The sequence below is a fragment of the Phyllostomus hastatus genome, unplaced genomic scaffold (genome assembly GCF_019186645.2).
Source record: "Phyllostomus hastatus isolate PE091 unplaced genomic scaffold, TTU_PhHast_1.1 phas_contig_209, whole genome shotgun sequence".
Classification (NCBI taxonomy): domain Eukaryota; kingdom Metazoa; phylum Chordata; class Mammalia; order Chiroptera; family Phyllostomidae; genus Phyllostomus; species Phyllostomus hastatus.
The window spans coordinates 5,348,415-5,420,503 of record NW_025333735.1 but is presented as its reverse complement, the minus strand read 5'-3'; the positions used below and the strand labels follow the sequence as shown (position 1 = coordinate 5,420,503).

General features: G+C 35.8%; 1 protein-coding gene across 1 annotated transcript; it reads left to right on the top strand.

The window, feature by feature from the left end:
• Positions 1-33,685: 33,685 nt before the first annotated feature.
• On the top strand, positions 33,686-34,464 carry LOC123816403 (ferritin light chain-like). The gene is given in 2 exon segments (XM_045835320.1): positions 33,686-34,106; positions 34,109-34,464. Coding segments are annotated over 2 exon segments (777 nt in total).
• The last annotated feature ends 37,625 nt before the right edge of the window (positions 34,465-72,089 follow it).

The window sequence follows — 72,089 nt, the reverse complement described above, 5'->3', positions numbered from 1 at the left end:
CCAGGGGTTCATTGCACTCTACAAGTTGGCCGTGGTGGTCAAATACAAGAATGTACGACTTGATTGGTACATTGAGTGCTGATATACACACCTAAGAATTACGTACTCCATTATATGTCTGTGCCTTAAATCTTATTTTATTTAATTTTCAAAACAGCACTGTGCCTGTCTAGTTGTAGGTACATGAAGTTTAAAAAACTTGTTTGAGTCTCTAGAGTTTGAAAGTTGCTGTCCTAAATCCAAGGTCCACATATACTGGTATGCTTGCCTGTTCACGATGTCACACGGGCCCTGGGGCTCACTGGGTGGAGAGTAAGTTATGTGAGTAACAATAACTCAGTTTTGACCACATGTGTGAGATCTGTAGTATATAGGCCCATTCAACTATGGACATGCCAGTTTTTAGTAAAGTACAGAGCCACACGCTTGAGAGCAGACTTGTGAAAAAATGAGGCCTTATCATGTTCTCCGCCCATCATTCTTGACCTTTGAGGTTCTCCATTAGACAGCTTAAGGGCAAAGACCCAGAAGCCATAGAGGCAATTCCTTCAGGAGAAATATGTCTACGCTGCTCATTCATTTACTTACTTTATTGTCTCTACTTTTTATCCACTGGATTTCATAAGTGTATTATCCTTTTTAAGCATAATATTGTATATATAGTGTATTTAAAAACTTCTGTTGGTATGTACTTTTCAAAAATGAATTGGGTGTGAAACCCAGCTCCATCATTTACTGGCTGTGTGATCTTGGGAAAATCACCTGTATGCATGCACATGCTCTCACACACACACACACGCACACCCTTTGTAGGTCTCAGTTTCTTCAGCTGTTAAATGAGCATAATAATCCAATCTCTCATTGAAATGTGAGGATTAAATGATAAAATGAAGTTAAGACCTGGCATATATGCTGAACAAACTCTAGCTATTATTTCTAAATTTCTTTTTATCCAACTTTGATGGAAAGAAAATTAAGATGAAAATTATAATGCATACTCAGATGTTTTCAAAGAAGAAAGATGCAGTTTATTTCAAGAGTGTACTATGACATTGAAAAGCAGGGGTACATACTTTTCAGCAATGTTGTCACTTGGAGGTGTCCCACGGCCATCAATGAAGGGATGCTCACCAGGTTTATTTGGAGCATAGCAACCTGAGCTTGAGTGACATGCTTTCTCCCACTTATTTTTTTGCAAAAAGAACCTTCTCTTTGGCTAGTGTACCACCATCCATTAGTGGGTGGAGGATTAGGCTAACATGCTTTGGTAAAAGTTGTTCAGCATGTATATAAATGGTTGACTCTGACTATTGCGATGATCTTTTGTCCAATCAAATATTCCCAGGTCAATAGGATAGGTTTAACCTGTCATAAGGAAAAAGCTACGATGAATACACTTTTTTAAAAAGCATACACAGACATGACCCACTTTCTTCTTAGGGAGCTGCGCAACTGGCAGGAAAGTTGAGGTTTGTAGTTATTTAAGAAGTGAGTGAGAGCAAAGCTTGATGTACAGCTAGCAATTCAGCAGGTAGATATGGCAGGGGTGGGTATTCCAATAAGCCCTGTGGGAACCCACACAGGAAACATCCAGTGTCAGTAGACATAAATATATCTAAACACATTTTACCTCTCATGTTTTCATCTTCCTTCATAAACACTATTAAAAACATTTGATTATTGCAGCAGAAAAACTATCTCCAACATGTAACATGGAAGAAATGTCCTGAGGTCAAGAAAACCCATTTAATAGATTATTGATGACTGGCTTGAAAACATTAATACAGCTTCTTGTATATGCTTACTATATTGAAAGAGAGTAATATATTCACTGGGACAGCTAGCTGGTCTGATAAAAAATAAATTTAGTCTTCATTTTCTCTGTGGCAAAATCATTTTGACCATCACCTCTATCAGGCAACCACTGAACTCCCGGTCGAGTAGTCTCTTAGGAGCTCCTGACCATTAAAGAAATCCTTGAACAGGGGGAAGAGATGGGCCTAGAGAGGCCAGCAGCCTGTGGAAACATTTACAAAAGCATTCAGCATTCCCTAATGGACAGAAAGCAAATGGTTATTTCACTGCAACAATGAAAAGAAACATTTCAATTTAGATGTGTTTGCTTGTGAAACAAATGTTTACAACAGAAACCTCCATTTGGGTTGTTAGAACGCCGTCAAACAAAGTATGTATTTACTGAAGAATCAAGTACAGCTCCTCCTTGTAAGTATTGCCTCTTTGGGGAGAGGCTATATCATAAGGATAATGTGCTGGATAACAAAAAGGAAGTGGAGCTACAAGATTTTAAGGTAATAGGCAATATGTTTAACACATGCCAACCCTGCCAAAACAGCTTTCCCAAGAAGTGTGTATTAGGATAAAAATCCAAAGAAACTCAGAACATGGTGGTTTTAACAAAACAGAATTTTATCTCTACCTCTTGTAACAATTTAGGTTAAGCATTCCAGCCCGTGGTGTCAAGAACCAGGTCCCTCAGCTTTGGCTTCGTCACCCACCTCAGCTTTGGCTTCGTCACCCATGGCATTTAATTTCAGGAGCCTGGTCCATGATGGCTGCTCTGGCTACAGACTCCTGTCTGCCTTCCAGCCAGTGGGAATAGTAGTAGAGTTGAGGGAAGGCTTGCTTCTTCCCTTTAGGGCAGTGGTTCTCAGCTGAGGGTGATTTTGGTTCTCCCCCAGGAGGAACTTTTGTTTGTCTCACCTTGGCAGTGGAAGAGGGGGAGAGGGGATGGCACTATTGACATCAGGTGGACATCCAAACCTCCTACCGTAAACAAGACAGTTCTCCTACCCCCATAAGGGTGAATTACCTGGCCTAGAATATCAGTATGGCCAGGAAATCAGTATCAGGAAATCTGAGAAATCCTGCATCAGACTGAAAGCTTCTCATTGACATGTATTTGTAGGATGTGGAAGGTGGCTGAGGACTGTTTCCACTACACCCCAGCTGCATTCTCAGAGAATTGCCTGGCATACATGAGCAGAGTTTTTGGCGGAGACTGCCACCAGTCCCCAGTGTCTGTTCTCTTCTTCTTGTATATTAATAGCATTTTAACCTGGGCGTTAAAAATATTTTAGAGTCTCCCTTTTGTGACAACCAAAAATGGTTCCAAATATGGAACCAATGGTTCCATTGGCAAATATCCCCTAGGGGCTATTCTATTCAGAACTATTTCTCAGCTGGAGGTCTTTGGACAAGTCAACTGAACCTTTGGAATCTCAGTTTCCTCAAAAGTAATACTATGGATAACACTTGTTTCTCCAAGTACTGTGGTTGGCAGAATTAAAGATATCTTTCAAGATTGATGCCCCTTGGTGTATACACACCTTCCCCCAGATGTTCAGTGAAACACTAATCTACTCATACATGCAGCTGCAAAAGGATTTTAAAGATGCGATTAAGGTCCCAAGTCAGTTGACTTAATAAAGGAAATTGTGCTCCCCCAGCCTAATCTAGTCAGGTGAGCCTGTACATAGGATGGGGCTCATGCTGGCCAAACAGAATCATTTAAAGTGTGAGAAGGATTCAATGCAAAGGAGATTTTCCATCGTTGGCTTTGAAGATCAAGGGGACCGTGTACCAAGGAAACATGGGTGCCTTCAGGAGCTAAGAATGGCCGTCAGCTGACAGCCAGCTAGGAAATGGAGACCTTAGTCCTGCAGCAGAGAATTCTGCCACAGACACATAATCTGGGAAGAGAAGCACAATTCCAAATGAGAACACAGCCCATCTGACACCTTTATTTTAGTTTTTTTAGACTTAAGCAGAGAACCCAGCTACTCCATGCCTGGACTTCTGACCTATAGAATTGTGAGCTAATAAGTTAGCATTGTTCTAACCTGCTAGGTCTGTGGTAATTTGTTACACAGCAATTGAAATCCAGTAGAGTTATTACAAAGATTAATTGTGGTAACAATAGTTATTACCACAAAAACTATCCAAGCATTTTAGAATAATCATTTACATTTTCAATAACTATTGCAAAATAGACATTATTTCCCTGTTTTACAAATTCAGAAACTAAGGCCTAGGAAAGTCACACAATTTGCTTAATATTTCACAGTAAATAACAGTTAAGCTGGAATCAAAACCTCACCTCTATATCCTTTCTTTGTTGTCTAACTTTGTGAAACACAAAGCAAGTGGGGAAAAAAGGCAATCCAATTTAATTCACTTTGCCGTGTGAGCACCGTGACTGAATCACAGGTTAGTGAGCTTTTGAGAGTCAGTGGGCACACAAACATTGAAAACTGTGCAACTCTTCACATGCTGTGGTTTAGTTTTGGAGTTCATGACAGTGGCTAATCCAAGGCAAGTTTTACTTCCCAGCTTAATGGCAGCTTTCCTTACATATTTAGTTGGTTGACTTTTTTTTCTTCTTTTATGCTGTGTTCAGCTGGCAGTACATCCTTTTGAAACCCAAATATTTCCTGCCTTTGTTTTTCAAAGAATATTTGAGATATGATTTCTGGACTTGCTATACTTGTATATCAAGGAAAGTAATGCCAGAAACCACCTAGCTAAATGTTTACCTAAAATAATAGTGATTTTGATAACTGTCACTTATGAGCATTTACCATGTGCCAGGCACAGCACTAAGTGCAAGATGTCACATAACCCTTACAGAAACCTCTGATGTAAACATTATTAACTATCCTAGTCGTATGGATGAGGAAACATCATCTTGCACAAGCAAACTTGTAAGTAGGTAGCAGAGAAAAAATTAAATCCATAATCTGTTAGACTCTGTGCTCCTTACCCCACAGTATATATTGTTCTTAATTGTAGAATCTTACAAGTATTCCCCAAACCTGCCCTTGAAATGAATGGCTTTCTTTGGTTGACTCTAGATGAGTCCAGAACCTCAAAACCTGGTGCCTGCTATTTACCATGTATGGAGTCTGTTTTTGGATACCATGGACATACTACCTTTCTATCTGTGCACCTAGTTGTTTAACAGGATTCCTTTGGAGTGCTGCTCATGGTTTACCCCATGCCACAAGAGAGCCTTATGTCTGGTATGTGTCTGATGGTGATGACTTTTGTTGTTTAATGCATGTTCTTTCATCCAAATCCTTAAAGGCTAAGGCACTTCAATGCAGCTGGTAAAGATTAGGTCTATTGTAAGGCAGAAGGCTGAAAACAGATTTCTTCATGCCATCTGTAGGGGCAATGCATCTGTAGTCCCCATACACATCTGGAAAGCTGCTATAAAATAAGGGCCTACTATTTGGCAAAGGTAGCAGATGGCCTTGGGCCTTGTTATCCACCGTGAATGGAAGCAGAGTCAAGTTTAAGACTCAGAAGAGGACAGCCACAACAACAACAAAATACATAGAAAGGAGGAAGAGCAACTGACAGGTAACAACACATTACCAAATGAGGAAAGTGTGTAGAGAAGATGGTGAGATGGCAGGATAAGAGTTTTTGAAAATGTTTAAATAAAGAGAGACATTTAAAAATGCCCTGATTGTCATAGTAATTAAAAATGATCAGAATTGTGCTTAGTTGAAGATACTTAATTTGCTAGAATTAACTATCTGGTAGTGGAACTAGTTCTAAATGTTGCCAGTCAACATTTGGTGTGGTCTGTCCTGGGGGCATTCCGTCATTACTAATTGAGTAAATGACATTAAGAGAAGGGACAGACAAGATTGTCTCTACTCATTTCAGGGAATCCCACTGTCTTGCAAAGGATCCTGCCAACCTCAGGTTTACTTCAATTTAAAAAAAAATTGTGCTGGAAGTAGCTTTTAAGAATTGGGTCAATATGATGGTGCAAACAGATTCCTTTTCCTAAAGTGTAGCTATCCTGTGGTCTAGTCTCCTTTGGTGCTCTGTAGTAGATCCTCTCAACACTTTTGGCTCTTCCAAGAAGTTTTCAACAAATGATTGATAATAGGATCTGCCTTTGTAAAACAGGCAGATTTCAGAGCTAGGAGAGAGAGAGCCCATTAAATGGCAGGATAAATGGAAGAGGCAAGCAGAAAGGCCGTACTCCAGTGGGAAGCTTGGTTTTGCTCTAAGTCATTGGCAGAGAGCCCTTCTTCTGGGTCTTGACATTCTTCTTAGTCTTAAAGTAGGAACCTCACAGTCATTCCTTTTTTCAGGTCGAGTTGACATCAAGGAAACAAACTGTTCTATTTGGAGCCAAACCAGACAACCTGCCCATTCTGTTAATTAGATTTTGGGATCTGTGCTGAGATACTCTGAGCTGAAAGTGTATTCATATCTGCTCAGATGCCAAATCCATTGGCCTAGATGTACACAAAACCTAATAAAATAAATTAGTGAAAAGGCTATGTCATGGACATTTCCAAAATATATATCTTGTGGTTGCTCTCAGTTGGGGACTCTTTTATTTTTAACTGATCAATTAAACTTGTCTAGCTACATGAATTGTTCTAATTACTGAGTTTTCCCAGAATTAAATACCCCGAGTTAAATCAACTAACATTTAGCAAACGGGAGCTTCTTCTTTTGCTTGTCTCCCTAAGAGCCCTCCATAGAATTAACAGTTAGGTGCTAATTACAAATGATTAAGTACTCACCAGTCTTGGAGTCCCTTCTTTAATATTAATGAGATAGATTAGCATGGAACACATCTTCTATTAATATTATAAATGGAAGCCTACATGGATCACCGAGTGCTGTTTTGTATTATAAGGAATATTTAGTTTAAAGGAATAAAAATGTATATTCCTAAAATATATCTCCCTTTCACTTGCAAAATAAAGTTACTGAGGGAGATATTTAAATATCATTAATTTAGAGCAGCTATGTAGTATTTTAGCAATAACTACAGTAGCAAACTTTTACATAAAACTTCTTTCAGTAGTCTCTGTGAGTAGGCATAGCACATTAAACCAGAGTAGAATTTAAAATATTCCATAAAGTATAGACAACACAGAAACATCCACCATTTCATACTACTGAAAGAAATGACTTTGCAGTTCAGAACTATTTTTAGATGCCTAAATTCCCTTCCAAGACCACTACTTTCCTATTTAAAAAATCCTAATTGATTTCCTTTACCCATTTAAAAACAACCAACTCACTGCTTTTTCTTTCTTTGAAGAAGAGGCAAGTAATAATCACTTCTTCCTTCTTGTTTTGCCTTAGAAGATGCTTATGGAAGATTAAAGCTTGTACTTCATATGTTGCTCTTTTAGAATCTACCACAACAAGCTAGATCAACATCGTAAGATGGGCACCATTCCGTTTTATTCTGTAAGGCTTATTAGTTAACAATTGTTCGTTCACTTTGATAAATGTTATTTGAGAAGTATTGGGGGGCAAACCCCAAAATGCAAAACATTTCTTTTAGATCATGGTTTAATCTGAAAAACTATCATTTTAGCTTTTGTCACTTGCAAGAATTTGCAAATGAGAGAACAAAAACTTATGCCTTCAAACCACATCAGGGCCTGAGTTACTGCAGAATGCACAACACCTTGATTAAGGACTTGACTCTCTAAGTCCAACTTTTAGTTTTGCTGTAACTCTTTGATCTTAAAACTATATTTACCATTTGCCCTAAACACACTTGTAAACAAATAATACCATGCAGTAACTACTTATATACTCATAGTAATGGAGCTAATACTTGCACTTAAGATTTTAAATGTTAAAAGTCATGAGTAATATAGGATTTCTTGGATCATAGAAAAAATAAAAACATATAGCCAATATCTTGCTTTTTACCTCACATATTGGTTTAAATACATTATATATTGGTCATTTATATGTTCATATATTCAGATGTTGTGATTGTTTTTAATTATCTCAAACTTTATGTAAAGGTATAATTTATGGTAGCTATTATACATTACCTAGCAAAAACATTTTACTTGAAATACCTTGTTTCTAAGATATTTACAAATATTATTACAAATTCAGAAGTATAAATTCTGCAAAATAAGTTCATGAAAATTGTGATAGGTAGAATTCTAAGATTCTCCAAGATAGATGCTCCTTGATGTATGCACTCTCTGTAATTTTCTCCCCTTTGCTGTGAGCAGCATCAGTGAATATGGTGCAATACCATTCTCCAGGCTAGGTAATATATCAGTAGATTTGGAGTTGAATCAAGAAGATTGTCTTGGGTCAGCTTCATTTAATCAGATGAGCCCTTTAGCAGAAGGTAAAGAGTCCAGAGATTCTCTTCTTCTGCCAACTCAGAAGAAAGCAAACAGCTGTGTTGTGAAGGAGGGCACTATAGGCAAGAATTTAAGGGCAGCCTCTAGGAAGTGAGGATGAAAGTAAAACTTGACTTTAAGGGCATCAATACACAGCTCACAAAGAAACCAGAGCCTTATTCATGACATCACAGACAAATGAATTCTTCCAACAACCAGTGAGTTTGGAAGAGGGCACCAAGCCTTAGATGAGATGCCAGCTTGGTTAACACCTTGAATCTAAACTGAGAGCTCCTTCGGACAGAGCCCAGCTAACCCATACATGGACTCCTGACCCACAGAAACTCTGAAATAATAAATTCATGCCTTTTTTTTGAACCACTGAAGTTTATGATAATTTGTTAGCAGCAATAGAAAACTAATACCAAAATGAATCTGGTTTGATCTATGCAGAATAAATTTAACTGAGAAAAGCCACTCTTTTCATTTCATGAAATCTGGCTACAGACTTATAATAGCCCACAAAACATTGTATCATTCATGGCAAATGAAAAAAATTGTGGAGCCTCAAGTAATATTGCTAATTAAAAAGGAAAGCAATAGTTTCATAATTTTGCTTCCTTCTGTTCTTCAGATAGATGCTATTATCATTGACAATGACACTACAATCATTCTGGAATGACTTTGCAAGAAATCAACTAAGCATATCTCAGAATTCTCTTCACTGCTCACAGGTTTCAGACTCACGAGAGATGCCAAACTTCCTCCAGATTGCAAAAACAGTGTGTTGCTTCCCCTAAATCATTGGGAAAATGTTAGATTATTATTGGATAAATGTTAGAAAAATGTCTTCTGTTGGTCCTCAGGCTCTTTCCACAATGGATTCTGTTCTCAGAGTCCTGGACCAGGGATAAGAATTAATATGGCAATGTTTATGTTAACCTCCCCAGAAACTCACTCCCCTGGGGTCACCTCTTGTGCTGTGTTAACAGCACATAGCATTGAATGTGTTTCAGACAAAGATTCTGGACATCAGTGACATTTCTCCCTGCTTCCCCTGGTTTAGAGGAGTTCTGCTTGGCAAGATACTAAATCATATGAATATCTGCCTTTAACAATTCTTGAAAGTCCGGAGTCAAGAATCATTTCATGTAGTATAAAATCGCTGGGTCTGTAACATGGCAAGCCAGTATTTGGAGGGAATGGCTAAGGAATATCTGCTAATTTCTTTTTTCTCTTCTTCTTTGTAGGATGAATCAGAATTTCCAAGTTCAAGCCAAATTAAATGTGTGATAAAACAAGAGTTATGCGATGTAAAATCTTTACTGTGAATACTAATAATGCAACAGTTATTGCAGTGTAACAATCAAAACACAGCCACAACATACACACCCACACTCAATTTCAGAAACACAGAGGCTTCTGTTTAAGAATTCTTATAGCTGATATTTTTTATTCTCTTCTAGACTGTCCTATTACCTAGCAAAGAGCTACAGTAGAAGCTGTAAGAGAAACTGTTTCCCATCTACCTCCATAGTAAATCACATTTCGGAGAATACCCATGAGAATATGCTTTTGTGAGTCTAGGCTCACTGCAAGTCTGGGGCAGCATTAAGTCATTAATGAACCTAGATTTTTCTTTCTCTGCTGAGAAGACAAACAATAGTTATGGCCAGGGGTTAATATTATAAATGTTTATCAAATACTTACTAATTCTTTTGTTAGGCTATTGATTTGCAAGCAGTATGAATAATCTCAATACAGTAAACTTACCATTGCTAGTCTCATTTTGTTCACCTTTCCCTATTTTAAACCCAAAGGTGCACAAGCATATTTTCCACCATAAACATAAACATAAACCTGAAAGATTAAAATGGTATATTAAATTCTGTGTTGATCTTGAAAGGTCCCTAGAATAAAAAATCCAATTTAAGGATCAGATCCAACTCTTCTTGGCAGCTTATACTTTGTAAATACAGTCACCTTATTTAAAGCACAAATAAGTAAATGAATAAAAATAAAGGAACAAAATGATCCTCACAGTATGCTCTCTATCTCATGAAATGATTTTAAGAATCCAATGATGGACACTGTGCCTGCTGGTTACCTGTTTGCTTTCTGATCCAGTCTCTGCTCTTTATTTGCCCTTCTGTATTGGAGAAAACTGCAAATTTTATGCTCCCTTGCTTTTTGACTCCTGTGTAGTTTCAGCCAATACGAAGCAGTTTTAGAAAAGTCAATAATGTGAATTACGCAAAGGCCTGAATATTGTTCCTCCATTCTTGTTCTTTCTTCTTTAGGCAGCACATCTGGCTGGGCTCCACTTGGGTTAGAACCTGCACCAGTCAGCCGTTTCTTTCATGGTCCCAACCCCGGTAGGACATTTCCTGCAGGGTTTGTGTTCTTACCAGATGGGCCCTCTTCTGGGTTCTGGGAATACCACCTCTGCTGTCTGTCCTACTAGCCCCAGGGTAGCAGCTTCTAGGGTTTTTCCTCTTCTTAATTGCTTCACCATCTCTTATATGGCTTCTCAGATATCCTATTAGCTATGTACCTATTTTGCTTAAATTACTCATTGTGAAAGACCAAGAGAAATTTGTTTCTTGGCTGGACCTGGACTGATAATATGGAAGCACACTTTAAAGACAATAAGTATTCTGTAAATGTAAAGTATTAGTACTACAGTCACTTTAATTATTAAGTCACCATTCCAAAGGTGACATATTTAATTAATGTACCATTTTGGCACTCTCCCATTATTACCTCACTTTATGGACATAGGTGATCAATAATCTGTGCTATAAAAATATCTATGAAATTAAATATATACAAATGGAATATTTGATTTTTTATATATATTGTTATTAGTGGAAAATATAGAATCAGAATTGAAATATTGTGGAATGTGTTTGGATGTCTTAATTCAAATTTATTTTAGTGTGGAGCAGTGAGAATGGTAGCAATTTCCTTTTAACAACCTATTCTATTTCATCTCCTGCCTTTTGTTAAAGAATGGATCAGTCTTCAGGGAGAGACTAGTGAAAGCGAGCAGAGCAAAGCATTAGAAAGAAATATTGAAGTGTTTTGTTTTCTAATCCGAAAACAAACTTAACACCAAGTTCTATGACTTATCTTTGCATCATCATCTTACCTACTTACCTACTTACTTTGAAAATTCAGAAGTTAGTTGCTTGTTGTGGACATGATTTTTAACATATTTATTTGGATTGAAAATTTTTTTGTATTGGAAATTAAATCTAACTCGGCTGCTTGTTTTGAAAATAAATACTGGATCTAATTCATACCAATAATGTCAGGTGATGGGCACTTTCCATGAACTGAATGAACTAAATCTGCAATTCTGATCTTTTATAAAATTGTACTTAAAACAGTGATAACATAAAAGCATGTTAAAAGTTTCCCTGACTTGGTACATATCAAGTCAAACAAATTGCCTCTAAGTGAAAAAGGAACAGGTCTATTTAAGTTTTTTGATAAGTGTTGGTAAACCCTATACTAAAATAAAGAAAGTAAAAGATTCCAATGACTGAAGAACATAAGTTAATTGAATCATTTGATACAGTGAAAAAAATTGAAGAAAGTCCTAATTTAGTAACAAGCTGATAGATCATTAAAAATGATGATAGATCACATGGTAATTTTTGATATATACTTTAGAAAATGTTCAAAGAATTGAAGAGTGTTGACATGGCAAAAGTTCCTCTATTCAAATCTTATTTATGAGAACAAATTTTCTCAGCAAATACATTTTTAAAGCAAATAACAAAAAAGTAGGAATAGAATTGTTACTGATTCCACTAATGTTTACCAATAAATTGTATTCTTTTGTAATACATGAACTAATTAAAAATAATAATCTACCATTTTATTAAAAATTATTTCTAATAAAGTTTACTTTTTATGCATACTAAATAAATAAGTATATGGTTTTGATCAATTGTATAATATTAAGTCAAAGACATTGTGTAATATTAAGTCAAAGTTAACGTCACAGTAAATTTAATGAAAATAAAATTTTAATTTACATTCATATTTTTGAGACAGGAAAGACAAGCATAAAATATGTTACCTTAAGACATGATTTTATGTGGTAATTTAAGTAAAAATATGAATCTAAAAGGTAAAAGAAATAATATAAAGTTTCTGACTTAGAGGAAAACTTGCTTATGTTACTTTTAAATTGGATTTGTTTAGTATCAGAGTGCTATGATATTTAAGTACTTTGGGATACTTTGTACAAAATGGCCTTGCTATTTTATTTAATAGATGTCAATTCTTACAGCATACTATGAGTTGTATTGTAAGCAACCAATTAAATTGATGAAAATCTTTTAGTTAATATGTAAGCCAAAAATTTTTGAAAACTTGTCCACACTATGCTCTATCTTCTCTGAACTGTGATTATACTCATTCTGTTTATGTATATCTGAGCATGTTAACAAATCTTATCTTGCAATAACTGATTTTTTTCCTCTTCCTCAGTCTTATCTCCATATGGATCAGCTATAGTGTCCAGCACTATGCTGGCCTCATAGTATAATGTGGCCTCAATATATCTTTAATATGTGAGTTATCTAAAAAACAGATTTTAAACTCATACACAGAAATATTTTCTGATTTCTCATTATCTTTCTAGCCTTCAGAGTGCCCTATTTTGGGCCATGTATGACCATTTTGCTCCTGACTTAAATTTTGATAGCCTTCACATCCATCCCCTTTCATACTCTCATAATCCCTCCTGTTCAAAGCATTTGGATTTAGGATTGGAATTGAATGACTACCAAGTGAGTCATTTGGATTATGAAAAAATCCCCTAGGTGGATTTCTTTTATTTCTCCACTACATTGTTTCAAGCCCGTTAACTTCTCTTTTTTAATGAAGGTATTACGTTGGCACACTTCCCAATTGATGGGAGACTTCTAGACAAGAGTGTTAAGTTAAAAATATCAGTTACTGACTTCAGGTTAAGATAAAGGCCTAGGTAGACATGCTTCATCTCCTAACGTAGCCACAGACAGAAGTGTAACTAAACCTCAAAACAAATAACAGCCAGAACTGTCAGAAAATTGAATTGTATGGAAGTCTGATAATCAAGGATTAAAAGAAGTCACGTTCATCCAGATGGATAGGAGGCACAGAAACGTGGAGCTGGGCAGAGAGGTGAGCAGATGCAGTGCTGTACAGAGAGGCTGCGGCAGTGGAACAGTCAGTCCCACATTCACATGTGGTAGATAAAAATCAGGAGGGACACCTTGAGAGGGACCAATCCCAGCCCCAGACCAGACTGCATAGCCCAGGGTTCCAGTGCCAGGAAGATAAATCCTTATAACTTCTGGTTATAAAAACCAGTGTGGATTGGGATGGTGGAAGAAACTGCCAGATTTTCAGGAGACTCTGCTTACAGGGCCCTCATGGTCTTAGAACATATGCAAACCTACCCACTCTGGAAGTCAGCACCAGGGCAACAGCTGGAAGGGTGCCAGTCACATACGAGGAGTGGGTGAAGTGACTGGAAATGGGTCCAGTGCCAGACAAATCTCCAGAAGCCAGGCAGTAGCACTGTCCCTTCTCCAAGCCCTCCCCGCAAAAAAGAGCCACAAGGCAGTAAAGCAAGTTGCCCCATGCTAGTGAGTACCTAAGGCTCTTCCTCACAAAATTTACAGGTGCCTTTTCTATAGTAGGCCATGCTACTAAGACAGGGAATCAAAGCAACTCTGCCTTATACACAGAAACAAACACAGGGAGGCTATCAAACTGAGGAGATAAAGAAATATGGCCCAAATAAAAGAACAGAACAGAACCACAGAAAAAGAACTAAACAAAACAGAGATAACCAATCTATCAGATGCAAAGTTCACAATACTGGTGATCAGGATGCTCAAAGACCTCACTGAGTATGGCAACAACACAAAGGAAGAAATGAAGGTTATACTAAGTGAAATAAAGAGAAGTCTACAGGACACCAACAGTGAAGGGGAAGAAGCCAGGATTCAAATCAACAATTTGGAACATAAGAAAGAAAAAAACATTCAACCAGAATAGCAAGAAGAAACAAGAATTCAAAAAAAAAAAATGAAGATAGTATAAGAAGCTTCTAGGGCATCTCCAAATGTACCAACATCTGAATTGTAGGGATGCCAGAAGGATAAAAGGAAGAGCAAGAAATTATAAACTTATTTGAAAAAAATAATGAAAGACAACTTACTAATTTGGTAAAGGAAATAAACATGCAAGTCCAGGAAGCACAGAGAGTCCCAGACAAGATGGATGCAATGAGGACCATACCAAGACACATCATAATTAAAATGCCAAAGATTAAAAATAAAGAGAGAATCTTAAAAGCAGCAAGAAGAAAGTGGAGAGTTACCTACAAAGGAGTTCCCATAGGACTGATTTCTGAAAAGAAACTTTGCAGGCAAGAAGGAACTGGCAAGAAGTATTCAAAGTGATAAAAAGCAAGGACCTATAACCTAAATTACTGTATCCAGCAAAGCTATCATTTAGAATGAAAGAGTAGATAAAATGCTTCTTAAACAAGGTAAAGCTAAAGGAGTTCATTATCACCAAGCCATTATTACATGAAATGTTAAATGGACTTATTTATGAAAAAGAAGATCAAAACTATGAACATTAAAATGTCAACAAATTCACAACTATCAACAACTGAGTCTAAAAATGACAACAACAAACTAAGTGAACAACCAGAATAGAAACAGAGATATGGAGATCATTTGGAAGGTTATCAGCTGGGAGAAGGAAAGGGGGAAAATAGGGGAAAAATACAGGAATTAAGAAGCATAAATGGTAGGTACAAAATAGACAGGGGGAATGTTAAGAATAGTATAGGAAATGGAAAAGCCAAAAAACTCATATGCACAACCCATGGACATGAACTAATGGGGGACTTCTAGGGGGAAGGCAGTTACCAGATGGAGCAAAGGGGAATAACTGGTACAACTCTAGTAGCATAATCAATAAATATATTTTTAAAGTCCTAGAGGAGAACATAGGCAGAATAATTTCAGATATTCCACACAACGATATTATTTCCAATATGTCCCCTAAAGCAGGGATATAAAGGAAAGACTAAACAAATGGGAATACAACAAATTAAAAAGCTTCTGCATGGCTAAAGTAAACATCAGCAAAATGAAAAGGGAACCAACCCTATGGGAAAATATATTTGCCAATGATACCTTGGACAATGGTTTGATCTCCAAAATATATAAAGAACTCACATGGCTCCACTCCAGGAAGAAAAACAATTCAGTTAAAAAAAATGGGCAAAGGACCTGAACAGACATTTCTCCAAGGAGGACATACAGAGGGGCCCAGAGACATATGAGCATGCTCAGCATCACTGGCCATCAGAGAGATGCAAATTTAAATCATAGTGAGATACCACTTCACACCAGTCCGCATGGCCATCAAAATCAACAAATAACAAGTGCTGGTGAGATTGTGGAGAAAAGGGTACCCTAGTACACTGTTGGTGAGAATGTAGATTGGTGCACCCACTGTGGAAAACAGTGTGAAATTTTCTCAGAAAACTAAAAATGGAACTGCCTTTTGACCTGGCAGTTCCACTGCTGGGATTATACCCTAAGAATTCTGAAACACTAATTCAAAAGAACCTGATGCTTGTGGGGTCCATGACATTGTGGATGGGGGAGAGACATTCACATGGACTACCGAGTCCTGTGGAGAAAAAGGTCGAGCGACTTCACTCTCAAGAGGAGCCAAAAGCCTCGGCCTCTGCCCTCACAGGCCTTTATTTCTTTTTTGAGGCACATTACATGATGGTCCTCATTTACTATGCACAAGTTGGCTTTAAGTGGTTACCTTTCATAGAAAACAAAGGAGCTGATGGTGCTAATCACATCACAGAAGAAAGGTATTTGCAAATGAAAAGGGAAAAGTAGTTGAACTGGTTACACTAGTCCTTGGAAGGTTTAGTACGGATTTTAGGAAGTTACTTTGAGGTAAATGTTTGCTGCACATCAGGGTGAGAGAGTTTCAGCAAAAGCAAGACTCAAAGAGGCCTAGGCACATTGCAGGCCTGATTCCTCATGAGACAACCTATCCATGGGCATGGGTCCTGTGCATCTCCAAGTGGGAGCTGTTCCTGCACCACGCAGAACAGTCTCCTACAGAACCTATGCACCCCAATGTTCATAACAGCATTATTTATAAGAGCCAAGTGCTGGAAGCAACCTAAATGCCCATCAGTAAATAAGTGGACCAAAAAATGTGGTAAATTTACACAATGAAATACTACACAGCAGAAAGAAAGAAGGAGCTCCTACCCTTCACGATGGCACGGATAGATCTGGAGAAGATTATGCTAAGTGAAATAAGTCAGATAGTGAAAGAAAAATACCATATGATCTCACCTTTAAGCAGAACCTAATCAACAAAACAAACAAGTGAGCAAAAAAGAACCAGAGACATGGAAATAAAGGACAAACTGACAGGATCAGAGGGAGTGGGGGAGGAGGATAGCAAGGGAAAGAAGGGGTAGGGTCAAGTCAAGGAACATGTATGAAGGACCCATGGATTAGGACAACAGGGGGAAAGATCAAATGTGAGAGAGGGTGGGTGGAAAGGGTAAGGGGGATTAATGGGGGAAAATGGGGACAACTGCAATTGAACAATAAGAAAAAGAAAAAAATTAAAAATACAGAAAAATAAATATGAGTCACTGGCTTACCTCTTAATGAAGCAGCTGGCTTAAGAAGCTTTAGATTTAAATTAACTGCCCTGGGACTATTATGCTGTCTTAATTGGGGCAGTACACTGACTTCTCTATAAGTAATTGGCTGAAACTGAAAATCTGAGGCACCATCATTAAAAGATTAATTAGAGACATTATTGGTACTAGAAGGGGCAGTTCTTTTAGGCAAAGTTAGGTTCAGTGCTTTGAACAGTACTAAGCCTGAAATTTATAAAATGAGCATTAAATTAATTTATACTGGAGCTCCTTAGTGATCACAGAATCAGTGGACAACCGGATTTGATGGATGGTTTCATTATGATCTTCTGTAGCTCAAAGAGATTTCTAATATGTGACCAAATTTCTGCGGTGCCTATTATTCTTCTTCTACAAGTTGTGCTAGTACCATCATTTCTTTCATTTTTTAAAAGAGTGGTTTATTATTTTATATGTAGAAATTGTTATAGGTCAATATAGTATCATTTCATTGTTCTCATGGCTTAGAGAACATGAGCAAATCACTCCATCCTCTCCTGTGTCATCACCAGTGGATCCAGATGTCTAGACGTCTCTGGAAGACAACGGTACGTTATCAGCCAATACAGTAATGTATATGTTTTAGTTTGACTCTTGATATATTACATGTATCAATCCACAAGTCTTTTTCCCTGAAAAAAAATTGAGGATTGGATTAGTTAATCCCCATAGTCTTTCCCCATGCAAATACTCTATATTGCCAAATTCTCATTTAGTACTTCATATATACCTAGAGCTCAAAAATGAGGAGTACAAAATAATAACAGATGTTTTATTTGAAAAGAAATTTAGAGTTAAAAATATTTCACCAACATTATCACATGTGGTCATCATACTAGACAGAGAAATATCTCTATTTTACAGACTTAAAAGTAAAATCCTAGTCTCAGAAAATCTAAATGCCTCATTTAAAGTTACAGGCTACCCATTAGGGTATTTACTGGTCAGGTCACACTGATACTAGCTTTTCTGCTATTCTTTCAATGTTTGGTTCACTATACTAAATCATTTAATTCCTACTTTTAAAGATCCTAGGATTTGGTTGGAGAAGCAAGATTGACACAAACGAAAGAAAAATGAGAGAATGATGGAGTGCTCAGACTAATAAAAATATTAAAAATTTCATAGGCTAGCTTTCACATAATAAATTTGCCATTATATTTTTCAGCTTTGACATAGTAAATTTGCAAGTATATTTTGATGCACAGAACTCAGTGAAATAGATATCATTATTATCATTGTTTTCCCATTTTATAGAAGAGAAAACTGAGGTACAGAGGGAGACTACCAAGTGAGTTTCCTCCAGATCACAATAAGTGTGTACTTAGGCTAGAGTGAAACAGGGAAGTTTAATACAGAAAATTGAAGGAATTGGTCCAGTAGGCCATTACCTCATGAATATCATTACCAATGGCAATGCCATGTTCTTAATGTTCAATAGGATATCTCAAATAGATAAGAACCACAAAACCACAGAACTCCTGAGTGTGAAACCATGTCAGAAATATCTTCTTTGTTATGTTTCTCCTCACCTCTTAAGCCTTCTTACTTGTCCATTCTAGGACTTCCAATTAGTTTATCTGGAAATCTAAGGTTGACCTGAATTGAAAGCCATAGTCTATTAGGATAAGACAATAAGGTCTCTCCAAAATTATAATGAAAAAAGATCATGAGGTTCTGTAGATTTTAGAGTTAATGCTGTTAAAGTGAAATTCAGTATATCAAACACATATTTTTTAAATCTCAATTGCTACAAAGCAAACCTAGTTCCTGGTTATAGAGCCTAGGATCTTTAGAACTAAAAGAGTCCTTAGAGATAAATCACCTAATCTTAGCTTTTCATTTTTATAGAGATATAAATTGAAACCCAGAGAGACTATGAGTTGTCCAAGGTCACACAGATGATTCACAGTAAACTTAAGACTCCAACCTGATCTTTGAAATGTAAATGATTTTAACTCAAGTCAGCAAAGATATTGGTTTTTGCAGATGACAAAGCACTGTGCTCTGTGCTGTGATGATGGAGCATCACCAGGCCTTCCCATGTGCTGCAAGCACAGAGCAGTTTGGGCCTCAGTGTCTGGGGAAACGTAACAGCCACTTAACTACTGGGGACCATAGGGGGAAAGGCAGAGTTCAAAAATATTTTAGGAATAAATTTTTAAAATATTGCCCTTATTGAAATTTTTCTAAAAAAGCCATAGTTTAACTTACTAAACACAGTACAGATTTCAGATCGAGTGTACATACTTATTCTATAAGTATGTATCAAATACCTACTATGTGCTTGACATTGTTTTAGAAATTGAGTTTATATCATTAAACTAAACTATGCTTTGCTCTTAATGGAGGGCTCTTGGAAGAGAACAATGGATTTGGGGGAAAGAGGAAGTGGGGAGGATTTAGAGAAAAGATAAAAGAACAAGAAAAGAAGACAGCACCATCTAAGTACCAACCACCCATTAGATTTGTCTGCCATTCCTTTAATAATGGCATAAAATTCATTGAGCACTTACCATGTTCCAGTTTACTGTAAGTGCTTTGTATTTATTAAATCCTCATACCATGCTATTGGCCCAGAGAAGTAGATAACTAGCCCAATTTTGCAGATGAGGAAAGAGATTCAGGGGGATTAAGTAACTTGCCCTGTCAGAAAGTCTTAGTAAATACTGGACCCAGGGTTCAAATTTAGTTAACCTGAATCCAGGGCTCATGTTTTTCATTGACAAGTCTCAAAATACCTACTTGTTTCCGAGGTTATCATTTGTGCAGAACACTGTAGGACTATTGTAATTATAATCACTGGGTTTAGAAAAGCTCTTAAATTCTCAAATGCAAAGCAAAAGTGGTTAGCTGGATAATCTCTAAGGTACTTGAGAATTCTAACATCCTTTGACCTTGTGATCAAGTGTAGGTCAAGTGAACTCTACAGGATACAGGGCTGCTGACTACTAGAGAGTAATATTTAAGGAATGTACAATATCCTATTTTCAAGCTGTCTCTGCTCCATACTCCGGAAGCTGTTGTGAAGTCTGAAGTTGCTATGGTTGATTCATTTCTTCTAATCAAGCCATTTCCTTTAAGAAGAACTCAAAATTAATTATCAAGGTATTAAGCCAACTGGCTCCTAGGAGGAGGAGGAGGAGTGCATTCATATGGAACAGAAACAAAGAAAGATCTAGATTTGGCAAGCTATAGTATATGGTCTAGCTGGCCATATCACAGAAACTTGGGAACAGGTAATAACAAATTTAAAGGAGTAGTAGTTATCAGATACTATTTTTTCTTTTATGATTTTGTCTAGAGAGAGCCTTTGTATATGCACAACTTCCTCCCCACACTCAATTTTCTTTTCTTCTTTTTCCGCCCTCCCTGCCCCCATTCCAATGCAGAGCAGAAGGCAGGCAATCAGTATACCAAAGAAGCAGTCCGTGAGTGAAGAAGAATAGTCAGAACACAGTAGAAATTAAGACTTGCTGACAGGAGAATCCATGTTTGTAAGATTATAAAAATAGAAGCTATCCTTTACCTTCTATAAGCGGGACATGTAAGATGTGGCAGCAGTGGAAAGAGTTACAGGATGATTTAAGTTGAAAAGCAAGGACAAATGAAGCAGAAACTGCAGTGTCCTCTTCCCCACCTCTTATGCTTCCTATCAGGTCATTAAGTGGTTAGGCCTTTCCCTAAGTTATAGTCATGAACACCTTTGCTTACCTCAGTCAGCTTGGTGCCCCTGCTGCTAAGGATATTAATGATGTTGTGAACTTATTTAGTGTAAGTGTGGCTTAATGTGCATTATTACATTATCCATCAGTTGTATGTTGCCCTTAGCAACTGGCATAAAGTTATCTCTAGTCCACTGCTAATTTTGTATCTGTCTTTGTTGTGTCCGCTTTCCTTGTTTCTTTTCCTCATATTACTTTCAGGGTTATAACTCGTGACAGTGTTACAGAAGTCACCACCTTGTAATTGTAACAATGAGCACTGATTGCACTAGAACAATGACCCTTGGGTGCATGGGGTCATAACAAAGGCCTTTTGTCTCCTGCTTTTTTTTCCTTGAGGTTATTCACTTGGTAATATGGTCTAGTGTAGATAAAGAACACAGATCTACACCATATAAAATTCCTCATTTAGAAAACAAATCTGCATGGATCCAAATATATAATTTTGAGGTCTTTATGGGTGGAAAACTGATTTGGGAAAAGTGTCTGAAACAGTATGGGATGCTTTACCATTTTTCTTGGCTGAGAAAAGACAAAACAAAACCATAAAATAACTTGCAGACTCAATTAACATGCAAAATGATATAAATTTTGTAGTCTGATTATCTTGAAAAAATGTTATTCTTCTTCTCTAGGTTTGAAATCTGTGATTTATTGGTAAAGCTTAGAGTAAATAATTATATTTTAGTCAGCTCTATTTTAAAAATTATTATTTATTTATTTGTTTGACTAGAGTTGGAGCTGAACATGTAGATAACAATGAAGCCACTAAATCTGTGTGAGAGAAAATCATCTCAACTTCACATTTTACTATTTAACCTCTCTGCATCTCTTTCCATCTGTGAAATGAGATTAGACAGTTGATCTCTTGGGTCTTGCTTGGACTTATATACCAATGAATGCAATTTCTTCATGTTCTCCTTCTCAGAGATTTACATTGGGTGAAATGTTATTTACTCCGGCACACAAAGAAAATTAGTTTTATAATAAAATGATGAGAGCTATTTAATGATGGTGATGGTATTATGAGATTAAAAATAATACATGCTTATAAAATCTTTATAAATAACTCAGCTTTGATAATAATTTTAATGTGATAGAAACTACATTTTAATCTGCTTTTCTTTTTTCTTTGAGATAATATTGGTTCACAACATTATCTAAGTTTCAGGTGCACAACTATAACTTGTTATTTGTACAGTTTCCAATCCCTCACCACACATTTGCCCCCACTTACCCATTTTTGCCCCCCACAACCCCTCTTTTCTGGTAACCACCACTCTGTTATCCATCTCTATGACTTTTGTTTTGTTTTGTTTGTTAATTTTTCTTTTTTTGTTTTATATTACACATATGAATAAAATTGTGATTTTTGTATTTTTCTGTTAGATTCATTTCACTTAGCATAACCCCTCAAGGCCCATCCATGTTGTTACAAATGACAATATTTTATCTTTTTAAATGCTGAATAGTATTCCAGTGCATGTGTGTGTGTGTGTGTGGAGGGAATGTATACACATGTTTTCATCCATTCATAAGTTGCTGAACACTTAGGGTTTTTTTCATATCTTGGCTATTGTAAATAATGCTACAAGAAATCTTAGAGAGGCACATATCTTTTTAAATTTATGTTTTCATATTCTTTCAATGAATATTCAAACATGGAGTAGTTGGATCATATGGTACTTCCTAATTTTTCTGAGGAACCTCCACATTGTTTTCCACAGTAGCTGCACCAATTGACATTTCCACCAACAATATAAGACTGTTTCCATTTTCTCCACAGCTTCATCAACACTTATTATTTCTTCTTTTTGATACCAGCCATTGTAGCAGGTATAAGGTAATATCTCATTGTGGTTTAGATTTACATTTTCCTAATAATTAGTGATGCTGAACATTTTTTCCAGTGCCTGTTGGCCATCTGTATGTCTTCACTGCAAAAACATCTATTGAGATCTCGGCTCATTTTTTAACAGGGTTGTTTTTTCTTGTTATTGAGTTGTATGAGTTGTTTATACAAGGTCTGTCCAGAAGGTATCCAGACATGTACTATGAAAAATAGAGATATTTATTTAAGAAGATACAAGACACAAGAAACATTGTACATAGGACAATGACTCCTCAGTCCACTTCAAAGTAGGCACCTTGGGACCTCACACAGTTATCCCAATTTCTATCAGCTACTCCATCATATTTTCCTACATCTCATCTATAGTCTGAAAGTTCTACCCTTTCAAAGGTGATTTTAGTTTTTGGAAAAGCCAGAAGACATAGAATACTAAATTTGGGCTGTAGTGCGGCTGAGTCACCTGGGTGATTTGATGTTTTGCCAAAATACTCTGCACAAGACATGATGCATGAGTGGGTACATTGTTGTGATGAAGCTGACAATCACCAGTTACCCATAGCTGTGGCCTTCTGAATCATCCCAATAGTTTCTGCAGAGGAATGTCCAAGCTTAATGCAAAATTTGATGCAGATTCATTGCTCTGTTTGCTCAGTCATTTTGAATGTGACAGCCACACAGTACACATGCTCACTCAATGGCATCTACTGACCCCACTGATTGTACAGTGAAGTTATCATTGTTCAGCATGCACATTCCAGTCCACTCTCCTTGGCTGTCAGGTTAGAGCGATGTCACGCAAACTGTTCTGGTTATATTAACAATGGCTGGGCTTTTTCCAGACAGACTTTGTATATTTTGGATAATAACCCACACCGTAAATATCATTTGCAGATATCTTCTCCCACTCAGGTGATTACCTTTTTATTTTGTTGATCATTTCCTTTGCTGTGCAGAAGCTTCTAAGTTTGATGTAACCCAATTTGTTTGTTTTTGTTTTTGTTTCCCTTGCTATCGTAATCCAAAGCATCCCTAAGACTGATGCCCAGGAGATGATGGCCTAGGTTTCTTGAATGTTTTATGATTTCAGATCTTAATTCGAGTTTTGCATTAAACTTTGGGTGTTCTGTCAGATGGCATTCTACTTGCATTCTTTTGCATGTGGCTGTCCAGTTTTCCCAGCATCACTTAGTGAACAGATTATTCTTTTCCCATTTTAGTTCTTGGCTCCTTTGTTATAAAATATGTTATAAATATATGTGTGCGTTTATTTCTGGGCTCTCAATTCTGTTCCATTGTTCTGTGTGACTGTTTTTCTGTCAATACCATAATGCTTTGATGACTATAGCCTTTTAATGTAGTTTGAAACCAGGGAGTGTGATACATCTGGCTTTATTTTTTTAAAGATTTTATTTATTTTTCGAGAGGAAGAGAGGGAGAAAGACAGGGAAACATCAATGTTTGAGAGAAACATCGATCAGTTGCCTCCTTTATACACCCCACTGGGGACCTGGCCCACAACCCAAACATGTGCCCTGACTGGGAATTGAACTGGTGACCTTTTGGTTCATAGTCCAGCACTCAGTCCTCTGAGTCACACCAGCCAGGGCATGGCTTTATTTATTTTTTTTTCCATCAGGATTGCTTTGGCTATTTGGTGTCTTTTTGGTTCTATACAAATTTAGTGGATTTTTTTATGTATTTCTGTGACAAATGCCATTGGGATTTTGATAGAGATTGCAGTGAATCTATAGGTTGCTTTGGGTAACATGGACAGTTTAACAATATTAATTTTTCCAATCCATGACCACAGACTATCTTTCCATTTCTTTGTTGCTTCTTTGAATTTATTTTTTCTTTTTTTCTCTTTTTTTTTAAATTTTAATCATTGTTCAAATACAGTTTTCTCCTTTTTACTCCCAATCCAGTCCCCCCTCCCACCCTCCCCCAAATTTATTTTTTCTTAATGACATTAGACAAAGATCAAATTAGTGTTTTGGGTTTGTTTGTTTTATTTTTACTAGGTAGGCTACTTTTTGGCTAAATGGAAGGATATTTTGCCAAAAGTTTCTGGCACATATGTAATAAATAGTTCATTTTAAGTGGCAATTAGACAGTTTTGTACATTATCTATTAAACCATTATTATACTTTATAAGCATGCAGTAATAATTTTTGTAATAAATTGAACAGTGTCTCATCCCATTTTTGGCTAAAATTAGTACTTTACCAGTATATAATATATATTCTCTCTCTCTCCATATATATGTGTGTATATCTCTATATAAATTATATATACACATATATATGCACACACAATATGCATATATACACACATGTATATATGTTTATACACACACATACACATACACACAGATATATATATATATATATGTACATGTATATATGGCATACTAGGTTATACAAAAACTGTTCTTAGAGAATTGATGTTCCCTGCCTCCCATCTGCATTCTTTGACCCCTATAGTAAAGCCTGAAGATATGTTTCAGTTACTTTATGAATCTTGTTTTGCATGTTTCTGCATAGATTTGCATGTTAAATTAAAGGGACTTTAATTCTAAGGTTTGTGATGTAGAATTCAATTAATAAATTCAGGCAAATTATTCCAATTATATTCAAAACCAGTATTCAAAGCTGACGTTTGAGATTAAACTTGGGTATCTTCATAGCTTTTGTCTCTTGCTATTTCAGCCCTGAATAAAAATCCAAAAGTAATGAGAATAAAAAGTCTATGGCCTAACAGAATTCAGAATCATAAAATTTTGTTGTGTAGAGAATTCCAGAGATAATCAGCCCAAGTTTTTACAATGGTCTACAAGGCCCTATATAATCTGCCCTCAATTTTTACCTTGTTGATCTCTGCTGTGGGCTGAATTATGCCCCTCCACCCTGCCCAATTCATATGCTGAAGTCCTAACCTTCAATGTGACTGTATTTGAAGATACGGCTTTAGGAGATAATTAAGATAATATAAGGTCATAAGGGTAGAGTCCTAGGATTGGTGGTCATATAAACGAGGAAGAGAAAAAAATGATGTTTTTCTTTGTGCATGCATGCAGCAAGGAGAGGTTGTATGAACATGCAGTGGGAAGTCAGCTGTCTGTAAGTCAAGAAGAGAGAGCTCTTAGCAGCAATCACCTCTGCTGGCTCAGTTGGGACTTCTAGTTTCCAGAACTGTAAGAAAATACATTTTGTTTTTTAAGCCACCCAGTCTATGACATTTTTTTTATGGCAGCCTGAGTAGACCAAGAGAATCTCATCTTCTCACCCCATGCTTGCTCACCCCGATCTAGAAACGCTGTGCTCCCTCCAGTTCTTTGCATGTAATGTGTTCTTCTGTCTTAGAGATGTTACACCAGCTATTTCTTCTTCCTAGAATTATTTTCTTTCAGGTATTTTGCATGACTAATTTGGTCACTATTTTCAAAATGTTAATCATATGCCGCTTTCTCAAAAAGGCCCTCTGAGACTAACCGACTTATTTCTACAACCTGCCCTCACTGTTGCACATTTTACCTTTAAATTTCTATGCTAGTCATCACCTTCTACCAAGCATTTATGTTTGTCATTTGTTGTCTGAACTTTTCACTTTTGTTCTCTGATATATTTCAACTCTATAGAGTAGTACCTGCATAGAATAAATGCTCAATAAACTTTGGTCAATGAATAAACAAATGTTTATAAAAATCATTTAGAAGATATTTTTGGTAATACTCATAGCCCTTATGGCACTTAACTATAGCACTATGAATTATATCTATTTGCCTTCTATTTATTCATTCATCTTCACAGCAATCTTTCCTAAACATTGTCAGGTACTGCTGAGAATCAGGAATAGAAGGTGAGAAAGACAGGTATAGTTTATATTCTCATATAATTTTAGAACACTCTAGGGTCATAAAAATCATCTTGTCCAATTTTTTAAAGTTAAATTTTAGGAGAAGACACTTTACTAAAAAAAATTTATATAAAATTATAGATAAAATTTAAATCAACATTGCCTAAATTAAAGAAAAGAGTAGGAAATATACCACTTGGCATGAATATTATTTATAATTCTTTTCATTTTAAAGCTTGAACTCATGCAGGACATGAATCAGTTGAATGATTTTTGGTTCCTGTAAAAGAAAGCAAAAACATATTTGGCTTTAGGGCAGCTGGGTTTTAAGGTCTTGATCTTTTTACTCTAATGTGCCAAATTTGCACACTGTTTCAGGCACTGACTTTTTGAATTATTTTAAGCCATCTAGAGACTCAGGGGAATTATTTTTTTAAAACGCAGTTTGTTGTTGAGGCCTTCACCTCACAACTATCACTTGTAGGGTTCTGTCAACTGATACATGTAAACCTGGTGTTTTCTCTAATAATTGCAAATAAACTGCATACAAAATTTATATTTGTAGTGTTTTTCCTTTAATTTTCTAGAATCCTGAGCAACAGGGTTTGCAAGTCCTTATTGTACAATCTTACAATGTGGCAAATTTACGACTGGGTCTAGAGAAGAAGAGCAGCACTGACCTTGACTGTCTTCCCAGTTCTGGTAGCAAGGACTCAGATTATTCCTGGTCCTTCATAAAACTTAAGTTCTAAACAACTTGTTGTTAAGAGTACCTCAAAAATTCTTTTATGTCTTACTACATTTTGCTATTCAAATTATAAACTTCATGTAAGTTGAGATAACCTGTGTTCACTTTAATTTCTATGTATACAAAATTCTATAAATAACAATTTATTTCAGTAATTGGATTATTTAAATTTTCTATCATGAAATCTTCTATTATAAATGGATATTATAAAATATGGAAAACACATTAAAACATTGCTAAAATGTACCCTTGGTGTGGAAGAGACTGTGTATATTCATTAGATTTGATATTATGGTTATTTCACCTCTGCCTATTAGTTACATAGTTCCTACTAAGATAATCCTGGTGATGGAGACCTCACCACCAAGAAAATTCATTTGATATTTAGGCTATTCTGATGGTCAGAAAATATTACTCCAAAATTTACCTCACTATAACTATCCAAGACTGACTGATTGAAGACCAATTTTCTTAACACTTGAGTCTCTTCTTATCTGGGCTAAACATTTATCAGATCATTTGGCTTTGATTTTTGTCACCTAGGCCCTCCCATTTTAAGGTGTTCAATATTTTAACTACCACTGCTTGAACTGGGTATGTTAGGGTTTATTGGTTTCTCTTAAAATGTGAGCACTAGAAGACCAGTACGTTGCATGACTAACTTCTTGCCTTTCTCATGAACCTACTTCTGGTTCATATTGGCCTTCTCTGAACCTTCTAACTTCTGTTTTGCTTTTGTATAATTTTTTGTATTTTAGTAACTCCTTCTCTGACAAGATGGTAGGTAGTAAAAGAGAATTTTTGAAGTTCTTTTATCTTTTCAAGGCATTTAAGAAGTTTTACTTTAAAACATAAATTTCCTGAGTAATCAACTTTATGGTTACCAGAGCCACTACCTTGGTATAACATAAATATAAAAAGTGAATTATAAAAATGTGATTCCTTTTGGTAGCTTCCTGATTAAGTGTTTAGTCAGCAGGAATATAATATGCCTGAAGAGGGCTAGGTTCTCTAAGTGTCTCTCTCTCTCTTTTTCTCTCTGCCCCCTTCCTCTCCGCTCTTCTTAAAAAGTCTATTTTCTGTAGAATGTGTCTGCCTCTGCATATACTTCTGGTTGTTCCTGGAAGTCATGTCTTGGGATTTTTCTCTTGGCTAATAACTTCTCATGCATGTTTCAATACTCAATTCAGCTTTTGAATTTATAAGTCTTCTTGAGCCAACCAAACATCAACCCCCAGAATGGTTTAACTGTCTTCACCCAGTGCACAGATCTATCATGGAATACGTGATAATACCGCACAGTTGTTTTTCTGGTATGCTTCTCTATAACCGATGCTTGGTATTTACCTCTTTGAAAAGATAGAACTCATTTATTTAATTTAACATCTATACAATGCGAGATTAAAAGCATTCAATGATTTTCTGTTAAGTTGATGTAGGAGCAAACTCAGGAACGAGTGACATCTTGTTACTTTTTTATGAAGTATATCACACATATCACACATATGAATGTAGAGAAAAATCACCATGAATTCATACAAGAATTTTTCTAGGGCATATAACAAAGTATATATGTTGATACAGAAGATTTACAAATATCCAACTTTAGTAGGTGATGTCAAACTGTTTCCAAATGTTTGTACAATTATACACATCCCCTGGATAGGTAAGAATTCCTGTTAAACTACATTCTAGCCTATATCAGCATGATCCAGCTTTCAATTGTTCCCTCCCTTAGTCTTTTACATGTAAAAAAATATCAGGAGGCTTTTACTTTGAATTTCTGTGCTTACTAACCAGGTAGAATACATTTCTATGTGATTACAATCTGTTGTGTTTACCCTTCTGTGAAATGCCTATTCATTCTTTTGCCCATTTTTCTACTGTGTTGTTTGTCTTTTTCATGTACATATTAATCCTCTGTACACTATATGCATAATAAATGTTTCCTCAACTTGTATTTTAATATATTTATGGTTTGCTATTCACATTTAAGTCTTTAATCTACCTGGAATTGATTTTTGTGCATATATGAGTTATGATCCAATTTTATTTTTTATGTGAAACCAATTATCTCAGGATAAATTATTTAAAATGAAATTTAAAAATATACTCTTTCCAATGTTATCTACAAGGCCTACATTGTCATAAATCAAGTTTTCATATATACACAATTCTTTTCTGAGCTCACTTCTGCTCTAACATTTGTTTAACAATTTGTCAGTACTTACTGCCTTAGCTTTATAATAAATCTTAATGTTGGTATTTCTTCTTTATATCTTCATTCTATCTTCTTTGTTCTTCTTTTTCAGAATTACCCAAACTATTCTTGGTCATGTCTCAGTCTTCCATATAAATTTTAGACTCAGCTCATTAAATTCCATACAAATTCATATTGAGTTTTGGTTGGAATTGCATTTGAACTTAGGGAAAGCTTATATGTTAATGACATTGAGTTTTCCAATCATAAACATTGAATATATTTCAATTTAATTAGATTTTTAAAATGTGTTTCAATAGGATTTTACACTTACATTAAAAGTTTGCACTTTTTGTTGCATTTATTGCTAGGCACTTTAACAGTTTGATGTTATTTAAATGGAATATTTTATATTTGAATGATATTGCTTAATATATTGTTGCTGTTGAATGTAATTTAATGTATTTATATATTAATTTTGGATTGAACAATGTTGCCAAACTCTCTTATTAATTCTAATAATTGACATATACATTCTTATGGAATTTCTATGCTGACTATTATATTATCTATGAACATGTCTTCTTTTGTAATATGTACCCATTTTATTTCTTTCTTAATATTATATTGTGCTTTCTAGGATTTCCAATTAAAGGCATTCAATGGTTTTCTGTTAAACTGATGTAGGAGCATTCAATAGATTTACAAATATCCAAATTTAGTAGGTGATGCCGAACTGTTTCCAAATGTTTGCACAATTACACGCATACCCTGGATAGGTGAGAATTCCTATGAACCTACATTCCAACCCATATCAACATGATCCAGCTTTCAATTGTTCCCTCCCCTAGTACCACCTCTCTATATGCAGATCTATAAATGTGAATACAATACATACACACATGCATTACACATAATTCACATATATTCTCGATTATACATATAGTTAAAGATTTTGTACAGACACACAGGGTGAGGCAAAAAGGTAGGCTTACAGTTGTTCAATGGAAAATAATACAATAATTAATAAATAATAATACAAGAATAAGCTCTGGTATATTCACAAAACTACTTTTGCCCCACCATATATATATTTACTTACATGAAAATATGTTATTTCAATCTTCAATTATGATTATTTCAGTCAGATGCATTTAGAATATCTGCCACACTGTTGAGTACATAAGTCATCTTACATTTATAAAACGGCACATTCATATGTCATAATCTCAAAGGTCAAGTTTACGAACTAAGTAACATTGACTAGTTGGTTATAAAATAAGAATATAGTTTAGTTGCCATCAGTACTTGTTCATCATTTTAAAGCCAAGCAAGGCAAACTCTTTCCAAAAGTTGACCTTGCCAAGTAATATCTTTTCATAGTACTCAATAAGAATGATTATTTGAATTTGTATTGAAACTATATCTGCATTTGTTACCTTGATACCCTTGCCTGTTCTTTGTAACAATTAGGTCAGCTCTATCTTGACTGTACAGCTAAGACAGAGTCACTAAATGACTTGAAGGCCAGAGAGCAAAAGAGGGATAAAGCTCAGCCAGCCTTCCTGGTTCTTCAAGTGCAGGCCATTCCCCACTTCAGCAGTGCTTACCTTTTGAGCATAAGAGTTTTCTAACTAACTTTTTTTTGTATAAACAATTAATTGCTATGTATAGTAGTTCTTTTATCATATTATAAGAAAATAAATCTCTACTACAAGTTCTAATTGCAAAGTGGGCTTGTAAAGTGTGAAATGTTTTCAGCATAGCACCTAATCCAAATGCTTCAATTTCCAACTCATCAACTTCTTTTAACCCCGTGTACAATATTGAGCCACCTTTCATTTCCCTGTACCCTGTGTAGCTTCAAAGAAGGCAATTTGATCACCGGTCTATTAGACACATATGCACATCACAAATAGGCAAGAATTTCAAAAAAGAAAAAAATGTCCTTATGCTTGGAGAGCAAAGGTCATTCACTCAAAGACAATATACTGTACATGTGTTATTTATATGTCACCATTTTTTTACTGCCCTTCAATGAAAAACATCTTGTTACCATAGCAACTTCCATATTGCACACTATCTTTGAGACTACTACATCATTGCACTAGACACACAGAAAGACATTCATATCCTTAAGTCATTTTCAAGTCTGTCATTTTCATAAAGTTTAAAGAAAAATAATGTATGTGTGTTATTCTTTTTTTTTTTTGCTTTACAACCACTTGATTTAGCAAGAACCCATTTTTTCATTAATTTTTAAATTCCAAAGAGAATATTGGCATTTATATTTCACTGTGCATTAAAGGGAGAAGCAGACAACTAAGCAGTTTAATAGAAAAAGAATTGAGATCTGACTTTTATGGCCACATCACATCCATTAGTTTTTACATTGAGCTCATATCCTGTCACAGTGGTGGCATGTCACTGGGCCATAATGTGCTGTTGAACATATATGTTCCCATTCTTAAATGCAGACTTTAGACATGTGCCTCCTATCTTCTGCTTAATCCCCATTTTGCAATAATTGTCATCATGTTCCACTGACAAGACATATCTTGACCTGAAAAAGTACAGTAGAAGTGTGTTGCCTACAAAATCTATTTGGGTCATAGCTAATAGCTATTAGGGTCATTATAGCTAATAGTGGAAAACTAGTAGTGGAAAATTCTACTAATAAAATTAACTAATAGTAATTCTTTCTGATATGCCAAGGACTGTGTTAGACCTTCATCCATTATCTATTTCAATTCTCAGCTGATTTAATAAAATTGACAGTATTTTTATGTTCTGTTCTAGTCAGTAAAACTGAGGTTTACAAGGATAATTTCCCCAGGATCCAATACCTAGCAAGTGGCAGGTGTGGGTCTCCTTCTTACTCATATCTTACTCTGACCCCCAAGCACAAGCTGTGTTATGTTGAGTTCTCACTGGATAGGCTGGTAGAAGTTCTTTTTTTTTTTTAAGAAAAAAGGAACTTTTAATTTTTATTACATTTTAATAATAATTTCTTAATTTATTTTAAAAGTTCTGATACTTTTAGGAGAAAAATCCTGTGAAATCACAACAATGAAATGTCAAAATTAAGTATTTATAATATAAACTATACTCAAATCAGATAAAACAGCCCTGATTCCACTCCACATATTCCCTTGTAATTCTAAGAGTCCTTTCTATAATGCTTTGAATTATTAATTTAAAAACTATAATGATCATGATAATAAGCTCATTCTACCTAGTGCAATTGTTATGGGGTCTTGGATTTTTTAAAAAAGTATTTGCTACTACCACTCAAACAACAAAATTTCAACATGAGGTGGAAATGAGTTTAGGTAAGTTAACATAATAGGGCCCCAGGATCCCCTATATTACCTCACCAGAGCTCCAGGGACACCAACTCTGAGATGACATTTTGGTTCGGAACACACTGTAAAACTAACTCATAATCTCTGACAGTGGAACATCTGTGTGCATATGCTATCTTCTATAAATTGCCATTGCAAACTCTATTAATGTCACTTGATTATAAATGCAGATATAAGGGAATCAGGAAATGAGACAGTTGAGATTCACTAATGCATACCCACAGGGTGTAAGCACCCTTGACTACAAGTAGACGATTAAAACTTCTGAGCTGAAAATGATGTGGAGTAAAAAGGTAGCACTTCATGTATTTCAAATTCTTCTTTGTTTATGTACATGTGTGACCCTAACAATAGACTGATTGAATTATTTTGATTTAATAAGTAAATGATTTTGATTTCATATTCAAAGCCTTAGTTGAGCCTGTTATAATTTGTATAAATTACTTAACAATAAAAATATTTTTAAAAATATTTCTTAAAATAATAAAAATATTTTCCGTAAAGATTTTATTTATTTACCTTTTTTCAGAGAGAAGGGAAAGGAGAGAGACAGAGAGTGAGAGGAACATCAATGTGTGAGAAACACAGAGATCGGCTGCCTCTCACATACCCCCAGCTGGGGACCTGGCCCACAACCCAGGCATGTGCCCTGACTGGGAATAGAACTGGCCACAGTTCAGTTTGCAAGCCAGTGCTCATTTCAATGAGCCACACAAGCCAGGGCAAAATATTTTGAGTTCCTCCTTGGGTATGGGATACTGTACTATGCCTGTCACATAAATTATTCCTATTTCCCATAGTACTGTTACTAAAACAGGCACAGAGAGGTGAATAGATTTGCTGACAGTCACCCAGCCAGAAAGATATTAAGTTGAATATCTTTCACCTAATATCAAGTGGAATTAGAATTGAGTACTGGAAATTCCAATGTACTTTCTCTTTTTGAAAATAAACTATTTTTATATGGATATAACCTGGGCTAAGATTTTTGTTTCTTTTTAAAAAAATTTTATGGGCAGTGACCATGGCTGTCCCTGCATCTGTCTCTTGCTTCAACAGGGTTTGGACAGAACGGACCCAGAGACACCCCTCTTCCAGCCTCTACCACCCTCCAGCCTTTTTTATAGTCCCACCTTCAGAACCATCTCAGCCATCCTAAGCCTTGAGACCAACCAACACTCTTTTTTTACCTTAGCTCCTCATTGCCAAACAACCATAAGCTCCCAGATTTGTTGGAATTATTCCACCCAGGAGGAGGCTCCTGTCAACCCCCTGGTCAACCTGCATCTGAGGCCTCCTATACCTACTTCCCTGGGCCTTTATTTACACCATCATGATGCGGTCCTGGAGGGCAGGGGCCACCTCTTCCAGGAGTTGGCTGAGAAGAAGCACGAGGGAGCCCAGGGTCTCTTGGAGCTGCAAAACCAGCCAGCACATGGGACATGCAGGAGCTGTTCCATGATGAGTGGTGTGGGACTCGGGGTGCCACGGAAGATCCCTTGGTCCTGGAGAGGAACATGAACCAGGCCCTTTGGGATCTACATGTCCTGGGTTCTGCCTGCACAGGCCCTCATCTCTGTGACTTCCTGGAGAACCACTTCCTGGATGAGAAAGTGAAACTCATCAAGAAGATGGGTGACCACCAGACTAAACTCTGCATGCTGGCCTGGCCACAGGCTGCCCTGGGCGAGTGTCTCTTCCAAAGGCTCACCCTTCAGCACCAAGAAGAGTCTTGGAGCACAGAGGCCTTGGTGCCCCCTACATTCCCCTGGTGTCTGACTTTTTCATGAGGCCATCCCCAAAACATCTAGGCAGCAATTTAATCACCCTAGAGCCCATTCCTACGCATTGGATCAAATGGAAACAATAAAGCTTTTTGCAGAAAAAATGCTTTAAAAAATAATAAAAATTTTACTTCATAAGTACCTGCCTAAGCAACTTCTGAACACTTTTGCAAATCAATTAAATGATTATAACTGAATCTATTTGTTTCCAAAAGGTTAATCTTTCAGGAATCATTAAGTGACTCAGAGATACTAAAAACTGTTTTAATCACATCCTGAAGGAAATTATCATTTCTTCTATACATCTAGAATGAAGTAGAATAATTATTGTAATAATTTAAGTTAAACATAAAATAAATTTACTTTTTAGCACTCATCTTCTTCAGAAGAATATGTTCTTTTGTAATGAATTATGTAAATTATTGCTTCTACATTACTAGCAACCAAAGTTTCACTTTAAAAACTAGCTATGAAACTTCTGAATGAAGTAATGGTAAGTGCAAATGCATAGTTAAAGCCAGTCTGATTTCTTTGAGCACCTGGGCAAGGTAGTTAGTGCAGGGAGGCCTTTGGGATTCCAGTTGCATTAGTTTATCTTTGGAAGGTGTTCTTAAGGGGCTGGCACATAGAGATATGTATACCCAAACACAATGTTCCATTGTAGAGTAGGCTATTTTCCTCTTGAATTTGTTTTTCTCTGAATGAGCAATTGAAGTAAATAATGACTTGGTAAACTGGCACATTTATGAAATATTTATTTCATTAAATTTTAGCAAATATGCTGAAAACTGTGACATAATGTACTCATTGTAATGCATGCATACATAGTTTAGTTTACCTCTGAAATCTTTCTACAAAGTTCATCTTTAGTCTGATACTGTACTACAATACTATAATATTTGGGTAAATACCTAGGACTTATAACCATAAACATAGGATAATTATAGATGTATGTAAATAGAGGGTAATGACAGATGAAGTACTGTTTGTAAAAGTTTAGTAATAAGAATATCTATCATCCTGGCTGGCGTAGCTCAGTGGATTGAGCTCGGGCTGTGAACCAAAGCATTGCAGGTTCGATTCCCAGTCTGGGCACATGCCTGGGTTGCAGGCCACAGCCCCCAGAAACCACACATTGATGTTTCTCTCTCTCTCTCTTTCTCCCTCCCTTCCCTCTCTAAAAATAAGTAAATAAAATCTTTAAAAAAAAGAATATGTATCATTTGAGAGGTTAATGTGTGTTAGCTTCTCCACAGACTATAACTAAGCAAAAGTTTCCTTTCATTCTTTGTGAAATCCTCTGTTAATTGTTCTGGGAAGTCATTGATTGCCTGTTTTTGAGTCAAAATATAAAAGGCTAGACAGATGGCTTAATGTCACAAAGTTGTTGGCTCATATAACTGGATTTTTATTACTAAGTTTCAGATGGAAAGAGAAGAGCTGTGAATAATAAATATAAAGCAAAACCATGTATATTAGATCAGACTATTCTCCAATATTAAAAATATGGTATTGAAAGTTTTGAGTGAAAGATTTGTTAGCATGGGCAGATCAGATCTGAACATGCCTGAATAAATCTAGTCCCCAGTTATAAAGAGAGTGAGATACAAGGGCAGGTTGTGCATAGCCTTGAGAAAGTCACCAACTAACCCATTGCCCATGTTAAATAAAGTACAGAAGAATTCTGAACATTGAGTTACTGTGGAAAATATTCTCTAAGTTTGTTATAGGGAAATAGTCAGAGTGATATAAACAAATATTTATGTTTAAAATAGTCTTTATTTTTATAAATGTACTAATATTTGTAATGAAATAATAAATGATCATTAAAATTATATCAAAGTGTATTCACTTCTGTGTATCCCCCAAAATATAAATAAAATGTTATAAAAACATCTTTATATCACTATGATTATTTTCCTGTTAATAAGCTTTGGAAAAGCACTTTTCATAATACTCTGATGCTTGAAATATTTCTATATAAGCTTTAATGTTGTTAATTGGTTAAAAGTGTCAATAGGTCATACACAACAAAAAAACAACACAAAAAAGAAACTTTCCCCCTCTAAATGCATTTCTTTGATCCTCCATCTGTCTTCTTACAACATATATTAAGGTACGTGAGGTGGAAGGATGAGCACATTGGATTGGCTATATTATACAATATAGCCAATTTTTTTTCTCTAACTTAATTCACATTTTTCCAGTCTTTATTTGGTGAATTATCGTTGCATTTCCTTAAATAAGAATAAAGCAAAAAGTAACAGCAAGGAAGAGAATGCAATTGTATGCATTTGCTTTTAGAAATTCTAAATTTTCCATCTCTGTTTTTTGCAAGGAAACTGATGTAGTAAATGTATGTTTTTTTCATTACCCTATTTGAAGACATTTTGATCTGTCTCCTGAAATTTTCCAAAAATATTAAATTTCTTATGCTTCATCTAGTATATTCTAACATAATTTTCTCAGCACCTGAGGATGATTGTTTTTTCTTTCTTTCGCTCCTTCGTTAAAGACCATTCTGTTTAGCTTCCACATGAAATTATTTGACATCTTTTTTTTTCCCAATCATGGCACTTCATACAATTTGTAACCCTTGATCTTTTCCCCTTGACTTCCTCTTAAGTTATCTCCCAGTTGAACTTGTGAGTCAGTCACTAGTGTAAGGGAAGTAGAATGAATGCAGGGAAGAGTTGCTTTCCTGGTAAGGAGCAGGCCTGTGAAAGCTCTCAGGACTTCCTCCCCAACCCTTAGGCTTTTTCAGTGACTGGAATTGCACAGGCAGTGGAAACAGATGCTGTCTGATCTACATTTTTTTGGCTCAGGATAAAGCGAGCAAAGGCTAAGAGAGTCATGCTGTTTTGCCAACTGACATACACACTTCAACTTTCCAAAATATATTTGGGAAAAAGAGCAAATTATCAAGCTTGGTGGTGCTATGGAAGCCACCGTTCCCTTTGGTTAGGGGAGCAGAGAGAATGGAAAATAAAAAGCCAGCTAGATGACCAGTTTACAGTTAGCAGACAGCTAATCTTTACCATGTCCTGCCACTGCTTTTTAAATTCCATTTCTGTGAACTTTAAATCTGTGTGCAAAACACATTTCCAAAGAGTCCTTTGTTGCTATTGCTGCCCTTCATGGTAATGGAAGAGTTTCCTGAGAATCAGCACAGGTGGCCAGAAAAATCCAAGTTTTATTCTGAGTTCTGTCTTTGATACTTCTGTGTCCTTGAATGAATCATTCTTAACTTCCGAGTCTCAGTTTCTCCACACACATAACCAGTATATTATTGTACTATGACTCATGCTACTAATCTCATATCAGTGACAACTGAATGTTTGTGTATGACTTTACAATGGAGAATACCTAATTAATTAAGATTCCTCTGTGGCTGATAAGCTTTCCCATTAAATACACGATAGACATGATTGGCTAATAGCTGTCAAATGTTGTATTAGTAAGCTGGTAATGACAGCAATTAAAAGTTATTTGGTTTTGAAGATGTTTCCAAATAAACCTAGCAAAGGTCCTGAGACTGTAGGATATAATCTGTTGAAAGATGTCGAGAGAATAAGAAACAGTGTCCCTCAGGATACAAGCTCTGACATCACTCTTCACCAGGCCCTTGGTTCACCAAGCTACAGACAGAATCAGGAGAGTGAAGATTTTTTTTTTTTTAAATTTACAAGCCTTGCTCCAGCTCTTCAGCTCCATCTACTGCAGCGCCTTAATAGTTAACAAGATTTCTAGTTTGTTAGTTTATATTGTTCATTAGATTTCACATATAAGAGAAATCATATTGACTGGCTTATTTCACTTAGCATGATGTGTTATAGAATTGTACCCCTGAAATCTATATAGTTTTATTAATCAACTTCACCCCAATAAATTCAATAAAAATTAAAAAACAAATAGTTGAGATTTGAAAAAGTAGTATTTAGACCAGGGATAACTAACTGGCTGGCTCCTCATGGGATGAAACAAGCTAAAAGGCACATGTTATTGTAAGAAGATTTGTTTCTGTTTTTTTTTTGCTTGGTTATGTTATGAGATGTGAGAGCAAATGCTCTGAATATCTGACTCTGTTTCCCTGGCTTTACTGACATATTAGGATAGGGGTGTCAAACTCATTTCAACCACATCAGCATCGTGGTTGCCTTCAAAGGGCCAAATGTAATTTTAGGACTGTATAAATATACTGATAACTGCTCCTTAACTAGGGGCAAGGAGGTCTACATTTGGCCCTTTGAAGACAACCATGAGGCTGGTGTGGCCCCCCTGTGAAAATGAGTTTGACACCCCTGCCTTAGGGGCTTACCAGCTGTCCTGTCAGTTTCAGGTCTGCAATTCCCAGCTTGAAGGAAGGGCCAGCAAGCAGTGAGGAAAGCCACATGTGGAACAAAGTCAAGGTGGCAAGATTACCTGTGTTCCATCTGAGAAAAAAGAGATGAGAAGAGCAGTAGTGGGGATAGGAGTTTTAGTTAGGTGAGTTTAGAAAATGTATTTGCAAAAGAGTTTCTTAGGTTGTTTAATCAACTGAAAAACTCTCAACCTCTATGAAAACATCATCATATTTAATTTTCTACTACCCTTTGAAATTAGGTTTAATTTGTGGTAAGAAGAATGGGATTTGAATATAAAAACACAACCCCTTCATCCTTTCTCCTGTTGCATTGTTCCAGAAGACAGTATCTATGTGATATTCCAAACAAATGGCCTTTGTTAAATTGAATGTGAAACTTACGGTGATTAGGGAATTCTAATAAAAAACAGGACTGATATTCATATCTTTATTGTTTAACTCTTTGTTTTTCCTTGAAATGCCCTTGGAAATGTAATCTTTCATTGAATTGAAAATAAGAAACAGTCTGTTTATAGCTAAGTGACACAAATTGTCAAGATCTAGAATAAAAAAACATTCTTTTTTCAATTATAATTTGTATTTAGTTTTTAAAGATTTTACTTATTTATTTTTAGAGATAAGGGAAGGGAGGGAGAAAGAAAGAGGGACAGAAACATCAATGTGTGGTTACCTCTTGTGCACCCCCAGCTAGTGACCTAGCCCACAACCCAGGCGTGTGCCCTGACCTGGAATCGAAGTGGTGGCCCTTTGGTTTGCAAGCTGGCACTCGATCCACTGAGCCACACCAGCTAGGCAAAAGGACCTTTCTTATTAGACAAAGTTATCATGGTAACAAAGATATTATTAACAATCAACAGTTTTCAAATCAATTTGTTATACTTCCCTAATAACAATTTTGTAAAATATAGTGTCAGGTGGAGCCAATTTAAATGAGAGGTTTCCATTGTAGCTCTCTATTCTCAAGCTGAAAAAAAACCCCAAACTTATAGAGAAAGCTCAACTTGGGTTAAAAATTAGTCCCCAAGAAAAGTATTTGAATTAGTTTTTCTTATAATTTATATTTTAAAATATATTGTATTTTGCAATTATTATTCACAAGCAAGCTCAAGAAACTCACTAATAATTCTAATAATATCCCACAGATGCAATTAAAACTGCTTAGGTAATAGGGTGACTATTAAAGTTTCCTTTGGAGGAATAGCAGGTGCCCAGAAGTGAGGGTGATTGTTGAGTATATGAAAAATTTAATTTGGCTAATTAGTGACCTGGATTTGACTGGCAGTTATTTAGGTTATGAGAGTCCTGTAGTTTCTATATGAGTCTTTTTAAAAGGAAAAGCATGTAATTTAAGAACTATTAAAAGAAGGTTCACTCAGACAGAAAAATATAAGGATATCGTTGTGCCTTTGACAGTGCCCTGGCCGAGGCTTCTTATTCCATCTGCATGCTTGAGGCAATAAACTCTCCCAGCCAGCCTCTTACCTCTCACATTTTTCATTCAATGACTTCCAGGAACATGACAGGAAATGCCCTCTTTACTGAATTGAGAACCTTAGCACTTTACCCAAAATGTGTAAGATTAATTAAAGTCCAGGATTTGAAGACAACAAATAGAATGTCAAATTGTGAGAGCTGGAGAAATCTACCTCTACAGGCCAACTCATTTTCCTGGGAATGAAGGTTGCTGGGAGCATGTGGAAGGGAGTTCTGTGAAAGAACCTGAACAATAATGAAAATCAATGACAACAACCACAAAGAAAACTCATTAAGTGTCCTATAGAGCTTCTGTGAGTATTCCAGAGCTTCTTGGCTCACTCCTTCAGAGTGTCTGAAGCCTCATGCTAAAGATACTCTTTGTCAGGGAAACTTCTTTTTGATTTAATGGGTAGCATGGTGGCAGAACAACTAGAGTTCTATATCTGCTTAATTTGCCTACCAGTAGGGTGCTGATTGTGGATATCCAAGCTTGAAGGGAGAATAGGAGGTACCTAAGAGAAGGACAATATTATTACACACTAACTGGAAGCTCCTCAAACTTTTAGAACCCAGCAGAACAGCCTGGTGTCCCTGAGGCAACCATGAAATCAATGGAAAACAAGAGCCTTGCAGCATCTGAACAATGTGGAAAAAAACAACAACAACCTGTTGAACATTTGGTTCTTTGCACAGCATTATTATGCAGGAAATTTGGAAGGAGATAACATCGTGTAGTAATATTTGTCTGTGTACTGTCAATATCCAGTAGGTTTTATATGTTATTATCAGTGTGTAAGAAGGTGTGAAGATTCTCTGGGTGGTGGTCACACAGAATTCCTCTGGGATCTTTAATAAGAAACACTCATAAGTAGTCATTTCCATTTTTTAGAAAAATAATTTATCTTAATAGAACACAAAAACTCCGATTGGAATGTATATAACATCATAGCTACTTTATTTAACATGAAATGGATGGCTTTCTCAAAAGCCATCATACAATTCAAAAACATATTTTTGAGCATGTATGCTTACAGCTCTCCATTTGTATTTAAAAGCGGGCTTTTATCAGACAGCTATGGAGCTGGTTAGGGACCACTGTGTTTGCACTTACCTAGCAAATAGAAATAGAAATAAAACACTTTACGTCTATTTGGTTTCCCCTACAGAGTTTCACATGTTTGGCCACACATTTGACGTGTGAAACACAAGCATTGTACCTAAGAGGAAAGCCTTTTTTTTTCTTTTGTACAGAATTTGTTCAAACTTGTCTCTGCACAGCTGTATGTATTGTAGATGAATACAGCTTCTTTCATGAAATCCCATAAGGTGTTTCTGCGATGAGCAACACTCATTTAACAAGTGCACTCTGCCATGCAGGCAGGACCTGCCAGGAGCAACAGCATGCCTGAAACGGAAATATTGTTTAATGAATATTTATTGATTATGAATATTCATTGACTTAACTTCTTTATGGCCGGCCTCAGGCTTTGTAACGTATGTGGCAGTAAAGTGGTTAAGTCAAGTTTCCAATCCATTCTTGAAGCCCTCTGAGGCTCAGATAACTACAAAAATTACCAAGACTATACAAGTTTTCTTCTGGAATGGAAACAACTCTTGAAATATTCAGATGTGCCTTCTATTTGGCATCAAAGTCTTTGGTTTTTGGATCATGGTAAGAAGTGACCTGACTCTTTATTTCAGATTTTTCAGTACAATCTCTCCAGAAGAATGCTTTAGTCATTAGCTCACTGTGTTATTTCATTTTCTCAATCCTCATGCTTAACTCTACTAAGCCTGGGTACCTTCCTGTTTGGCATGGATTACTGAACCAGCTCACTTTTCCAGGTCTGTCTGGAAGCAAGCTTGACATCCTCCAACCTATTTAGGGAGGACGTAAGAGCATGATTTGTTAAAAAAACACCCCTTTTAATATGTAATTCCCCTGCTTGACACCCATCAGAGAGTTTTCATTGCCTTTAGCATCAAATCCTTGTCCTCACATTGGATCTGGGCTTTGCTCTTTTTAGCATTATTTCTCACCAGTTCCTACTCTGAATTTAGCTGCCAGGTACAGCGAACAGTTACTCATGGTAACCCTTTCCTGTAAGCCAATTTATTTTTTGGCCTAAGATTTATTTTTGGCCTAGGAATCTGCTTTCCTTATCCCTAACTCTTTAATCTTGTTTAACTCCTGCTTATCTTTTGGATATTGCATGCTTCATTTCCCTTGGAACCCTTTCTGGATCTTTAAAGACTGGCATGGATATCTATTCTCTGTGCTCTCATATCATCCAGGTTTACTCCTATTTTAGGACTCACCACACTGCACTGAACTTTTCTCCTTAGCTTTCTCCACACATTTTACAGTCTCCTTGTAAATTAGAATGCCATCATGTCCACCAACAAAAATCCAGCACCCAGATCAGTATCTAAACACATAGTCTGCATCTCATGCGTGGGTACATTGGCTAAAGTAAATTGAAACAGCATGTGTGGTTTTGCCAGAAGCCTTCTCTAGAGGGCTTGCCCTACCTAGGGTGATGCTAGGCTGTTTAGATTGACTACAGGAAGCATTGATCAAAACATGATTTTACATCTAAGGTGAGGTCTGTAGAAAATCAAAAGCAGTAACACAGCTCTATTCCACGATAAGTAGAACTTTAGTTATCAATGACAATAACAACAACACACCTCGATTACTTATAGCAAAAGAGACATGTTTATTAAAAGAATATAGAGGTAGCTCATCAAAAATACTAGAAGGCATATATTGGCCCTCAGTCTGGAAAAAATTTGGAGCTATAATATAAAATTGGAACCATAAACTAGAAAGGACTCTGTGCATCTCATATTTGCCTCCCTTTGCATTTCTGTTGCAGACTGCTCCCTCTGCTTCTCAGACCACCTGGTAGATGCCTGAGTTAATATCATCCCATTCAAAACACAAGTCCAGACTGCATGAACATTTCTTATACTCAATTTCTATGGAAAATGTAATTGCTCTAATTCAGGGGCAAATATAAGCAAGGTTATCAGGGCCTTATTTCAGAAGGTAGATGGATCATTGAGGGAGTTCATTGTGAGTTGAGAAATCAATCTAAAGATGTCATTTCTAAGAATAATATTGCCTAATTTAGTAACATAAAAACCACTTACCACCTTTTCCTCCAAGATTAGCATTGTGAATACAAAGAATATTTTTCTTGTTTGGTTCTACTGGGAAAATTCTCTACACTAATTCTAATAACATCTCACTTATAATTTTAAAACTACAGAAAATATCATTAGCTTTTCCTACTATTAGTGAGGCCATCTCGGTTTGATGTTTGGACCCAAGCAATCCCGACCTACTTCTCTCACTAGGGCTAGGGACTAGTCTGTCAGGATTTGTTTTCATAGTCAAGAGACCCACAACCTGGTGGTTTTTTCCCATAAGATGTAAGTTGCCTCTTGACATCATCATAATGCTATTTGACTGGTTATCTGGTTGGATTTGATTTTTTATTTAGGGTTGATTTCTCAGGTATCATGTTCCTTTCAGCAGATTTAAATGTGGACAGTTTTTCTAACCATGGAAGCAAAGATATTATTCTAAATCTATTAGTTGCCACCTTTTGAACCTTTGTTCTCTGTGTCCTGTTTGCTGTGTCACAACTTCAACTGTAGCTGCAGAGAATCTGTAACTGAAATTTTAAAGGAAAAAAAATGATACTTTTTCTATAAGAAATATGCCATCTTCAGCCTTGGTTTCTTTCCTGTGATTGAGCTCTGAATTTACTAAGATCCCCAATGATCCCTACCCCTACACAGGTTTCATCTATCATCTTAAGGGCCTGGAAAGGAGCTACAGTGGAACTTCCTGTCAGTCTGCCCAGAACTGGAGGCTCCACTGTGTTCACCACAGTGAATTCCTTCATGAATTCTTTAGTTCCCCACCTCCCTGTGTGAGACAGTACAATGCCTTTGTGAACAGACTTTCTGATTTAGTAGAATCAAATCATTCCTGTGTTACTGAACCAAATAGCAAATGTAAGAATTGCCTTACTAACTGCATTAGAGACATAGATCCTTTCCGTTCCTGTCTGAAAACTTCTGCCGCAGGCTCCCTTGTGCAACGCTGACCCCATTTTCAGTTGTTTATAGTTCCCCTGCGGAGATGGGCCTCAGTGTTTAATGTTTAACAAATGTCTACAACAAGGGAGTCCAGCTACGACATTTTCTCTAATCAGAATGATGTAATAGCCTACTTCTAAAGTGGCATTTCCTTTCCAGGATGGTCTGCTTCTGCTTGCTGTGACTCTGCTAAGACTGGGCATCTTCATGGATCAGGGCCTTTCACGAGTGTCTGAAACTATAGGGCTTTATGTACTGAAGGGCTTTCATGAGAAAAAGGAAGGGGACTTTACTTGGTAAATCTAGAGTTTGGAACTAGAGCCAATGAGTAAAAGTTATTAGATGGCAAGTTTAAATTCATAAAAGAAAAATTGAGTAATAAATTAGGTGTGTCTAACAAGAGAATGGACCTGGCTCCCTTTTTCTGTGCCTGATCAAGATGGATGAAGAATAGATAGAGGGAAAGTGGGGATTACCAAATTCATCACTAGGATTAGGCTAGAATGCTTTTAAATCTCCTTGTTGTTTTAGGATAGTAATAAATTTATCTTAAGACTTTTCTTTTTCCTTGTCTTCTTCCCTTCCCTCTTTTTGCTTTCCTCCTTCCCTCCTTCCTTTCTTCCCTTTCCTCTTTTCTTCCTTCTTCCTTGTTTTATAAATGAATTTAATTGTTTGAAATTAAGTTATACTCAAAGGTAGTATAGTTGCCCTCAAGATTAGCAGAGAGAGTTATGGTTGAAGCTCTTTCTTTTTTCCCCTTGCTTTCTCAAAAAGTCAAAATAAGCTTTGAAAAAGGATGCTTCTGTTCTCAGAATATTTCAGTTTCAAGATTTTACTTGATTTGAACATGGCCAATGGAACAAAGCACATCAGTCTTTGAACTCCTGGGCTGTCAAAACATCTTTCACAACACCATTGCTGAGGTTGACGTCAGTTCTCATCACCTCATCACAGCTGAAAGTGTGAGCAATTACCTTTAAGGTCTTTCATGGTCTAGGAAGCACGTGCCCACAAGCGTAGCCATGCTTTTCCTCATACAAATTGAGATGAGCAAATGATTTTCTAAGCTTCCTACTAAGTGCTAGTAACAAACCTGCTACTATTTTAGAAGTCGGCCTTCTACCAAATTAGTGAAAATTCAGAAAATACTCTGCTTTCTGCTTTTTCTGCCAGTGTGTTTTGCTTTTTGCTGCTCAGCCTCCGCTCATAGTTCAGGCCACTTAATCAAAGTGCTTATTGTGAATTCCCCAGGACAGCACAACAGTGCCCCAGCATTGGAAAGTTGACCTTTCTGGACCAAGACTCCTGGGTAATTTATCTGAGAGAAATCTATGACTTCAGGGATAATACTTTATTTGTAGGATAGTAGAGTAGTGGTGATCAAACAGTGTTAAATAAATATCCTTTGATATTTACTTATGTTTGTGTTTTTCTCCCTGAAAAAGAGTAAATACATTTTGTTTGCCAAACACTATGTTGATCTATAGAACCAAACAACTTGGAAGAAACAGTCCCTTTACAGTGCATTTTGCCAACCTGGAACGTTGGAGAGCAGAGTTATGGCCATCTATTTTGTTTATATTCCACCATTTCTAGCTCCACGTTAAAATACATCCAACAAGTATTTCATCAATATTTTCATGATCCTTTTTATGACATTAATAATCACTTTGTAGTTACTGTAATATATCAACCTTCTCTTTGGGGAAAACAAACAAATAAACAAACAAACAAATAAGCCCACAGCTTATGATCTGTATCTGCAAATTTCAATTTACCAATCTCTATTGCAAATCTCACAGGCATCTTTATACTTAACATATGTGAAATTGAACTCCTGACCTCCTCAAATCTGCCACTTTTCTACATTTCTTCATCCCAGTGAATGGCACTTGTTATCTTTTTACATTTTTTTAATAACCCTGAACTTTTATGCACAACATTTTATATCATTTATAAGTGTATGTATATTTATAGGGTTATTTTTTAGTCCTAGCATAGGTTATAAATTCTATGAGGGCACTAGCCTGGAACACAGTAGGCTATCAATGAAAGTTTGTTTAATAAATAGTGTAAATAGAAAGTCACTCCATAATTTATTAACTATTTATTAATTAACAGTCATTATCTATGACTCATACATCTTTTGAACTTGTAAAATTGTAATTTAACAAAAAGGAACTGATCTCTGCAACACATCCTTAATAAACATAGAAACTCATTGCAGGATATTACAGCCATTCTTTAAAAAAAAATTAACAACTAGAAGAATTCCAATAACTTCCACTTGTTCTGTCCAAATAGGCAATAATCTCTAGGGTTATGTGGTAATTCTTTGAGATACCAATCCTATCCATTCTGTTTTTTATTGGAATTCATGGAATTCTGGCTTTAAATAAAAAAGAAAACATATGGATGACAAAATTACCTTCATCTGACCACAAGAATCTGGTTACAGAGGTTCCACCAGAGCAGCCAAATAATGACAATAGCAGAATCAAAAATAGCAACTAATATTTATTGAGTATTTTCTGTGTGAGGCATTATAGAAAATTATTTGGACTTTATTTAGGCTCTTCATACATATTCTCCATAGTAAGAGTGATATGGGTCACATGAGCTGTTTCATGTAGAAGGACACTGAGGCTGGAGATTGAAGTAATTGTTGCAGAGTTACAGGGCTAATACGTGATAGAGCCTTAATTTAAAACTAGAGGATCTTCCTCATGAGTTAGTTCGTACTGGTACACTCCCTCTCAGTTATGGAATACAATGTCTGTCCAGAAAAAGTCCAGCCACTGTTAATATAATGAGAACGGTTTGTATGACATCGATGTAATCTGGCAGCCGGGGAGAGTGGACTGGAATGTGCATGTGTGAACAATGACAACATCACTGTACTAGTCACTACAGGCAGTAGATGCCCTGGAGTGAGCATGTGTACTGTGTGGCCATTTCGTTCAAAATAACTGAGCGAGTAGAGGAACAAATCTGCATCAAATTTTGCATTAAGCTCACACGTTCCTCTGCAGAACCTACCTGAATGATTCAGAAGCCTTTCGGGGATGATGCAATGAGTGCATCATAAATTAAAGGGTGGCACAAATGCTTCAAAGTCTCAGCAAGATCAAGACCATGTTAACTGTTTTTTTGATTGGGAAGGTGTTGTCCATCATGAGTACACCCCTCCAGGCCAAACAATTAATAAGGAGTACTACCTCAATGTTCTTCATCAGTTGAGAGATGCAATATAATAAAAATGGTCACAGCTATTGGCAATTGGTGATTGGCAATGCCAATAACAATATACCCATTCATGCATCACATCTGGTGCAGAGATTTTTTGCAAAACATCATTGCTCGGGTGGCTCAGCCCCCCTACAATCCAGATATTGTGCCCTGCAATGTCTGGCTTTTCCCAAAACTAAAATCACCTTTGAGAGGGAAGAGATTTCAGATAATTGATGAGATTCAGGAATATACAACTGGGCAGGTGATGGTGATTCCAACAAAGGTTTTGCAATGTTTTCAACAGTGAAAGAGATGCTGGGAGAACTGCTTAAGGTCCCAAGGTACCTACTTTGAAGGGGACTGAGGTTGTTGTCCTATGTACAATGTTTTGTGTATCTGGTATCTTTTCAAACAAATGTCTCTATTTTTCATAGTATGTGCCTGGATACTTTCAGGATAAATCTGATATTATCCACTTGCCTCTATTTGCACATTAATAACTAAAAATGCTAGATTGTCTCCAAGGAACTGTTTGCAGCCCCATTAAAAGGCCCAATACCCAGCTTTGCCATTCCTGGTGAAACCTTGCCTCTTACTATAGAACTCTCCACTTTGAAAACCACTGAGATCTCATAGGATGTGACCTGGGCAATGTCCTCCTTATAGCTGAAAAGGAAGGATTTGCTATGGAAAAGAGAAAATATTGGGAAAGGAAGAATGAGGACATGGGAAATAAAGAGAAAGAGTAGAGCAAGAAAAAAGAGTATTTTCTCAGAAAGATGGATATAAATGTAAATTTGAAAAACAATTAATCATTTTTCATATATTTATTTTCAGTGCCTCAAAAGAAGAGGTAGAGTATCTTGATGGTATGGTAGAAACACAAAGAGAGAGCTGAAGACATTAGTGAAGAATTTGAAATTAATCACCTAGGGGACAAGTTTAGATATGAAGGGAAGTGAAGGCTGGAGCTGGTAGATAATGGAATCACGGTGAAAATCAAATACTGAGGAAGTATACTTTTCCAAAGTTTATGCTTGGGTAAGAGGCTATTTCATTTCTTTGGATCAAGAATTACTTTGATAAAGAATCCAATGCAAAAATGATTCTATGATTCTATGATTATAGAATCATAATCCCAGGAAATAAAACAAATAGTTTTTGTATTGTGGTTAGGCTCATTCATTGGCTTTTCATATATATATGAAAATCCATTGTATACAATAAGAAAAATATTTCTTATATATTTCTTAAAATATTTCTTATATATTTCTTACAAAAAAGCAAATACATTTAAAATACTAACATCATATATAACATATTTTTACTTATATGTGTGTGTGTGTATATATATAAATCCCTTTGGAATGTATAGCATGTGTGGGTATCTAGTCAATATATTTTAACTGCAAGTGTATCTTAAAATATTTTCACTGTGAAGTAATCCTCATAGACAAGACATGTAATGGCTCAACATGTGTCATAATATCTTAAAATAGTCTCCTAATGTTGGCCATTTAGATTATTTACAATTTTTACCATTATAAGCAACATCGTGTTCAAGTACATAAATCTCAAGTACATTGCCCGTTATTCTCTGAGAACAGATTTCTAGAAGTAGAATCACTAGTTCAAAAGGTAGAACACTTTTAAGACTATATATTGCTAAATCACTTTCAGAAAAGCTATATTAATTCTTATCTTCTCATTTGTGAATTCTCATACCAGCATACTCTCAGAAGCAATCAATTTTATTATTTTAATTTTTGTAAGTTAAAAAGCAACTACTTTTTGTTTTAATATACATAATGTTGGCTATTATAGAGGGTAAATCTATTTTTATGTTTATTGATCATTCATGATTCTTTGACTTGTCCATGTACTTTACCAATGTTTTCATAGGAAGGTTTGAAATTTTACTGACTGCAAGTGTGATTTACACACTAAGAATATACATACCTTGTCATGTTTGTTGCAAATAGTTTTTTTCCTGTTGTTAATTGTTTCTAATTATATATTATATATTATATACTATATATATTATAGATATAACAATGCTCTCACCTTGGACTTCTAAGTACTTTCTGGGATGAGTTGTCTTTCTTCTTGGATTCCATATCTCTTGCACTCTGTTTTGCTATTAGTAGTTTCCTGTTGCTATTGTAAGAAATTACTATAAAGCCAGAGACTTAAAATAACACGACATATTATATTATAGTTTTGGAGGTTAGAACTCCAAGCTGGGTCAGCAGGACTGTGTTCCTTCTGGAGGCTGTAAGGACAATCTGTTTCCTTGCCTTTTCCAGCTTTTACTAGCCTCCTCTTTAATCTCCAAAACCCCTCCTCTCTCCTGCTTCCCTCCTGCAAGCTTGTGATTGAATTGGGCCCTCCTGGGTAATCTTGCATCCCAAGGTCCTTAACTTAATCATGCCTGCAAAAATCCCTCTCCGTGTAAGGTTAAGAGAGTTAGAGGTTTCCGGAATTAACGCGTAGACATCTTTGGGAGACAGGAGTTATTCTGTCTAGGATAGTTATGTTTTATTTTATGTTAACTTCTAGTTTTCTACATATCTTAAGAAAACTTCTTAAACAAATATGCATAGACCATAAATTTTCATACTGTGTATCTGAAAAATGTCTATAATCTACAATGTTTGTATTGAGATGCAATGCATTTCAAAGAACTGAATTCCATTTCAATTTTATGGGGTTTGAATTCTGATTCTGCCTTTTACTGGTTGTGTGCCTTTGAGCAAGTTAATGAACCTTTTTTTCCTCTTCATTTTCTTTTTCTGTAATTTGGGTATTAATAGCATTGACTCATAGAATTGTTAAAGATTAAATGAATCATTCAAATTGTGCCTGTGGCTTAATAAATGCTAGCTCTTAGCATCTTTAAACTTGTTAATAAGCCAGGCTGAACATTATTGTCTGTCAGAATTTTGAATCCATTTTTTTATACATAGTCTTTCAGGATCTATCACTTCTGTGGAGAACTGCATTGCCATTTTGACCCATGTTCAAGTTATGTTCCATCACATGAAAGGTTTAAACTTCTGCCTTTATATTTACTGTTCTGAAACTTCAAACTGCCTGACTATAAGTGGATCATTTTTTAAATTAATTTAGTAGAATATTATTCATGTAAGTTTTGGGTTTCTTATTAGTTCTCAGAAATTCTCTTTTCTTTTCCCCTGCCTTATGAACTTTCTAGATTCTTATTTGTTTAATGTTGGCCCTTTGGGATCAATCCTCTATGTCTCTTTTCTGTCAGATTTTTCAGCATTAATTTTATTTCTAAGATTTAGAAAAAAATCAACTTGAATTTTTCCAGAGAACATTTTAATGTTAATATCTCATTATTCTATGACCTTTTTTTCCATTGAATTTGGAGGGTTCTTAATTTGGGTTCTCCGAGGAGAAGATGCCAGGGTGGGAACAGACATACAAGAGATTTTTGGGGAAACACCCATGAAGAAAAAAGGGGAAGAAGGCACACAAGGTAGGACACATCTTCAGAGGATGAGGCAGGTCTGAACACTGTGATGAAGAAGGAGAAGGAAAGAGGGCAGGAGAAGCAGTCTTAGGTGGCCATGTAGTTCTAAGAAAACTTTGGCCATCCAGTGAGAAGTTCTTGAGCAAAATATACACTTTAAAAGACTTTGAATCTCATAGGATCAAGTTTACATTCCCCCCAAACTCCACTGTATTTATTAGGTGGGAGCAGCCTGTGGATAGTGAGGCATTAGTGGGAACACGATGGATCTACCCACGCAGCAGCTGAGGAGAGCAGCTGAGGAGAGCAGCTGGTTACACTTCCTGCAATAGGTGATCTGAGCAGTACTTTTCATTGTCACCGTAGTCCTTCCTAGGTGTCTCATAGACTCATAGGATGGAAAGCAGGTCCTCTGTTGCTCCTGTGGGACTTGCTTCCCCAGGGGAAACAGAAGACGGGGCTGTGAGAGACACTGTAGCATCCGTGTACAGGTGGTCTCAGGGCTACAACTGTACTCATCCTCTTCCTCTTCCACTATCCATTCTAAATGGCCCTCACTGTCATCTGTCTTCAAGAGGTCTCAGTGGCTTACCTCACAGTGGGACCCAAACCTGTAGTCCTGTGAGTCTGAGGTGTAGATCACTGTTTTAGTTTGTGCTACTATAGCATGATCATAGACTGAGTGGCTTACAAAACAAATATTTACTTCTCACAGTTCTGGAGGCTGGAGGTCAGAGATCAGGGTGTTAGCATGGCTGGGTTCTGGTGAGGGTCCTCCTCCAGGTTGCAGGTAGCTGACTTCTCCTTGTGTCTTCCCATTGTGGAAAGAAAGCTGGCTCTCTGGTCTCTTCTTACAAGGACACTCAGTCCCATTTATGAAGGTTCTATCCCCATGATATAATTACTTCCTAAAGGATCCACCTCCTGATACCATCCCATTAAGGATTAGATTTAAGTTTTAATATGCAGTATTTATCTTTTTTTATGGGCTAGGCAGTCTCTCTAATGTTGTCATTTTGATGTCCTGTTGAATCTGGTAGAAACTTAAGGAAGCATTTTATTGATAATCTTCTCTCAAAATTCTCAAAATGGTTGTTGTGTATGTGTATGTTGCATGTGTATATAAGCTTTATATTACTTTTGAAAATTACTCATTTTATTGTATGTTGTTTCAAAAATGTGGCCTGAGAATTTACTTTGTGGGTTTTTCTGTGTTGTTATTTTATTAATCTTAGTGGCTCAGTGTAGAGAATTTGAGTTTCTGAGTAAAATAGAATGAATGACTTTTTCAGTTATGAAAATTTGTACTAGAGTCCCTAACAATTTGTGAGGATGCTTCTTTCAATATATGCCAATCTACATTGATTATTATGAGTTAGACAAAACTAAAACATATCAAAAAGTTAAAGATTAAGTCCTGGCTAGTGTGGCTCAGTAGATTGAGCACTGGCCTGTGAACCAAAGGGTCACCAGTTTGATTCCCAGTCATGGCACTCACCTGGGTTGCAAGCCAGGTCCCAGTAGGGAGTGAGCTACAGGCAACCACACGATGATGTTCTTCTCCCTCTCTTTCTCCCTCCCTTCTCCTCTGACTAAAAATAAAAATAAATAAAATATTTTTTAAAAGTTAAAGATTAAAACCACATTTTACCATGTTTAGATGTGAAAAATAACATTATGTTTCTAGATAAAAACAATATCAAACTATCCTTCAAACTGTTTTTTGTGGCCATTCAAGGTGTGTGTGTGTGTGTGTGTGTGTGTGTGTGTGTGTGTGGTGTTTATCTATCTGTACATTTAATTCTAAATGGGTATTTTTTCCCTTATGGAAATAACCTTTTACCTAAATTATTATTATAATTACTTTCTAGTTTGACATTCTACTTTTAATTCACAGTTTAGTATTTTTGACAATCAAGCAATTTAAACATATATGCCATCAAATATCAAATCAATCTGAATTTATAATTTAAAATTCCTCTATTCTGATAAAGAAATAGAAAAACATTTAGGAAACTTTTCTTCCCTTCCTTCCTTCCTTCCTTCCTTCCACTACCTTCAGATCATTCAGTAAAGTAATTTTACTGCAAGCATGTCAGAGACCACTATCTTTTATATAATACATGAATTTTAGTGGAGTGAAATGGAAAAATAAAGCATGTTGAAAATGCTAGACTATCCCCAGAGATTTGACTTCATTGTATAACCCAAAATGAGTCATTAAGGACTTCTGTTTATAGATGTTTAATGTTATTTGTTGCATGCATGACTGAGCAAAGGTTTAATGTAACAAAAATGGTATTCCAGGGAGGCCATATACTAGTAAGAAAAAGCCATGCCTAAAATCCATTGGCATCTTTTAATTCCTTTCCTAAAGTAAATGATAGAGCATAATATTTCACCACAGAACAAAAAGAGGCTATTTTAAAACTAACCAGAGATCTTCCCATTATTCACTCATTCCCTAAGTATTTATTTTGCCTTTAAAATATGGCCAGTATATCTACTATATATTAGTGTTACAAAAATGAATGTAACATTTCTTGCTCTTCAGGAGTGTAAAGTCTGGTTAGAACAGCCATCATGTACACAGATAAATTGTAAGACATCAAGGTAACTATAATAGGAACGTTATAAGCAATTTGTTAGGAGATTACAAAGGAAGAAGTAACTAAATCAGATTCCAGGATTGATGTCTGTTTCAAAGTAACGGTGATGTTTCAAATGTTAAAAAGTGAGTCATGGAAGCAGATCTTTTCATTGGCTGCTGACAGACCTCCAGGTAGATTTTTGAAGTGAAAAATTTCCATGAAGAGTGAAGGCAAAAGCTGCTCCGTGAGCAGATTATTTAATGCATGGAGTAGGAAATGGAAGGTAGAGACACAGAGAAGGGGACAGCCAAGTGTCTCAGAGCCCCTCTCATATCCATGAACAGAGTCTGTATTGCTTGCTGTTCTTCCTATGGCCAAATTCCCAGCAGAGATGCTACCAGAGCAAAAGTTTTGTTAGACTAGCCTTTATGGTTTGGACACAGAGCAAACAAGTAGGAGTACACGCTGCTATTTTCTCAAAAACATGGAATACATTGAGGCCTTGAAACAGTCATATTCAAATCCATCTTCTGTTCATCAAGCCCTAGTATGTGTCAAAACCTTTCCCACATTCTTCCTCATACATTTTATATTACTTGATACAGAATCGTGGCTTTTCACAAAAATCATATTTTTAAGACAAAGAAATATGTCAAACATTGAATTTTCTTTCTGTTGCATACTAACTACTTAGACATATACAGTATACCAAAATGAATGGTACTTAAAACATTTGGACTTCCAGATATTTTGTTCTGAACCTAATGTAGCATGCATTTTGTTGTCAAAGAGATGAATTTTGCCATTCCTGTTGAAAAGTTAGTTTGCATAGCAAAGTTAAGACTATGAGGAATCTCTCTCTCTCTCTCTGTCTCTCTCTCTCTCTCTGTCTCTTACTCTCTCTCTCACACACACACACACACACACACACACACACACACACACACCCCTTCAAACCAAAAATCATCTGGCTTCCAAATAAATAACAGGAAGTCTTGAAGGAGAGATCACATCTTTCTCCAATAGCTGCCTGTGAGGATTTTCTCTGAAGGTGGGTAGCACTGTTTTGTTGGCCAAGTGCAGCTGGGAAGAAACGAGGGAACAGCAAGTGGAAGGCATTCACTAACTCCTCAAAGCTGAAATCACTTTATATCAACTTTAAATTAAATGTAAAAAAGTGGTACAATATATTTTCCTCTGCTTCATTTCTTTTACATTGCCTTCTCCTGGGCATTTTGTTATGTAGAAGGGTAATACGTTTATACATTCTGGAACTAAGCAGTCATAAAACCATATAGGCACAGCTTGGAACCACCATCCACAAATTAGAAAGTTCCCCCAGACTTGCCCATTTTATAAACACTTTATAAAAAAAGAGAAAAAGAAAAACAAACAAAACCCCAGGAAGGTGGTTTAGATTTTTTCCCCCACTCCCCCATATGACTCCTAAATAGTTTATGTGATAATTATGCAACAGTGAAACATGATGCGAAGTAATGTAAATACCACTTTCATCATATAACGGAAAATCTTAAAGACTGCCTTCAGCCGTGTCAGCTGGAATTCAACAGAATCTGTACTTTTGAAATAAAAACCCCAAAGCACTCTATTCTTTATACTTAAAAGAAAGACTAATTGAAAAAGGCATCAGCAAACATATTTTTGTTTTGTTTCTGAAATATTTTTCTTGCTGTGAATTAAAAACTTCAGAAGTCATTAGTGGTCAGAAGTAAAATTTTCTTTCCCAAAATTTCTCTGATGCTATTCTGTACTTTCTAAACAATCATCTTGCTATTTGACTCATGTATTTCAGAAAATATGCTGAGTATTGGTAGCTTGGACTAAGATTCTAATGCTCTGCTTTTGATGTATTCTCAGATTAAAACCGCAAGTCATTTGCATCAAAAAATGTAAAATAAACAAAGCATAAGGCACTGCTTCTTGAAAGTTTAATTCCTGCAACAAAACAATGGATAACATTGACTTGCAATAGCAGTTATTTCCTCCAGATTGCTGCTTCACCGCTGAAGTGATTTTAAATGCAGCAATATTAACTGCTGCTTTTGTTTTAGACTAGATGGAAACTCAGAAACATAAAAACTTGAGATAAATATACAAGTAAAAGAGATGAGTGTGTATTCAAGGGTTGTTATTGCAAGCTATGTTGAATAAGTTTAAAGACCTAATATTCAACTAGTACACATGCTTCATATAAGAGATATTCCATGTTTTGCATTTTGCCAAATTTTGTCATCTAGCCCATCTATCAACAAATGACAAACTAAATTATGGTAAGAGGAGGGAATGATTGTGGATGCTGGTAAAAGAATAGATGATGATAAATAAGATTGATTTTAATTCACTACGCTCTTGAGATCTAAACATTTTCTAAAATTAGACTATGGGCTCAGAACATTGTAGCTACTTAATACATATCTGTTGAATGAATGGATAAACTTTATTCATTGCAAAATATGCTTAAATGCTCTCCAAGGAAACAAAAGTACTGCCTAGTAAGCTTCTGACCTAAAGTTTCATTTCATAGGGAATTGAGCATGTTTTTAACAGAAACTGAATGTTCTCTAGAAGTTTGGGGTATAGGTAGATTGATAACCACCTTTGATGCTCAGCAGGGAGCTCATAAATAGTTAAGCATATGCAAATTACTTGAGAGAAGTTGGTCTTCATTTGTGGTTTTAGGTCAGACTAATGATTTTCTCTTTCAAACAGAACCAAATGGATGTGTCAAAAGAGGTAAAATTCTTAATGGGAGTGGACATAAATAGTTTCTAGCCTGCTGCTAAGGTTACGAATGTCACTAGTAGTTGTCATTATAATAGAGCAGAGGGTCCTTCATTATTTCAAATGCATTTCTATATCCACAGGTAGTCAGATAAGTGACCATTACCACATGTACCAAAAGGACAAACAGATGGTGTTCAGATCATTCATTTGTGTGTGTGTCTTACAGAATTCAAGCATTTTGGAAGTCATTCAGAGTCATGTGTTTTATATCAACTTATGCAGAAACATTTACATATATCGAACCCTTGCCCTTTCACTCCTGGCTTTGTTTGCTCATCTCCCCTTTCCTATATCTCGAGCATGCAAGTGTGAAAGTAAAGCATAGACTCTTCCCAGGGAAGTCTTCTATTGGGATTATGAGTGAGCATTTTCTATTAATCTTCTTGTCTTCCAGGAACCTCCAGACATAATAAATAGCCCAATCTAAATCACATGAAAGACCCTTTCCCTCCTACTTGAGTTTTCCACATTCAACAGTTTTGCCACCAAATTTGAAGTGAGGGTGGTGGGCACGTTGACAGAACACAACCAGATCACCCTGGAGTAGCTGATTCAGAATGTCCCAGCAGAGTAAGCTTCCAGCATCGTTTTGAACAGATTGTATCCAAAATCCAAACAGACAATGGATATGGCCAAGGAAACAAACCAGCTGAGCAGAGTCCATTTTAGGGCTGTTTTGCTGTTGCCTGGTCATATAGATAAAGTCAGTGGGTCAGATAGATAAAGTCATTATCCGAGTCTCCTCCCAGTCTGTTGCAATTACCTCATTACAGCCCACTGTAGAGCAGGTGGTATATGCTTATTTAGCTCAGCCAAACCCACCTAATACAACTTGTGATTTGGAATCATTCCTGATGTTGCTGAGGATTATAAACTTGACAACTAGGCCATGATAGCTCTGGTAGAGAGGGATATCAGATTTTTTAGGATTGATACAGCATTTTTATCTGCAGCTGTCTCCCATTCAACCCTCAAGTACATACCAAGTACAGTTACCCATAGTGCCCTAAATTGACCTGTTAAGTACAGTGACATTAAATTATTAGCTTTTTTGGCCCAAATAGAATGTCTCACATTTTTTCCTAACACATTCCTATCTCAATCTATGTCCTAATCCTTTCTTCCTTTTAATTAGATTGTTTGACTAAGAATTTTGTAGACTTAGCACCTCTGAATTCAATCATCCCCTGCTCGATTCAATTTCAATATTCATCCACATCAAAGTCCACTCCCACCTGGATTTAGAAAGCTGAGAAAGGGCTATTGGGATCAGCTTTAGAGATAAACTGCTTCATTTTGTATTTGGATCCTACAGAACTTAAGCTACACAAATGATGGGTTCAATAGGCACTGAGCTGATCAGAGCAAGGTGTAGAACCTAGTTTTCTATGTCGATGTTTTTTTAATGACAAAATGTAGCAAAAGAATAAATAAAGCTTATGCAGAAGTTTACTTAACTCAGTAACATGCGTTTCAGTAATCTGGGATGATTGAACTAATGCACCATATGAAAACCATTAAAGAAGCCCACAGCTATGACTAAATCATAGCATGTGAAATCTCCATATACAGTTTTTGTTGCCACGGGATTTTGTTTTAGCTTTTCTGAACTTTTTGTAGTAATTAGTATTTTTTGATGTTGCATCTCTGTTTATCTCAACGTATAATACTGTGACATTTGAAACGAAAGCTTGGTTGAATCATCAGTGCATTTCTGACGCCAAACCTTCCTGGTTAGAAGTCTGTATTTAGGCATTACCAAGTTACTGGGGCTTAGAAATGTGCTTTTCAATGTAAAAATCTTAGACATTCAGATTTCTTTGAGTCTTAACTGAAAGCTTTTTCTAGTGGTATGATATAGATGACAACTTTTCTTACACAAATTCTCTTGTGAACAGTTATGCAGTCTTGCTTCAGAGAAAGTACTGAGATTACATGATAGATGCACTAATGCAGTTTTGTTTCCTTTTATTTAAAGTATTATATTATTATGGAGCACAGCGACTTTGACCAATAGTAGTTTGAAATCTCCCTCTTCATAAATAAGCATAGTTCCTTACTTTTCTATTTTTTTATAGGACTCAACAGAACGAGAATGGTGTGAAACAGCAAGAACCTATTCAGTTTAACTGGATAGTTACCTTTTGTGTTTTGTGTATGATCTCCCTTCTCCCACCAGATACTGCTCTGAAATGTAAGTTAGAGTTCTCAGGTATGGAGAAGAAGCCGCTCATTCACACTAGGACTGAGAGTGAGAATGTTAACACTAGATGTTAAGGCACCTGGGATTATCTAGAGGTGGACAGACCTGCCATGGGATGAACATGGGCATAATCCATATATTTTACTGATTGCTCATTCATTCATTCATTTAACAATATTTATTACTTATGATATGCCAGTCATACTACCAAGTGCTAGAATTAAATAGTACAATAAAACAAGAGAGATGTGGCCCATTCTTTCAAGTTACACGTGTCTTTTTTCCACTCTTGCTTATTATTGGGTCATCGCTCATGAATCCATTCAGGTTCTATCTGTGGCTTCTTTATCAGTCTTACTTCTTGCCTTATCTACTGTTGTATCTTTGCTTTATTTTTCTTCAAAACACATATTTTCATCCAACAAGGAAAAACAAAATAATCAAAATCAAAACATACAAAAAAATTCTAATATGCAAAACTCAAATTAAACCATTCATTTTTCCAAAATAAGTCAATGCTCTTTTTCTCAGTCATATGATTTCTTAAAATACTGTGAAGTACATTGCACATGAGAAGTACAATTTTGACTTAGGAAGTGGTCAGCTATTTTTAATTTTCCTTCCACATACAAATAATCATTATAGTACCTGTTACCATGTCATAAACTCTCCAACACCAAAAAATGTAAACATTTTTAAGAAATAAATTTTGGGGGCCTTGGCTGGTGTGGCTCATGGATTGACCACCAACCTGTGAACCAAAAGGTCACAGGTTCAATTCCCAGTCAGGGCAAGTGCGTGGGTTGAAGGCCAAGTCCCCATTTGGGGACATGTGAGAGGCAACCACACACCTGATGTTTCTCTCCCTCTCTTTCTCTTTCCTTTCGCCTCTCACTAAAAACAAACAAATAAATAAATACATACATAAAATCTCTTACAAAGTTATTTATTTATTTTTAGATACAAAGTTATTTATTTAGATACAAAGTTATTTACAAAGTTATTTATTTATTTTTAGAGAGAGGGGAAGGGAGGGAGAAAAAGAGGGAGAGAAACATCAATGTGTAGTTGCTTCTCACTCACCCCTTACTGGGGACCTGGCCCACAACACAGGCATGTGACCTGACTGGGAATTGAACCAGTGACCCTTTGTTTCCCAGCCTACGCTCAATCCACTGAACTGCACCAGCCAGGGCAAATAAATAAAAATTTTTAAAAATACATTTTTATAAGGATCAATTAAAGGTTATTTAACATTCTTCAATAAGATCTACCTACTATAATAAAACACTGAAATAATAATAAAGAAATAGAATTGCAATTGAACAATAGATTCTAAAAGATCATTATTTAAATATAATAAAAATGTTTACCTAGAAAATATATTAATGAACTGACAAGCTAAAAGAAATATTTAATTAAGTCATTGAAGTGATTCAATATTTGGTTAATGTAAAAATTTGATATTATTAAAAAAGTTTGATAATGTAAAAGGTGATAGTTTTCTTATTACTATGAATAACAGGAGACAAAAGAAAACAGGAAAATAAAATAGAAAAAATTATTGAACCATAAAAATAAAACAATTATATAAAATAACTCCATAAAACTTAGAACTATAAAGGACTATTTATATAAATATAAAATAAAACAATTATAATATTGTTTTTGGTGGGAAGGTTCAATATTATAAAATATTCTATTTTCCCAAATTAATACATAAATTTAACTTAATAAAAGCAGTATGACACTGTATGAGACAACTATAAACATATTTTCTGTATCATTTTGAAGAATGAATTTTCAAGAATAGCAAGAAATTTTGACAGTAATTCAGAAAGTTGTGTCACAGATATTAAAACACACTCTGTAGAGAAGTTAAAGCAGTTTATATCAGTGAAAGAAGACACAAAGCAATTGTGGTACAAAATAGAGTCAAAATATAGTGAATTTAATTTTCCAAGTTAGTTGAGAAATAATACATTATTAAAGAAATGATAGTTAATTAGATAGCTATTTTTAAACATATTTTATTTATTTATTTTTAGTCAGAGGGGAAGGGAGGGAGAAAGAGAAGGAGAGAAACATCACTGTGTGGTTGACTCTCATGTGACCACCGGCCCTGTGGACCTGGCCCACAACCAGGCATGCACCCTGACTGGGAATTGAATTGGTGACCCTTTTGGTTCGCAGGCTGGCAAACAATCCACTGAGTCACACCAGCCAGGGCATAAATGACTGATTTTTATTTTAGAAAAAAATCTCCATCACAGCATACACAAAACTAAATTCCAGATAGATCAAATGCTTACATAAAGCATAAAACAACAAAAATACTAAAACAAAATATAGGTGAATATTTTTATAATATTGAAGAATAATATTATGTTATAAGTTAAAACACTTTTGTGTGAGAAAATACATTATAAATAAAGTTAAAAGAGAATTTATTTGTAGAAATTAGCATAGTTCTCAAACACTTAATATCTTTATTATATCCCACTGCTTAGAGATATAAAATAAAACATCCAAATAAAAATGGAAAATTGTACAAATAGAAAAATTCAGAGAAATAAACTATAAACAATCATGAAACATAAAAAAAATATGCTCAGCCTGACTAATATTTAAGTGAATGCAAATGAAAGCAGTGACACAGGTTACTACCAGAATGGAAACGGATAAGAGGTGCAAAATTTGTTCATCCTCTTAAGGCAGCCCTGTTAAATGGTTATTGGTTGATATATTCATTTGTACTAAAATTTATATGCATTTATAATTTTATTCAGCAATTCTTCTTGTAGAACTTTATACAATAGGTACCCAAAAGGAGTTAGCAAAGGGCATTGATTACAGCAGTGTGATAATAGTGAAAAAATTAGAAACAATCTAAATGTTCATCAATAAGGGACAGGCTAAATAGAATTATACCTCCATAAAAGATAATGTAATAAAAACCATCATAAAGAATATATCCTTTATGTTCTAATATTGAAGGCGACTTAAACAAATGAGCCCTAATGAAGCCGCATAAAACCAAAAACATCCCAGCTGAATCCTTCCCAGATTCCTGATCTGCAGAATCTTGAGAATAAAAAGTTAAGGTGTTTTAAGCCACTGAGTATTGGAATGGTTTGTCACACAGCCCTAGAAACCTGAAATAACCACCAGAACAGAATGAGAACAATCTGCCTATTGAACATATAGAATGGAGTGATGAGATTAGCCTGAGTATACTGTGGGGAGAAATAAAATTAGAATATCATGTGGTGTAAAACATTAGGATCTGGAAAACTAGGCTGAAAAACCACTCTTTTCTGAAAAGAGAGACATTTGTTACATAGCTGAATCTCAACATCACAGTTTTGGAGAACGAAAGAGGGAATTATATTTTCCTATCTGTCTGTTTCAACTGCATATCTTTTCTTCCTGGGGAGAGAAGGAAGCAGAATTTCATTGAGAGGGTTAGTCTCAGCAAGGGCTGGGAAAACGTCTGTGTTGCATCTGCTGGAGGATCTGAATGCTCTCACATCGAGCATTTGGATCAGATGACCTCTAGGAGTCTTTCCAATTCTTTGTTTCTCTAGAAAGGAGAGTTTCTTTTCCTAAATTATTTCTCAGTTGGCCTGGCCAGAGCCCTCAATGTCTTGCTGACTCGCTGTGGATGCTTTTGGCTTGTCACTGGCCCCTTTTAAGGGAGACATCTGGAACTAGGCACCATCTATGCCTGCGACAGGTGGGGGGCACAGTCACTCCACCAGTTCCAATCATTTTGTATGACAGGTTCTCAAAAGGACAACATTAACAAAAATGTTTGAATATTAATTAAGTTGAAGATTATTGATAATAATAGGGAATTCAGAGTCTAAGAAAACATTACATTCTAGACATACATGAAAAATTGTCTTATTTTAAAGGTACGTTATTCTGCTTCATATAAGCCTGTTGATAATCATTTCATTCTTCTTCAAACAGCACTCTAACTAGCATCTTTATGATTTCACTTGTAGCAGATTGTTTTATTTCTCCTTTCACAGAAAAGTTACTTTATGTACAGCACTAAATTTTTCTGTACTCCTCAGAGAACTGATTTTGAGTTCGAGTCAGAGCCTCTTTTAGTTCTCTCCTCCCCCTTAAATCCCATCTAGATTTGGCCCCATTGTGTGTCCTAAGGCTCGCTCTGCAATCACTCCTTTACTTTCTCAATTTTACACTTTGCATTGACCTCCTTCATTATACCGATAAACACGTTCTCTAATTCTAACCCACTCATGAAACTAGTTTCATCAGACATCTATGCTTTTTATCTTCCTTTCTCCTTGACTGAAATCTTTCCATTGGTTTACAAAGTATGTATTTTAGTCCTAACTAAGCAGTTCTTCAAAACACTAGATATCTGTTATCTGTGTCTAGAAATTGATACTCTAAAAACTTTTAAAACACTTCTTTTGTTTGCTAGACCAAGAAGAATAAACAAAACCACACCTGGAACTTTGTTAGTATTGGTGAAAGCATTCAGATAAATGCATTGTCTTTTGAGGAATTCTTTTCATATAGAACATTAGTTACATATACTTTTTATCTGGATTAAGAGAAATGAGACTTTTGAGCACTTTACTTTTACAGAATAATATCTTTGTAAGGTTATCACTATTTATTTACTTATATCTGAGCATAAAGTTATTGAAAAGTACCACTATAACCACTTTAAAAATAAATAAATGAAAGAAAAGAAAAAAATGACATGATAGCTCCACTTCAATAACAAAATAAGTGAACAAAAAAGTGAGGAATAAACTCATTTCATATTTAAGTTTCCTCAAGGCCACCAACACAAATTTGATGGCATCAATCCACATTTCAAGAAGAGAGGGCAGCCTTTTACTAATCTGCTGGGCCAAACTGCATAAAAAATATCTTGTTCAGTCCCTTTCCTAATATTCCTATGCTATAAAATGTACCATAGCTGATATAGAGCTGGTTAAGACAATATTATCAAAGTGGATTTGAGAGTCTAATTTAATCATTATCACTATCAAAATGTTTTGTATTTATTTACATAAAGATTGATATTACTCTACAAAATTACTTAAATGTGCTCTTTCTTCCACTTATAAGAATGTATTGTGTTTATAAAAATAATGACATAGATTGGACATTGGAGACATGCTTTGAGTTAATACGTAATTTAAACAAATTAGTTAAAGTTTTGAATAAGTGAAGGGCTATCACTTTAATTATTTTCTAGCATGAGTTATTTATGAAGTCTCTGGACCAGAAGATAGGATTATAGACAGAAACTGGGAAGAGGTAAATAATATGTGCTACAGAGGAAAATTTACTGGAACATGGGCAAAAAAAATAATATGGTTCTGAGAAGTTGTAAACATAAGGAACTGCATCCTTTGGATATATGCAATAAAAATATTAGAATCACTGCAGTGAAAAAGTTTCAAATATTATTTCTATAATTGAAATCTCTTGAACTAAAGAGCTAAATTGGAACAGAATCCAATATTCTATATAAAATAGTGTGCACTAATTGCATGTGGATATGAGAACAGATCGTGGCTTAAAAGTTATGAAAATACTGAATACTAAAATATTGACAATAAGCAACTATAAGAAAAAGAAACTCCTTTCATTTAAATTTACTGTATCAGCTGCCATTCATCTGATATTGTTCAAGGAAGAGAATTGCCCAGTAGTTAATTATACTTATTTATTCATTTACTTGAATTTATTTTAAGATTTTTTTCCTTTATTAATTTTTCTACAATAATCAATGTTCTGTCTAGATGAGAATCAGGAATCAGAACATGGAAAGCTGAAATGCTCTGCAGTCTAGCTTGTTAGGCTCTTTGAGGATTCACTGTCGAAGCCTAGAACAACTTGAGCAAAATGCAGGAACAATGTAAGTAACCTGAAAGAACTTAAGAACTTGCAGTTGTACATGATAGATATAAAAAGAAGGGTAGAACAGCAGAGTTAAAAATGTGATTTTTCCAGAGTTAACATGCTCTTATTCATTTTTTATTTACCATATAAAGTCCCTCACCATCTCTGATTTCTTTGAATTTCCTCCATTACATGGATGTATGCATATGCATACACACACAAGCACCAAGCCAATTGCTATAGTGGTATGCTAGAGAAGCACCTTGGCTTCTCAAATTAAATAGAATGAGAGAGAGCAATGGGGATGATGAGGCTTAAAACATGGGGACTGTCCAACACAGACCTGTGATGAGCAAGACAAACCATACAGAGCCTGTAGCATCAGGCATCTGATCCTCATGGAGACAAGCCAGTAGTAACGGGAACTTTTAATTAAACTCTAAGTGGTAAGTTCTCATGAAAATAACTTTCACCAGAAAGTAGGAATCCTACATTCTTCCAGTTGTGTTGCTGATTCACTCTGTGACTCTGAGTAAATCACTCAACTAGATTTCTGTTCTAGCTATCTCCCAGGGTTTTGACTCCAACTGGTCACTGCACACTCCCCACATCCAATGAGTCACTTGGTGTTGTCAGTTGTCGCTACATTTTATATTCAGTGAGGTCCTGGCCTCCCCATGGAATGCAAAGTGACAGTGATGATAGGCAATTAAATTATAAAACAAAGAAAAATGAGACAAGTGTGCCTTAATTCACATTAAAAAATTACTCTGATCTATAACCTAACAGAAAAAGCATTAGTTAATTGTAACCCCAGAAACAATTCATAACACATACATAGTTATGGGGGAGGTGGTATATGTCCTTTCAAATAAATGAGAATAATGATTTCCCATTCATTCACTCAACACATAATTTATTTAGTATTTGTTATGTGTTAACCTCTGTTTATTCTTGGGACTATTTCATGAAACAGAACAAGAATTTCTGACCTGACAGTTATTACTATCAAAAGAAGGGAAAGAGAAGATAAATGTAAATAAGTAAATTATTTAATGTGTTCATAGGCAATTAAGTGCAGTTGGAAAAAAATACAGAATGAAAAGAGAACAGAAAAGGGCAATCAAGAGTACCTGGATTTGGGGAAGGGAGTTAGACTGCCACATTAAATGTTGAGGTTATAGTAGCATCATTAAGAAAGTGACATTTGAGCAGAAATTCAAAGAAAGTAGAGAATCAGCTGTGTATATATTGACATATGGAGGGAGAATAATCTAAGCAGAGAATATAGCTAAAGCAAATTTCTTAAGGTGAGAGGTGTGTTCATCATGTGTAAAGAAAAGGAAGGGACCTTACTGTACTGGGAGGAAGGAGGCAGTACTAAGGGATGAATTTAGAGAGATAACTGGAATCTGGTATAGCGGTAAGGTTTATTTAATATTTTTAAAGAAATGTTGCTTCTAGTCTGCATGAAAATGGAGACATTAAATAGAGGAATGATATGATTTATCTGAAATGTTAAAAGCATTTCTCTGGCTGCTATGTTAAGAGTAGACTGTCAGAAGACAAAAGTGGAAACCGATTAGGAAGGTATCACAGTAATTCAAATGATAGATAGTAGATGTCCATCCACCCGGGGATGGCAGCTGTGTGGAAGAACAGAAGCAATGAGATTCTGGACATATATCAGGATTTGCTGGTAGGATGGATGTGGGATATGGAAAAAAAAGAGGAGTAAAAATTATTCACTCATTTATTTCTACCCACCCACCCCCCTGCCCAGCAATTAGATGGATGGACTTTTCATCAGTTGATATGTGGATGGTGGCATGCAGGTGGAGTACCCTTGTGTTTATTTTAGGGCATATTGATTTTTAGATGTCCATTAGAGATTCAAATGGATAGTAAAGTAGACAAAGAGATACAACAACTGTATTTGGAATAGAGGACTGGGCTAGAGATAAAATTTTGTGAGCAGTCGCCATGTGGGTTATATATAAATCCACATGATTGAATGAGATCTCTAAAGACATAAATGGAAAAATGAAGAAAAGATCTAGGACAAAGCTGTGGGACCCTCCAACGTTAACAAGGTTGGAGAGAAGAGTATGCAATAAGCAGACTGAGAAAGAGAAGCTGATGAAGAAGAATGAAACACAAGAGAATGGATGGTATAAAATCTAAGTGAGGAAAATGACTTAAAATCACTCAGAGAAGTGGTGTGCTGCTGATAGTGGTCATTGGATTTACCAATGTGATCTGGGTAAACACAATGAAAGTAGTTTTGAAGGGGTGATGGAAGCAAAAACTCAACTTAAATGGGTTTAAAATAGAAAAGAAGTGAGAATTAGAAACTACAAAATAGATTACTCCCTCAGAGTTTTTAAATAAATACAACCAAGCAATGGAAAGACAAGTGACAGGAAGACAGAAAAAGAGATTTTTTTAAAGGAATTTAGACATAACTGTATGTGTGTACATTGATTTCAATTATAAAAGAAAAAGAGAAAAATATGAATGTAGGGAGAAAAGGGTAGAATTGCTGAAATTATGCTTTTCAAGGAATACCTGTAATGATGTCCTTAAGCAAGAGGAAATGGGATTTATGCAAAAATGGAGGGGTCAATTCAAACAGAGGCAATAATAAAACACTTTGCTCATCCTCCTAAGCAGTTTCTATTCCATTTATACTCATGAATGTTATGAAGTGATTGAACACTTACTAAGATGAGGATAAGCCTGAGAAAATTTTGTAAAATCAGAGAGGAGTTATCTGTTGATCACAATAGTTTCTTAGTCTCCAGAAAGTCTTTGTAAACAATAGGGAAGTGGACATTAAAACAAGTTCTATATCCCTGAAACTGTTTATATTTTTATATTAATTTCTTACCCATAACAACACTGAATAAAAAAAGGTCTTGGAACTAAGTTATCATGTTTTAAATCAGTGGATGCTATTGCATTTTCTCCATCTAATTGAGGTTGGGCAGTTGAAAGGGCCTCTAATTAAACTACTAATGTTAGAAAGAACACCTTTTTAAGAGTGAGGACCTATTCTTGAGTATAAGGCTCAGAATGGTCTCACTTTTTGAGGCTCTTCACTAAATATTGTTGTGAAGGGATACTTTCTTAGAATTTAATATTTTTTTCTTTTCAATTTTTTGTTCTTGTATTCTGTGCCTCTAGTCCATTTCTGCTGTAATCTACTTATGAAAGCATGGTCAATTTAAGTTTCTCAAATTAGTAGAGCTTTGGTCATGTCACTATTTGTCTGCTTAAAAGCTTTTAGTAGTTCACCATTTTCTAGGGAATTAAATTCAAATTGCGTTGATTCTGTAACCTTGTCCTCATTGTTGCTACACTTAGTCCAAGCTGCCACTATCCCTTATTTCAACAGCCTGAATCATTCCACTCTTTTCTACACCATATATCATCACATATCAATTTTTCACATTTACCATTTCATCAGTTATACATAGCTATATTTATTCTGCCTAACAATCACAAATCCTTGTGGTTTAGGACCTTAATTACATAGTTAAATCTCGAATCTGTGGATGTGATTGGGTGGTTCTTTTGAGCTCACCTGAGGAACTCTGCTGATGTAAGAAGGGTTTAGCAGGATTCATTCACTAGTTAAAAGTCAGTTAATTTTCTCTAGTGATCTTGATTGGACATTGCCAGGTGTCTGACTAGTGGTCAGGTAGCTGAGTGGGTCTCAGTAGAGACAACTAGGTAACTTATCTCTGCCCACATTTCTTCATTCAGTAGGGTAGCCCGAGCACTTCCTCATGATAGAGGAAAAGAAAGTAATAACAAGCAAACACCTTTTCAAGTCTCTGCTTGGGTAGTTTGCTATTGTCTTGCTAACTAGAGCAAGCCGTATGGCAATATCAGAGTTATTACGGGCAGGTAGTAGAAGAAAGCCCTAAAACCCATGGCTTTAGGGAGGTGTGGTTGATTGGGGATCATTAATTCAATCAATCAACCTACTATAAATTTTTCATATGTGCTAATATGATCTTTGGCCCAAAGACCCATCTCACACAGTTCTGCCCCCAAGTTGTCTAGACATCACTTCCCTTGCCTTATCCATTTAGCCTAGTTAATTCCCATTTATCTATTCTCTCAGCTCATATACCAATTTGGACAGCAAAATTTCTTTGACCTTCCAGGATATGTAAGCATGTTTTGTCACAACCCTTCCTAGAACCATGTTTCAGTAACATGGTAATTGACTTGGGTTGACTTATTAATGTACTTATTCAATTAACTTCTGGGCTCCCATTTAAATAATACCATTCTAAAAACAGGAACTTTGACATCTCTTCTACAGCAGCTTAGTATTCAGTATTGTGCATGGGACATAATACATGTTCAACAAACATTTCTTGAATGACGTTACGCTGGTTGACTTCCCTAATTATATTTTCTTTCCTTTTCCTTTTCTTCAAGCAATCTTATCAATTTTTTAGAAGTGAAGACATTTTAAAAATGTCCGAACTATCATTTCTTATTCCATGAACTTAATACAATGGCTTTTTTCTTTGTTGCCTATTCTCTTAGACTTTTAGACAGTATTGGTCTCTAAGTTCTCTACACAGTGATTCCTTTATGAACTAGCACAACTGAAGGGAAAGTGAGAAATTAACTGTCATCCCTCAGGCCAGACTCTCCCCTTTTATTGTAGTCTTTGATAAGAGAGAAATAATGTGCAAATTAGTGTTGTGAACTATAGATATACCACCATGTATCTTCCACAGTGGTATCTGCTATAGTCAATAGAGCATTAGATTTGGTATGTGGAGATGTGAAGTAAATGAGCTGAGGATCTTGTATGAGTCATTTACCTCTTTAGGTCTCAGTCCTATCCATAATGTTTAGAGAGGATATAAAGTCCAGTGAAGTCTAATATCCTTTGTATCTGTAAAAAAAATGTCCAGGGAATGTTTTGTTATACACAAATAACATTTTTTTGTGTTCTTCCTTAAATGGTTGTATATGTCTCTGACTGAACTACCTTACTATGTTGCTTGAATGCCCGGTTTCTATGTCAGACTGATTTCTTATTAACATAAGAACCATATCTTCTTCCTGTCACCTGGCACAATTAGCTATTGAATTTTTTTTATTACCTCCTTTCTCATTTGTGCTTGTACTTTTAGGTCACATATTTTCAGAGGACTCCCTTGTGTGGAGTTATTGCCTCAGGTATAAGTTAGACACACTGGAGACTCCAACTGGGAGCTGTTAGCTCTCATTCATTAGTCCCTTCCTTGAGCATGATAAAGTTATACTGAATGGGTGTCCTGATGTGCTCATTTGAGAAACAAATGTAAAACTAAAATGCAAAAATAGAGAGAGCATTTTGCATTTACAATGCTGCCTTTCAGAATCGAACATGTTGGACAGGATGGCCTAAAAATAAAATTTCATAGTATTTAACATACATTAAAGTGACGTGGAAAATGTTAATTTCAGATTGTGGGAGTTCCAATTATTGAAGCCATCCACCAATAACCACACTGAAGTAATGTCAAAGAATCCCAAGAGTGTACCAGTGAAAAAAGAGTTTATTATGGAAAAACTAATGGACCATTTTTTGTCGCTGCTCCTGCTGGTGCTGCTATGATGGGTAACATACAGCAAGTGAAATATCCTTTTCATGTGTTAAAACACACATTTTACCCTAGGGGAATAGAATGGGCTTCATCTTTGTTAAATATGTTTAATTGCTTTGGGATATTTTCTCTCCTTTTCTGTTTTTTTTCTATCACTGTTTTTATTTTAATAAAAACATTTTTAAGTATTTGGGAAAAATACAATTCAACTGTATCTCTTTTTGATAAATAGCTTTTGGTTAAAGTTGAGTTAAATGGCTTTCCTGTGACCTCCCTCTTGTTATGATCCAGAGGTCTGCACAATTTTGCCATGGGGGTGTTAGGCTAATGAATCCAATGCTTCAATGCTTACTCCAGTAAAGATGACCATGTCCTTATGTTATAAGCAGAGTGTGCACTATGTCTTAATGTGTCAAAAAAGAGGTATTTGATGATGGCCAATCTTTGCTGTATGCATGGGAAGTTCTGTCGGTTTGCAAAAGTTTAAAGTTTTTCATGTGTTGTCTATCCATCAGCTGTACATATTATATATTTTAACAAAATAATTTCTCCAAGAGACATCTTAGCCTTAATTATTTCAAGATAATAAAGAAGTAAAAAATCTGCAATCCCCTAGACCTGAAAATGTAATCATAATGAGTTTTATTTTTCTAAACTCCTTGAGATGTGCAGGAGGAAGTGCATCAGGACCGAGAGTGCTGCCCAGAGCATGAATTGCAATGATCTGCTGAAGCTATTTCTGTTCCATACTATGCCTGGTTCATAGACTCTTTCTTTTCTTTTTTTAATTATTGTTTTTAATCTTTATTGTGTTTATTTCCATTACCACGTAATCCCTTTATGTCCCCCTCCCCAGTGATCACCACACTGTTGACCATGTCCATGAGTCTTTTTTCCTTTTTGCTCAATCCTTCCATCCCCACCACTCCCCCACTACTAGCTGTCATCCTGCTCTCCATCGATGAATCTCACCCCGTTTTTCTTGTTAGTTCAGTTTGTTCATTAGATTCCACATATGAGTGAAATCATGTGGTATTTGTCTTTCTCTGACTGGCTTATTTTGCCTAGCATAATATTCTTCAGGTCTATTCATATTGTTGCAAAGGGCAAAATTTTCTTCTTTTTTATGGCCATTGTATAAATGTCACATGGTTATTTTATCCATTCATCTACTGATGGACACGGGTTGCTTCCATATCTTGGTGATTGTAAATAATGCTGCAATGAACATGGAGGTGCTTATATTCTTTTGAATTAGTGTTTTGCATTCCTTCAGATATATTCCCAGAAGTGGGATCACTGGGTCAAAAAACAGATCCATTTTAAATTTTTTTGAGGTATCTCCATACTGGTTTCCACAGTGGTTGTACAAGTCTGCATTCCCACCAACAGTGCAAAACAGTTCCCCTTTCTCCACATGCTTGCCAACACATGTTGTTTGTTGATTTATTGATGGTAACCATTCTGACAGGTTGCAAATGGTATCTCAGGTTGCTTGTGGTTATGAGTCTACTTTAACATATTAGATTTTAGAGCTTGGCTCCCTTTTTGAAGAAGACAAAAAATTACTTTTTAAAGATCTTTGTTTTCTTAGGATAGAATAAAGAATTGGCCATTTCTACTTTCAATTTACTTTATCCGACAACTCTAATTCCAGCAGTTATCCCTGTAAAGTTATCAGCTGATTATACTAATACAATGTGTAAAACCCGAAAATTTATTGCTTAGTAATTTTAGCCCTGTCTCTACTGGAGAACATTGACAATTGTCTCAAATGTGTAAGAACTCAAATGTTGCTTCAAAATTTCATTCAAAATCAATATTGGTGTGTGTG